Source organism: Hyla sarda, chromosome 1 (assembly GCF_029499605.1).
Source record: "Hyla sarda isolate aHylSar1 chromosome 1, aHylSar1.hap1, whole genome shotgun sequence".
NCBI lineage: Eukaryota > Metazoa > Chordata > Amphibia > Anura > Hylidae > Hyla > Hyla sarda.
This window is the reverse complement of record NC_079189.1, coordinates 309964521-310036609: the sequence shown is the minus strand read 5'-3', so window position 1 is coordinate 310036609 and position 72089 is coordinate 309964521. Positions and strand designations below refer to the sequence as shown.

Sequence of the window (72089 nt, the reverse complement as noted above, 5' to 3'; positions counted from 1 at the left end):
TGAATGTCCTAAAGTACAATTTTCTGATGGGACTGGACGGGAGACTGCCCCGGCCGGTGGCGTCTTTACCGGGCCTGGTTCCATTGCACATTGGTGAGCTGTTTGCTGTTGGTGACATCACTACGGAAATGCGGATTGTCCAAAAAAAAACTGGTATAGCACAGACGAAGGAGGCCGATACTGCCTTCGAAACGTGTCTGAGTTTTTTTTGACAATAAGCATTTTCGTAGTGATGTCACCAAGGACAAACAGCTCATTAACGTGCAACAGAACCAGGTCCGGTAGAGACGCCACCGGCCAGGGCAGTCTCCCGTCCATTCCCATCAGAAAATTGTACTTCAGGACATTCTCGATTAGACCCGCATGGAATCGAATTCAACTCATCTAAATCGGAACACATCGTACTAACTACAGGTACCTGATTCAACACCTAGGTTAATAGAGGGTATATATCTAACAAACCTCTGAGTCTCATATAATATACATTTTTAGCACACAGAGGTAATAACCCATTAAACTTCATATCCGGACATCTAAGCACACCAGTTGCTCAAATCAACTTGGATTACCACATATTCACAAGAATCTCGTATGTGTCAGGGTAAGATACGGTGAATACCATTACATCCTTTTAGACTTGCATATATATAAATTTTTTTCTGGCTACATAGGAACAGTGCCTAAACACTATACTATCCCGTGACCCACAAAGGGACGATCCTTTATCGGGGCTTCATGCAATATTTCATACCTTTAAGCAAGTAGTTAAATAAATGTGATCATTTTTTTAAACACACTATTGTTGCGCCAGTATTTATTTATTCAAATTATATTTATTTATATATGGAAAACAGGGACCCATAAGTATGCAAGGCGGCAACTAGCATATATAGGTGTGCACTCAGCAAATATATATACACACAGAAGAAATATTTACCTTTCCCACACGATTGGAGCACTAGTGAAGCAAATATAATAGATGTGTAAATGACTTCTATTAAAAAATCTTTACCCTTCCAGTACTTTTTAGCAGCTGTATGCTACAGAGGAAATTCTTTTCTTTTTTAATTTCTTTTTTTGTTGTTGTCCACAGTGCTCTCTGCTGACACCTGATGCCTGTATTAGGAACTGTCCAGAGAGGGGGAAAATCCCCATAGCAAACCTATGCTGCTCTGGACAGTTCCTGACATGGACAGAGTTGTCAGCAGAGAGCACTGTGGACAAGACAAAAAAGAAATTAAAAAAGAAAAGGATTTCCTCTGTAGCATACAGCTTCTAAAAAGTACTGGAAGGGTAAAGATTTTTTAATAGAAGTAATTTACAAATTTGTTTCACTTTCTGGCATCAGATCATTTAAAAAAAAAAAATTCCACTGGAGTACCCCTTTAACCTCTTAAGGACGCAGGGCGTATGGATACGCCCTGCATCCCGAGTCCTTAAGGACGCAGGGCGTATCCATACGCCCGTGGGAATTCCGGTCCCCACCGCTAGCCGGTTGGGGACCGGAGCCGGATGCCTGCTGAAATCGTTCAGCAGGCATCCCGACATATCGCCCAGGGGGGTCATTATGCCCCCCCATGTCGGCGATCGCCGCAGATCGCTGGACAATTCAGTCCAGCGATCTGCGGCGATTCCGGGTCAATCGGGTCTCCAGTGACCCAGTGACCTGGAATTACTGGCTGTTCGGGGCCGTCTCTGACGGCCCCGAACAGCCAGAGCCTGCAGGGGTGAGGTGGCACTGGTGCCACCTCACGATCGCCCTGATTCGTCGGCCGGATTACCGGCCGACCAATCAGGGCGCCTGCTACGGGTGTCACTCCCGCACCCGCTCCGCCCCTCTTCCGGAGGGCGTGAGCGAGTGCGGGAAGACGACCCCCGATGCTTGGGACCCCGATCCCCGGCGTCAATGTTGGGATCGGGGCCCCAGGAGCGACGGCGGCGGCGAGGGACAGTCCTGTGATGGAGCAGCAGCAGGAGGTGAGTTACAGCCTCCTGCTGTTGCTTAGCAACAGCTCCCAGCATGCAAAAAGGGCATGCTGGGAGCTGTAGTTATGCAACAGCAGGAGGCAGACCACCACAACTCCCAGCATTCCCTTATGGGCATGCTGGGACTTATGGTTTTGCAACAGCTGGAGGCACATTTTTTCTATGGAAAAGTGTACCTTCAGCTGTTGTATAACTACAACTCCCAGCTTGCACAAACAGCTAAAGTGCATGCTGGGAGTTGTAGTGGTGCATCTGCTGGTTGCATAACTACAACTCCCAGCATGCCCGTTGGCTGTCGGTGACTGCTGAGAGTTGTAGTTTTGCAACAGCTGAAGGCACACTGGTTGTGAAACAGAGTTTTTTTTTTTTTACCTAACTCAGTGTTTCACGACTGGTGTGCCTCCAGCTGTTGCAAACTACAACTCCCAGCAGTCACCTTACACCATGCACCGTACATGCTGGGAGTTGTAGTTTTGCAACAGCTGGAGGCACACTGGTTTTGAAACACTGAGTAAGGTCACAAACTCCGTGATACATAACCAGTGTGCCTACAGCTGTTGCAAAACTAAAACTCTCAGCATGTAAAGTCTGTCAGCGCATGCTGGGAGTTGTAGTTTTTCAACAGCTGGATGTCCCCCCCAATGTGAATGTACAGGGTACACTCACATGGGCGGAGGATTACAGTAAGTATCTGGCTGCAAGTTTGAGCTGCAGCAAATTTTCTGCAACAGCTCAAACTGCCAGCGAGAAACTACTGTGAACCCCCGCCCGTGCGACTGTACCCTAAAAACACTACAATACACTAACACAAAATAAAATAAAAAGTAAAAAACACTACATATACACATACCCCTACACAGCCCCCCTCCCCTCCCCAATAAAAATGAAAAACGTCTGGTACGCCATGGTTTCCAAAACGGAGCCTCCAGCTGTTGCAAAACAACAACTCCCAGTATTGTCGGACAGCCGTTGACTGTCCAGGCATGCTGGGAGTTTTGCAACAGCTGGAGGCACCCTGTTAGGGGTATTCTACGCCAGTGATTCCCAATGTCCACCCCTATGCAATCCCTAATTTAGTCCTCAAATGCGCATGGCGCTCTTACTTTGGAGCCCTGTCGTATTTCAAGGCAACAGTTTAGGGTCACATATGGGGTATCGCCGTACTCGGGAGAAATTGGGCTTCAAATTTTGGGGGGTATTTTCTGCTTTTACCCTTTTTAAAAATGTAAAGTTTTTGGGAAAAGAAGCATTTTAGGTAAAAATGTTTTTATTTTTTTTACATATGCAATAGTCGTGAAACGCCTGTGGGGTATTAAGGTTCACTTAACCCCTTGTTACATTCCCCGAGGGCTCTAGTTTCCAAAATGGTATGCCATGTGGTTTTTTTTTTGCGGTCCTGGCACCATAGGGGCTTCCTAAATGCGGCATGCCCCCAGAGCAAAATTTGCTTTCAAAAAGCCAAATGTGACTCCTTCTCTTCTGAGACCTGTAGTGCGCCAACAGAGCACTTTTCACCCCCATATGGGGTGTTTTCTGAATCGGGAGAAATTGGGCTTCAAATTTTGGGGGGTATTTTCTGCTTTAACCCTTTGTATAAATGTACATTTTTTGGGAAACCAAGCATTTTAGGTAAATTTTTTTATTTTTTTTTACATATGCAAAAGTCATGAAACACCTGTAGGGTATTAAGGTTCACTTTACCCCTTGTTACGTTTCCCGAGGGGTCTAGTTTCCAAAATGGTATGCCATGTGTTTTTTTTTTTGCTGTCCTGGCACCATAGGGGCTTCCTAAATGCGGCATGCCCCCAGAGCAAAATTTCCTTCAAAAAGCCAAATGTGACTCCTTCTCTTCTGAGACCTGTAGTGCGCCAGCAGAGCACTTTTCACCCCCATATGGGGTGTTTTCTGAATTGGGAGAAATTGGGCTTCAAATTTTGGGGGGTATTTTCTGCTATTACCCTTTTTAAAAATGTAAAACTTTAGGGAAACCAAGCATTTTAGGTAAAAATTTTTATTTTTTTTTACATATGCAAAAGTCGTGAATCACCTGTGGGGTATTAAGGTTCACATTACCCCTTGTTACTTTCCCCGAGGGGTCTAGTTTCCAAAATGGTATGCCATGTGGGGTTTTTTGCTGTTCTGGCACCATAGGGGCTTCCTAAAGGTGACATGCCCCCAAAAACCATTTGACGCTCCTTCCCTTCTGAGCCCTCTACTGCGCCCGCCGAACGCTTTACATAGACATATGAGTTATGTGCTTACTCGAGAGAAATTGGGTTTCAAATACAAGTAAAAATTTTCTCCTTTTTACCCCTTGCAAAAATTCTAAAATTGGGTCTACAAGAACATGCGAGTGTAAAAAATGAAGATTGTGAATTTTCTCCTTCACTTTGCTGCTATTCCTGTGAAACCCGTAAAGGGTTAAAACACTTACTGAATGTCATTTTGAATACTTTCGGGGGTGCAGTTTATATAATGGGGTCATTTATGGGGTATTTCTAATATGAAGACCCTTCAAATCCACTTCAAACCTGAACTGGTCCCTGAAAAAAAGCGAGTTTCCAAATTTTGTGAAAAATTGGAAAATTGCTGCGGAACTTTGAAGCCCTCTGGTGTCTTCCAAAAGTAAAAACTCATCAATTTTATGATGCAAATATAAAGTAGACATATTGTATATGTGAATTAAAAAAAATCATTTGGAATATCCATTTTCCTTACAAGCAGAGAGCTTCAAAGTTAGAAAAATGCAAAATTTTCTAATTTTTCATCAAATTTTGGGGTTTTTCACCAAGAAAGGATGCAAGTTACCAAAAAATGTTACCACTACGTTAAAGTAGAATATGTCACGAAAAAACAATCTCGGAATCAGAATGATAACTAAAAGCATTCCAGAGTTATTAATGTTTAAAGTGACAGTGGTCAGATTTGCAAAAAATGGCCGAGTCCTTAAGGTGAAAAAGGGCTCAGTCCTTAAGGGGTTAAGATGCAGCACCATGTGCCAAAAATGCATAAAAACTCTGGCAAAAAAATTGTTGAGGCAGTTTAAAGGAGATATCTACTTTATAAAAATGTATCCCCTTACTGCAGGATAGGAAGGGGAGGGTGGGAGTCTGATTGCTGGGGGCCTCTGTGAACTCCTGACGGCCTGCTCAGCCAATCACCAGCTAAGACAGGAAGATCTATTGTGAATGGTGGATCCTGTGTTATCTATACATGGAGGTCAGATATAAGGATAAGGGCCCAGATTTATCAAACTGCGTGAGAGCAAATTTTTTTATATTTTCTCACAGCAACCAATCACAGCTCAGCTAACGAGCTCTAGTAAAGTGAAACCTGAGCTGTCATTGGTTGCTACGGGAAAATCTCAGCTTTTTCTCTCACACAGTTTGATAAATCTGGGCCAAGGAGTAGAATTTTAAAAAGTTTTCTTAAGTAATAGTGTGATAGCTTGGGGGGTGTAGGGTATGGGGAGTGTAGCTGTGCGGTGATTAAAGGGTGCTTGTTAACCCTTCCTATTCATGACGCCAGGGTGGGGGCTCCTCAGTAATGCTTGTCCTACCGCCACCTTCCCAAGAGCGATAGGGAGGTAGATAGTAATAGAATGTCCACAACCGGAGAGTTTTCTGAAACAGGTATAACTTTTACTGAAGATTTTCTGCAAGCTTCATAAACGGAACAGTCTCTATGCATACAACTGCTTTCTTTGGAGATTGACAAAGGTTGGGACTTTAGCAATTTAGAGTCTTTAAGGTATTATGCGCTGTTCCACTGGATTTAGGGGATTTAGTTGCGGTCCAGTAGTCACGCTAGCTTTAGCGGGGGTAGTTTAGAACTCACGGTTTTAGTTCAGCTAAGGCCAGTAGGTTTTCAGGCCTACCATGTCTTTGCAAGTTGCGCAGATCCGTCCTGCTAGTCCGGCATCCACGAGAGCAGCAACCCAAGAGAGCGATAATTGGCTACAGCTCCCTTATATAAGCAGGGGCTGGACTAGTGCTAATTGGTCCATACTTGTGTCAATCACCATTACAAAGGATTGTGGGCAACACGTGACACAAGGAACTTCAAAGGTCCTCCAACATACCATAGAGTATATTAACATGGTCACATGACCGAAGGTCCTGCAACGCTAAACAAGGTAAGTACAATACATTATATTAGATATACATTATTATTAAATATATACATGTATTAACATTAGAGAATTATAATTGAGGAGAGGCGACTAGGGGCTGTCCCACCTGAGGGACCCTAGCTGAGCTTAGTTACTCTGACTTTGAGGACCTCTACACTAGGTACGGTATGCAATACGGAACCGGGACACCACAATAGGAAGCTTCAGGATTCGTTTAAAATATAGAGAAATCATATGTTTAAGTAAAAAACTTGATTAACCCCTTGCGTTTTTTCATTCTTGCACCTTTGTTTTTTCCTCCTCACCTTCTAAAAATCCTAACACTTTCAGTTTTCCCCTAACAGACCTATATGAGGACTTGTTTTATGCACTACCAACTTTACTTTGTAATGAAATCAGTCATTTCACCACAAAATCTATGGCGAAACAAAAAAAAAAAATTATCTGTGGGACAAAATAAAAAAAAAGCATGCCTTTTTGTCATTTTTTGTGGCTTCCGTTTCTACGCAGTGCACTTTTCGTAAAAATAACACCTTATATTTATTCTGTAGGTCCATACAGTTACAAGGATACCCAATTTATGTAGGTTTTATTTTATTATACTACTTTTAAAAAATTATAACTACATGCACCAACATTTGTATGTTTTTTATTTTTCCATATATGGGGATGTGTGAGGACTCATTTTTTGCACCACGGTCTATACTTTTTATTGTTACCATTTTTGTTTTGATGGGACTTTTTGATTGCATTTCTATACTTTTTTTTAAGGTATGCAAAATGATCAAAAATACGCATTTTGGGCTGTGGAATTTTTTTACGTAGAAAGGCCATTGACCATGCGGTTTAACTAACATTATATTTGTTTTATGGGAAAGGGGGGGGGGGGGGTGTGATTCAAACTTTTATTAGGGAAGGGGTTAAATCACATTTATTGACATGTTACACCATTTTTTAGTCCCCAAACAGTGATTGCATCCACTGTTAAATGCTATGCCATAGAATAGCATTGATCAGTTTTATAAGCGTTCTGCTGGTCCAGTGTCTTCAATAAAGTTGCAATTTAGTATATATTTTCACAGGTACTCTGTACTCATTATGCAAACTTCAGACACCTTGCCTTCTATTGCAGTTGTTCTATGTACAGCATTGAAGTAACACGACACGTGGAATGTACACGGATGATAAGATGTTATCAGAAAATTACCTATTGGTCGAGAAGTATCAATTTGTCTAAAACCAAAACTGTCTGGATTTTCCATGGGAACTAATTATAACACACATGAAAACTATTGTGATCCTTGTAACATACAGAATGGATATGGAAACAGTAAAACTGTGAATTTTATACTTATTCTGCCATTGCAAGCCAATGAATTGTTTAGCTTTTTCATTACCAAAGTTTGCCCTCTAGTGTACATCTAGCATACTGCTTGAAGGGAAAAGTAACAATTGCTATTTGGGATATGCAAAATTCTGTATACGCTGGTTCATATTTCTGATTCTTCTGCTTGTGAATGATCCAAAATGACTGTAACATTGTCAACAATTTGAAATCAGTTTACATCATTTTATCAAACTATCACACCAGCTGCATCTAAACAATCAGGTCATCGTGAATATAAAAAAGTATCAGAATGAATCTACTGAAAATCAATGCCCCCTGAGAAAAGAACACACACAATTTTTGTTTGGTAGTTTTATTTATTTTTTTTCTCCCGACGAGATGCTAATGGATCTGACAGAAGCACTAATGCAGAGTGGATCTAACCTAATTGTCTGTAATTTTTTTTCTAGGTCTTTTTTCTTTTTCTATGTACTGGGGTGTATTAGGGCTCACTTTTTGCAAAGTAATCTATAGTTATTATTGGTACTATTTATGTATTAATGGGACTTTTTGATGGTATATGAAGTGACCAAAAGTATTGTTTTACATTTACGCTATTGGCCGTGCGGTTTAATTAATGTTATATTTTAATAGTTCGAACATTTACACATGCAACAATACCATATATGGTTATGATTATTTTTGTTTACATTATTTTATAAAAAAAAAAAAAATTATCTATACAACCTAGCTCATAGTTTTTGGCCCCTCCAAAAACTATACATGAGGTAGACAGTGTAGCTTGCCACTGGTGCTCATGATACTTAGAGGACTTCTCCACACAGCCTGAGTAAAAGTTACAAAACTGCTGTCCAGCACATTTAGAAGGAAAACTAGGCACCTCCAGCCTGTTTAACCCCCTAAGGACCACAGGCTTCACCAGTGACCTGGTGATCTGGAAAAAAAAGGGGGATTGGTGCAGTCTGAGTCGCCACCAATCACCCTTGCCCAGCAGGAGTGAGGTGGACCGGACCGGCGTACCAATTACCCGTCCTGCTGGGCGTTTTTGGCGGTGGAGGGAGGGAGTGATCGACGGTGGGGGGTGTGGGGAGGCATACCCGGGTCTGGTGAGGCGGCAGTCCCGAGCGGCGGTGGTTCCCAGCAGCAGCATGGTACCCAGTGACGGCGGAGGGATCTAACAGCAGGAGGTAAGCGCTGTTTGCCTCCTGCTGTTGCCTAACAACAACTTCCAGCATGCTCTGCCAAAGGGCATGCTGGGAGTTGTAGTTTTGCAACAGCTAGAGGAACAACTGCAACTCCCAGCATGCCCTTTGGCTGTCTGGGCATGCTGGGAGTTGTAGTTATGAAAAAGTGTGCCTCCAGCTGTTGCATAACTACAACTCCCACCATGCACGGACAGCCAAAGGCATGCTGGGAGCTGTAGTAGTGTGCCTCCAGCTGTTTCAAAACTACAACTCCCAGCATGCTCTTCGGCTGTCAGTGCATGCTGAGAGTTGTAGTTTTGCAACAGCTGAAGGCACACTGGTTGTGAAACACAGAGTTTGTTACCTAACTCAGTGTTTCGCAACCAGTGTGCCTCCAGCTGTTGCAAAACTACAACTCCTAGCATGCACGGACAGCCAAAGGGCTTGCTGGAAGTTGTAATAGTATTTCTCCAGCTGTTGCATAACTACAAGTCCCAGCATGGCCTTCAGCTGTCACTGCATCCTAAGTTGTAGTTTTTGCAACAACTGAAGGCACACTGGTTGTGAAACACTGAGTGTTTGTTACCTAACACAGTGTTTCGCAACCAGTGTGCCTCCAGCTGTTGCAAACTACATTGACAGACCGTACATGCTGGGAGTTGTAGTTTTGCAACAGCTGGTGGCACACTGGTTGCGAAACACTGAGTTAAGTAACAAACTAAGTTTTTTTGCAACCAGTGTGCCTCCAGCTGTTGCATAACTAAAACTCCCAGCATGAACGGACAGCCAAAGGGCATGCTGGGAGTTGTAGTTTTTGTAACTGGAGGTTTGACACCCCCCCTTCCCCCAATGTGAATGTACAGGGTACATTCAAATGGGTGGGGGTTTACAGCGAGTTTCTCGCTGAAAGTTTGAGATGCAGCAAATTTTCTGTTGCAGCTCAAACTCCCAGCGCAAAACTCGGTGTGAACCCCCGCCTGTGTGAATGTATTCTAAAAACACTACACTACACTACACGAACACATAAATAAAAGACACTACATATACACATACCCCTACACAGTCCCTACCCCCTCCCAATAAAAATGAAAAGTTCTGGTACGGCAATGTTTCCAAAACGGAGCCTCAAGCTGTTGCAAAACAACAACTCCCAGTATGGCCGGACACTGACTGTCCAGGCATGCTGGGAGTTTTGCAACAGCTGGTGGCACCCTGTTTGGGAATCACTGGCGTAGAATACCCCTATATCCACCTCTATGTAAATCCCTAATTTAGGCCTCAAATGCACATGGCGCTCTCTCACTTCGGAGGCCTGTCGTATTTCAAGGCAAAAATGTAGGGTCACATATGGGATATTTCCATATTTGGGAGAAATTGGCTACCAAATTATGGAGGGATTTTTCTCCTTTCACCTCTTATGAAAAGGTAAAGTTGGGGTCTACTCCAGCATGTTACTGTAATAAAACATTTTTTTTTTTACACTAACATGCTGGTGTTGCCCCATACTTTTCATTTTCGCAAGAGGTAAAAGGAAAAAAAGACCCCCAAAATTTGTAACGCAATTTCTCATGAGTACGGACAGTGGCGTTGCTAGGGTTGGTGTCACCCGGTGCGGTAGAAAATGGTGTCACCCCCACACCTCCCCCCTCCCCCCAGTAAGTTTTTAACCTGTTGTGACAGACATCACTGTTGTAGCGCATTGTGAGAAATTCCAGTATAATAATCAGATATAACAGTTGCCACAGAATGGGAAAGTGTTAAAGAAGTTTTCACCATTTAAATATACACCTCCCATAATTACTTAAAGGGGTACTCCACTGGAAAACATTTACTTTTATATCAAATGGTGCCAGAAAGTTAAACAGATTTTTAAATTACTTCTATTTAAAATCTTAACCCTTACAGTACTTATAAGCTGTTGTATTCTCCACAGGAAGTTGTGTAGTTCTTTCCAGTCTGTCCACAGTGCTCTGTCTGTCCATGTTAGGAACTGTCCAGAGCAGGATTGGTTTGCTATGGGGATTTGCTCCTACTATGGACAGTTCTTGACATGGACAGAGGTGTCTGCACAGAGCACTGTGGTCAGACAGAAAATAAAAGAAAAAAGAAAAGAACTTCCTGTGAATCACTTATACAGCAGCTAATAAGTACTGGAAGGATTATGATTTTTAAGTAGAAGTAATTTAGAAATATGTTTAACTTTGTAGCACCAGTTGATTAAAAAAATTTTTTTCCAGTAGAGTACTCCTTTATGCAGTGGTGAGGTTATGCTGGGAGTTGTAGTTTCACTCATCATAACTGTAGAACTGACAAGTGACTACAGCTCTGATAGGACATAGAGAGGAGAATGTACAATTATATCAGTGACTACAGGTGACGTCTTCTCTATAGTGAGGAGAATACAAAATGATATCAGTGATTACAGGTGACGTCTTCTCTATAGTGAGGAGAATGTACAATGATATCAGTGACTACAGGGGACGTCTTCTCTATAGTGAGGAGAATACACAATGATATCAGTGATTACAGGTGACATCTTCTCTATAGTGAGGAGAATACACAATGATATCAGTGACTACAGGTGACGTCTTCTCTACAGTGAGGAGAATATACAATTATATCAGTGACTACAGGTGACGTCTTCTCTATAGTGAGGAGAATACACAATGATATCAGTGACTACAGGTGACGTCTTCTCTATAGTGAGGAGAATACACAATGATATCATTGACTACAGGTGACGTCTTCTCTATAGTGAGGAGAATGTACAATGATATATGTGACTGCAGGTGACGTCTTCTCTATAGTGAGGAGAATACACAATGATATCAGTGACTACAGGTGACGTCTTCTCTATAGTCTTTCCTTATCTAATTCAGAAGAAACATACCGCCTGGTCCAGCTAAAACTTCTCTCTGCAGAATGTGACGCCCAGACGTCTCCTCACTATATTCTCATCCTCTATATGAAAACAAGTATTATTATAAACCTGCCAGACACTGTATCCTCTAAATATAATAAATACTCCACTGGAAAACATTTACTTTTATATCAAATGGTGCCAGAAAGTTAAACAGATTTTTAAATTACTTCTATTTAAAATCTTAACCCTTACAGTACTTATAAGCTGCTGTATTTTCCACAGGAAGTTGTGTAGTTCTTTCCAGTCTGTCCACAGTGCTCTGTCTGTCCATGTTAGGAACTGTCCAGAGCAGGATTGGTTTGCTATGGGGATTTGCTCCTACTATGGACAGTTCTTGACATGGACAGAGGTGTCTGCACAGAGCACTGTGGTCAGACAGAAAATAAAAGAAAAAAGAAAAGAACTTCCTGTGAATCACTTATACAGCAGCTAATAAGTACTGGAAGGATTATGATTTTTAAGTAGAAGTAATTTAGAAATATGTTTAACTTTGTAGCACCAGTTGATTAAAATTTTTTTTTTCCAGTAGAGTACTCCTTTATGCAGTGGTGAGGTTATGCTGGGAGTTGTAGTTTCACTCATCATAACTGTAGAACTGACAAGTGACTACAGCTCTGATAGGACATAGAGAGGAGAATGTACAATTATATCAGTGACTACAGGTGACGTCTTCTCTATAGTGAGGAGAATACAAAATGATATCAGTGATTACAGGTGACGTCTTCTCTATAGTGAGGAGAATGTACAATGATATCAGTGACTACAGGGGACGTCTTCTCTATAGTGAGGAGAATACACAATGATATCAGTGATTACAGGTGACATCTTCTCTATAGTGAGGAGAATACACAATGATATCAGTGACTACAGGTGACGTCTTCTCTACAGTGAGGAGAATATACAATTATATCAGTGACTACAGGTGACGTCTTCTCTATAGTGAGGAGAATACACAATGATATCAGTGACTACAGGTGACGTCTTCTCTATAGTGAGGAGAATACACAATGATATCATTGACTACAGGTGACGTCTTCTCTATAGTGAGGAGAATGTACAATGATATATGTGACTACAGGTGACGTCTTCTCTATAGTGAGGAGAATACACAATGATATCAGTGACTACAGGTGACGTCTTCTCTATAGTCTTTCCTTATCTAATTCAGAAGAAACATACCGCCTGGTCCAGCTAAAACTTCTCTCTGCAGAATGTGACGCCCAGACGTCTCCTCACTATATTCTCATCCTCTATATGAAAACAAGTATTATTATAAACCTGCCAGACACTGTATCCTCTAAATATCATACTACAATACACTATACTCTTTGATTATAAACCTTCCATACACCATACCCACTGAATATAATACTACCACACACTGTACATTCTGAATATAATACCAACACATACTGTATCCTCTGAATATAAATCTGCCACATACGGTACCCTCTGAATATACCGCCACACACTGTACCCTCTGAATATAAATCTGCCACATACTGTACCCTCTGAATATAAATCTGCCACACACTGTACCCTCTGAATATAAATCTGGTGGTGTTGCTAGTAGATGATGGGGGTGCTAGTACTGGGGAGGTGTTGCTGGAGGATGATGAGGGTGCTACTGGCCATCCCCCCTGGCAGTATCACCCCCATCATCCATCAGCAGGATCATCCTCCTGGCAGGAGCACCCCCATCATCCACCATCAGGATCTGCTGATGGAGGTGCTGCTGCTGGGGGGGTTTGCTGGTGGATGATGAGGGTGCTACTGCCAGGGGGGAGCATTAGGTAGGCAGCAGTTCCCCCACTTAAGGTAGGTAGCAGTTCCCCCACATTAGGTAGGTAGCAGTTCCCCACATTAGGTAGGTAGCAGTTCCCACACATTAGGTAGGTAGCAGTTTCCCCACATTAGGTAGCATAGATTCCCCACATTTGGTAGTAATTTCCCCACATTAGGTAGCACAGATTCCCCACATTAGGTAGCACAGATTCCACACATTAGGTAGCATAGATTCCACACATTAGGTAGCAGTTTCCCCACATTAGGTAGCACAGATTCCGCACATTAGGTAGCAGTTTTCCCACATTATGTAGCAGCCTTCGCACATTAGGTAGCAGTTTCCCCCCATTAGGCCGCAGGTTCCCCACAATAGGTCAAAGTCTCCCCACATTAGATCGCTGGTTCAAACAAACCCCCCCCCCCTTCCCACACACAAAAAAAAAACACACACACACACACACACACAACACAGAGACACACACAGAAAGAGAGAGACACACACAGTCAGAGAGACAAACACTCACAGAGAGACACATACACACAGTCACACACACACACAGTCACACAAAGACAGAGAGCCACACACAGACAGAGATAGCGACAGACACACACACAAACACACACATAGAGACACACACTCACAGACACACACACACACAGTCACACACAGACCGAGACACACAGAGAGAGTGAGACAGACACACACTCACTTACTCACCCATCCAGCGCAGCGCTCCTTGTCTCTGGGCGCTCTGCGAGTGACGTCACGTCCTCCTGCGCCGGCCCTGCGGAGGGACGTCGGACCGGCGCAACAGAAGACGTGGGGGCGCAGGCCGGTTCACTGTGCAGGTGACGGGGGGGGGGTGCTAGTACGGAGGCGCAACAAGTGAGGACGGGGGGGGGGGATTTGATGCTATTACAGAGACAGCGGCGCAAGTGGGGGCCGGGGGGGTGCTGCTAGTACGGAGACAGGAAGCGCAACTGAGGACCGGCGGCGTACCTGGTGTCACCCCATCAGGATGGTGTCACCCGGTGCGGCCCGCACCCCCCGCACCCCGGTCGCAACGCCACTGAGTACGGAAATGCCCCATATGTAGATGTAAAATGCTCTGCGGGCACAGAAGAAAGCTCAGGAGTGAGAGAGCGCTATGTACATTTGAGGTGACGCAAAAAAAAAAGACAACCACATGTGACCCCATTTTGGAAACTACACCCCTCACGAAATGTAACAAGAGGTACAGTGAGCCTTAAGACCCCACAGGTGTTTAAAGAATTTTCGGTAAAGTTGGACGCAAAAATGAAAAAAAAAAAAAATTCTAAAATGATGCTGTTATACCAAATTTTTCATTTTTACAAGGGGTAATAAAGAAAAAAGACCCCCAATAATTTGTAACACCATTTCTTCTGAGTATATAAATACCCCATATGTGGATGTAAAGTGCTCTGCTGGTGCACTACAGGGCTCAGAAGAGAAGGAGCGCCACTGGGCTTTTGGAGAGAGAATTTTGCTGGAATTGAAGGCCATGTCCGTTTACAAAGCCCCCATGGTGCCAGAACACTGGAACCCCCCCACATGTGACCACATTTTGGAAACTAAACCCCTCACAGAATGTAATAAGGGGTGCAGTGAGCATTTACGCCCCACTAGTGTCTGACAGATTTTTGGAACAGTGGTCCATGAAAATGAATAATGTTATTTTTCATTTGCACATTGCACAACCACCTGTTCCAAAGATCTGTCAAACCTAAGTGGGGTGTAAATGCTCACTGCACCCAATGTTTCATTCTGTGAGGGGTGTAGTTTCCGAAATTGGGTCACATATGGGGGTCCACTGTTCTGGCACCATTGGGGCTTTGTAAACGCACATGGCCTCCGACTTGAATTCCAGCCAAATTCTCTCTTCAAAAGCCCAATGTGACTCCTTCTCTTCTGAGCATTGTAGTTCGCCCGCAGAGCACTTTACATCCACATGTGGGGTATTTCCATACTCAGAAGAAACAGGGTTACAACATTTGGGGTGCATTTTCTCCTATTACCTCTTGTAAAAATTGTAAATTTGGGGGGAAAAAACGCATTTTAGTGAAAACAAAAATTTCATTTACACATCCGAATTTAACGAAAAGTCGTCAAACACCTGTGGGGTGCTAAGGCTCATTGTACCCCTTGATACGTTCCTTGAGGGCTGTAGTTTCCAAAATAGTATACCACTTGTTTTTTATTTTTTGCTGTCCTGGCACCATAGGGGCCTCCTAAATGCGACATGCCCCCCAAAAACCATTTCAGCTAAATTTGCTTTCCAAAAGCCAAATGTGACTCCTTCTCTTCTGAGCATTGTAGTGCAACTGCAGTGCACTTGATGTCCACACATGGGGCATTTTCTCATATTACCCCTTATAAAAATGTAACATTTTTGGGAAAACCAGCATTTTAGTGAACAAAAAAAATTCATTTACACATCCAACTTTAGCAAATATTTACCACTATGTTTAAGTAGAATAAGTCACGAAAAAACATTATTGGAATCAAATTCATATGTAAAAGCATCCCAGAGTTATTAATGCTTAAAGTGACAGTAGTCAGATGGGCAAAAAACACTCTGGTCCTTAAAGGGGTACTCCGGTGGAAAACTTTTTATTTTTAATCAACTGGTGCCAGAAAGTTAAACAAATTTGTAAATTGCTTCTATTAAAGAAATCTTAATTCTTCCAATACTTATTAGCTGCTCAATACTACAGAGGAAATTATTTTCTTTTTGGAACACAGAGCTCTCTGCTGAAATCATGACCACAGTGCTCTCTGCTGACACCTCTGTCCATTTTAACCTCTTAAGGACCCATGATGTACCAGTAAGTCATAAGTCCGCTCCCGATCTATAACGCGGGGCCACGGCATAGCTGGTCGGGCCCGGCCCGGGACCCGTGGCTAATAGCGCGTGGCATTGATCGCGGTGCCGCGCACTATTATCCCTTTAGACGCGGCGTTCAAAGTTGAATGCCTCGTCGAAAGTGAAAGTAAAACCATGCCGGTTAGCTCAGGGAGCTGTTCGGGATCACCGTGGCGAAATCGCGGCATCCCGAACAGTTACATCACAGCCGGAGGATCCCTACCTGCCTCCATGCTGTCCGATCGCCGAATGACTGCTCAGTGCCAGAGATCCAGGCATGAGCAGTCAAGCGGCAGAATCATCGATCAGTGGTTTCTTATGAGAAACCACTGATCAATGTAAAAGTTCAGTGTGTGCAGTGTTATAGGTCCCTATGGGAGCTATAACATTGCAAAAAAAAAAAAGTGAAAAAAAAGTGAATAAAGATCATTTAACACCCCCCCTAATAAAAGTTTGTATCACACCCCTTTTCACATAAAAAAAAAACCTGTGTAAATAAAAAAAAATAAACATATGTGGTATCACCGCGTGCAGAAATGTGCGAATTATAAAAATAGATCGTTAATTAATGGTGTACGTGCAAAAAAATTAATGGGGCACGGTCAATGGTGTACGTGCAAAAAAATTCAAAAATCCAAAATAGTGCATTTTTGGTCACTTTTTATGTCAGAAAAAAATGAATAAAATAAGTCCTATCAATGCAAAAATGGTACTGCTAAAAACTTCAGATCACTGTGCAAAAAATTTGCCCTCATACAACCCCATACGCGGAAAAATAAAAAAGTTATAGGGGTCAGAAGATGACAATTTTAAACGTATACATTTTCCTGCATGTAGTTATGATTTTTTCCAGAAGTACGATAAAATCAAACCTATATAAGTAGGGTATCATTTTTTAATCGTATGGACCTACAGAATAATGAGAATGTGTCATTTTTACCGAAAAATGTACTGCGTAGAAACGGAAGCCCCCAAAAGTAAAAAAATTTTGTTTTTTTCAATTTTGTCTCACAATGATTTTTTTTCCCGTTTCGCCGTAGATTTTTGGGTAAAATGACTGACATCATTACAAAGTGGAATTGGTGGCGCAAAAGATAAGCCATCATATGGATATGTAGGTGAAAAATTGAAAGAGTTATGATTTTTTAAAGGTAAGGAGGAAAAAACGAAAATGCAAAAACGGAAAAACCCCGGGTCCTTAAGGGCTTAAGAACTGTCCAGAGTAGGAGAAAATCCCCATAGAAAACATATGCTGCTGGACAGTTCCTAAAATGGACAGAGATTTCAGCAGAGAGCACTGTGGTCGTGATGTCAGCAGAGAGCACTGTGTTCCAAAAAGAAAATAATTTCCTCTGTAGTATTCAGTAGCTAATAAGTACTGGAAGAATTAAGTTTTTTTTAATAGAAGTAATTAAAAATTCTGTTTAACTTTCTGCCACCAGTTGATTTAAAAAAAAAAAAAAAGTTTTCCACTGAAGTACCCCTTTAACCCCTTAAGGACCCAGCCATTTTACACCTTAGGACCCGGCCATTTTTTGCACATCTGACCACTGTCAATTTGAACATTAATAACTCTGGAATGCTTTTAGTTATCATTCTGATTCCGAGATTTTTTTTTTCGTGACATATTCTACTTTAACATAGTGGTAAAATTTTGTGGTAACTTGCATCCTTTCTTGGTGAAAAATCTCCAAATTTGATGAAAAATTTGAAAATGTTGCATTTTTCTAACTTTGAAGCTCTCTGCTTGTAAGGAAAATGGACATTCCAAATAAATAATATATTGATTCACATATACAATATGTCTACTTTATGTTTGCATCATAAAATTGACATGTTTTTACTTTTGGAAGACACCAGAGGGCTTCAAAGTTCAGCAGCAATTTTCCGATTTTTCGCCAAATTTCCAAACTCACAATTTTTCAGGGACCAGTTCAGGTTTGAAGTGGATTTGAAGGGTCTTCCTCTTAGAAATACCCCACAAATGACCCCATTATAAAAACTGCACCCCCAAAGTATTCAAAATGACATTCAGTCAGCATTTTAACCCTTTAGGTGTTTCACAGGAATAGCAGCAAAGTGAAGGAGAAAATTCACAATCTTCATTTTTTACACTCGCATGTTCTTGTAGACCCAATTTTTGAATTTTTACAAGGGGTAAAAGGAGAAAATGTATACTTACATTTGTAGCCCAATTTCTCTCGAGTAAGCACATACCTCATATGTCTATGTAAATTGTTCGACGGGCGCATTAGAGGGCTCAGAAGCGAAGGAGCGCCGAGGGGATTTTGGAGAGTAAATTTTTCTGAAATTGTTTTTGGGGGGGGCATGTTGCATTTAGGAAGCCCCTATGGTGCCAGAACAGCAAAAAAAAAAAAAAAAAAACCACATGGCATACCATTTTGGAAACTAGACCCCTTGAGGAACGTAACAAGGAATAAAGTGAGCCTTAATACCCCACAGGTGTTTCACGACTTTTGCATATGTAAAAAAAAAAAAAATTAATTTCACTAAAATGTGTTTTTCCCCCCAAATTTCACATTTTTGCAACGGTTAATAGCAGAAAATACCCCCCAAAATTTGTAACCCCATCTCTTCTGAGTATTGAGGTACCCCATAAGTTGACCTGAAATGCACTACGGGAGAACTACAAAGCTCAGAAGAGAAGGATTCATATTTGGCTTTTTGAGAGCAAATTTTGCATGTCACATTTAGGAAGCCCCTATGGTGCCAGGACAGCAAAATAACCTCCACATGGCATACCATTTTGGAAACTAGACCCCTTGAGGAACATAACAAGGGGTACAGTGAGCATTTACCCCCCCCCCCCCCCACTGGTGTCTGTCAGATCTTTGGAACAGTGGACTATACAAAATTTTTAATTTGCACAGCCCACTGTTCCAAAGATTTGTCAGACACCAGTGGGGGGTAAACTCTCACTGCACCCCTCATTACATTCCGTGAGGGGTGTAGTTTCTAAAATGGGGTCACATATGGGGTTTTGTTTTTTTTGCGTTTGTCAAAACTGCTGTAACAATCAGCCACCCCTGTGCAAATCACCTCAAATGTACATGGTGCACTTTCCCTTCTGGGCCTTGTTGTGCGCCCCCAGAGCACTTTGCGCCCACATATGGGGTATCTGCGTAGTCAGGAGAAATTGCATTACAAATTTTGGGGGGCTTTTCTCCCTTTACCTCTTGTCAAAATGAAAAGTATAGGGCAACACGAGCATGTCAGTGTAAAAAATTTATTTTTTTACACCAACATGCTGGTGTAGACCCCCAACTTCACCTTTTCATAAGTGGTAAAAGGAGAAAAAGCCCCCCAAAATTTGCTAGGCAATTTCTCCCGAGTACGGCGATACCCCATATGTGACCCTAAACTGTTGCCTTGAAATACGACAGGGCTCCGAAGTGAGAGAGCGCCATGCGCATTTGAGGCCTGAATTAGGGATTTGCATAGGGGGTGGACATAGGGGTATTCTACGCCAGTGATTCCCAAACAGGGTGCCTCCAGCTGTTGCAAAACTCCCAGCATGCTTGGACAGTCAACGGCTGTCCGGCAATACTGGGAGTTGTTGTTTTGCAACAGCTGGAGTCTCCATTTTGGAAACAGTGGCGTACCAGACGTTTTTCATTTTTATTGGGGAGGGGGGCTGTGTAGGGGTATGTGTATATGTAGTGTTTTTTTATTTTTATTTTATTTTGTGTTAGTGTAGTGTAATGTTTTTAGGGTACAGTCACACGGGCGGGGGATTACAGCGAGTTTCCCGCTGCGAGTTTGAGCTGCCGCGCAAAATTTGCTGCATCGCAAGCTTGCAGCCTGATACTCACTGTAAGCCTCCTGCCCATGTGAATGTACCCTGTACATTCACAGGGGGGGGGGGGGGAATCTCCAGCTGTTGCAAAACTACAACTCCCAGCATGCACAGTCTATCAGTGCATGCTGGTAGTTATAGTTTTGCAACAGCTGGAGGCACACGGGTTGGGAAACACTGAGTTAGGAAATAGACAATGTTTCCCAACCAGTGTGCCTCCAGTTGTTGCAAAACCACTACTCCCAAGCATTCTCAGGCATGCCGGAAGTAGTAGTTCGGCAACATCTTTAGAGCCAGATGTTGCCGAACTACAACTCCCAGCATGCTTGGAGTTGTAGTTTTGCAACATCTGGAGGACTACAGTTTGCAGACCACTAATACAGTGGTTCCCAATCTGTGCCCTTCCAGATGTTGCAAAACTACAACTCCCAGTATGCCAAAACTGTCCAGGCATGCTGGGAGTTGTAGTTCTGCAACATCTGAAGTGCCAGATGTTACAGAACTACAACTCCCAGCATGCCTGGACAGTAAGGGTATGCTGAGGATGTGTAGTTTTGCAACATCTGGAAGGGCACAGTCGTCTCCAGACGCCAAGGGCTGTCTGGGCATGCTGGGAGTTGTAGTGTAAGGGGACCAGATGGAGCAGAAGATCAACTCACCTGTTGCCACCGCCGCCGTCTCCGCCGCCGGGATCCGGGTCTTCAGGGACGAGGTAAGTACCAGGGCCAAGCCCCAGTACTCCCCCGTCCCCCGCCGCAGCCTCTGGTCTTCCTTCCGTTCTCTCCGGACTTCCAGGGGCCGGGCAGGGCGGGAGGAAGTAACCGCCCCCCCCTCTGCGATTGGTCGGTTAGCTAACCGAGGAATCGCAGGGGATAGGAGGAGGTGGCAGGCATGCCACCTCGCTCCTATACTTCAGCATGGTCCTGGCTGTCTGTGACAACCGGGATCATGCAAAATAACCGGGCGGTCGGGTCCCAGAGACCCGATCAGCCCAGTATCGCCGCAGATCGCAGGGGCGATTTCCCTCACGATTTGCGACGATCGCCGACATGCGGGACCTACATGGCCCCCCTCGGCGTTTGCCCTGGATGCCTGCTGAAGCATTTCAGCTGGCATCCGCTTCCGATCTCTGCCCGGCGCGCAGCAGGGACCGGAAACTGCCAGGACATCCGGGGACGTCCTGGGTCCTTAAAGCCCAGGGTGCCAGGACGTCCCCTGACGTCCTGGGTCCTTAAGGGGTTAAGGGGAAAATGGGCTTGGTCCTTAAGGGGTTAAATCTCCTTTCAAACCATGAACTACATGGTCTCAACGTCACTTCCTGTGCAGACAGGAAATGAGATGCTGGCAGCTCCACAAAGTTATTTACATGCTACAAGTCAGGGATAATGCTCCACAGAGTATGAGTGATACTACAGAATTATAAAGTGATCTTGTAACCCCACTAATCCCTTGGCCACAACTGACATGGAGGGCACTAATACCCAGAGACTGATTACAACACTAACTGCTGGCAGGAGGCCAGGAGAGGGAAGGATACAAGCAGTGTGCTGGACTGCTACCTGCAGTACATAGATTTCTTCGGCAGGCTAGACAGCCTGGTGTTCCCCCTCATGGACACTAGTGTGACTTGGAGCTGCAGCATGGAGTGAAGACACCATTGGGATTAATCCTCTTTGTTAGAACTCTGGATGAAGTCAAGATGCTGTGGTGGTCTTAGTTGTGTAAAAGCCCTTTAGGAGTTTTTGTAATGAATATATTTAAGCAGTAATCATGATAACGTTGATAATGTGAAACAGTAAATTATTTCTTTTTCTACTAGATGGCTAAGCTACCCAAGCCCCTGCCTAAAAATATAATAAAAACACTAAAACCACTCAAATAAATAGATTTTCATGTGTTTAGAACAGGACCCACTGGGTTCTGCTTCAGGCTTCCTGCAGAGACAAAAAATCATAGAGGCAGGAAGGAGGAGTCCTTCTGTTTATATACAGGTAACTACTATGAAAATTTTACAAACCAAAGACTGGGTGTGTGGGTATATTTCACTGTTGCCTTTAGTGGAAAATCACACAACATGACATTCAAACTTTGTAGCCAGTAATTGAGGCAAGTAGAGACCTGGACACCTGCAGTAAGGCTACAGCATAAAACAGATATTAAAGTACAGCATTATACAGCAACACATAGCATAGTGCCTACATTGTGCGCTAGGTGCAAATAATGTAGCATGTAGTGAAAAATTGTTACTACCCTGATAATCAAATATACCAAGTCAGGGTAAAACACGCTACTCAAGTCTAATATGTGTGAAACTACAGATTGACTTAAAAGAGAACTCCGGCAAATCATAGCTGCTTTCTTTCAGAAACAACACCACTTTTGTCAGTTTATGTGTGGTTTTGCATCTTGGTGTCATTAAAGTAAATGAAGCCGAGCTGTAATACCTCATCAACCTAAGGACAACAATGGAGCTGTTTTTGGACTATGTTTTTCCTAATCCTGGATAACCCCTTTACAGCCGGTCATTGTCCTCTTTGCCCTTGACATGTCCATATACCCTGCAGCCAATCACTGGCCTTAGCAGTAGATAGTTGGACCTTAGTAGCACAAGACCCAAAAGCCAGTGAGCGACTGCTGGGTTTACAGACATATCATCACACCTGGGGATAAAACAGATACAGTAGGTATAGCATATTTATGTATTTAAGAAATGCCCCGTTAACTAATTTTTTGTGCCGCTGTGCCCCCTACTAAACTGTGCTACCATACGCCAATTTACTGTGCCATTGCTCCCAAATGACCTGTGCTACTGTCCCCAAATGATCTGTGCCACCATGCCCTAATGAGCTGTGTCACTGTCCTCAAATAAACGTTACCATTCCTCTAATCATTTGTGCTACTGTCCCCTAATAAAATGTGCCCCTTATGATTAGTGCCATCATCCCCTTATGAACCAATTGACATGAAGGGGGACGGCAAGGAATTAGTGCGCCCTAACTGTTCCTACAAACACTTTCCCTTCCTATTGGCCATCCGCCCTAAACAACGGATCTACAACCATGAGGACAGTCCCTATACTGCACTAAAATGAATGGGCGTCAAGTCAAACAAAACAAAACAAACTACATGTCAGGAACATAACAAGAATGCTACTAAGCAACAAACCAATACATAAAAGGCAAGATATAGCACACTGAACAGGTCAGGATAACAAGAGCACAATTCACACTAGACAAAAAGACATCCTACTGCATAAAAGGAGTGGACAGCAATAATAACTCCAAAAGGACTCCTTGCTAGCGGCACACTCAACAGTGTGGAACAAATACCAGCCAAGGAGGAAACATAAATTAAAATACATTAAACACGGGCACAGACTCCAACATACTCCTAGATAGACGGATTAGCACAAAGCTCGGGACAGGATTCTATCCTAGGAGATCCAGGATATAACAAGGTCAAAAAAGGACTGATTCCAAGGCATAATGTAAACACGGACTAAGATTCACAAAACTCAGGCAAAATAGAATACAATCTGAACACGGGCCTAAACAAGGAACACTAAAAATATGCAATGCAAGAATTCTAAAATGCAACACGGTACTAACAAAGCAGGCTAAAATCCAGATATCAAAACCATAGACAGGACAGATAACCATGGTCAAACTCAGGTGCTCAGACAGACAAAGGTGAATAAAGAAATATGGTAGAGTAACAGGTGAAATAACCAGCCCAGAGCAGCACCTGAAGAGGCCTTATATACACTCCTAGTGTTGAAGGTCTGGAAGGTTAACTCTTCCCAAACCAGGGAGGATAAACAGAAACTGTTCAGACATAAACATAATGTCTGAACAGGACCCAAAGGAGAAAAATGCAAAATACAGATAAACGGATGTGGTGAGGGTGTGATGAAGTGCGGATGTTATTACCCTAGGGGCAGATGGCATTAACCCCTTGTGTTCATGATGCCAGGGCGTGGTTATCTTCTACACCACCCGAGGTATGGCCTTTGGTTCCTGGGCCAGGTGTGGGGCAAATAATCACTCCGATGCAAGGTTATGGAACAACGGCAGTTTTACTGAGGCAGACAGATGGTATAGTCTTTACAGCTTAGTTTAGGCCCAAGGAGATGACCAGTAACTTGAGGAGACCTGCGGGTTTGCTGGGACTTGTAGTGGACTTGGACTGAATTATACAATCCCACACTGACTTTAGCAGACTGAATAGACTTGACTATGACTTACTAGACTTCTCCCCTGTAGTTGCTTACCAGGTTTTTACTTTCACCTGAAGGGATACACGGTTGATGGAAGCGTGGCTGCGTGGTTAGACCTTGGTCTCCCTTAGGACACCAGACACTCTCAGGTCTTGACTGTACTTCTCCTCAGCTTAGACTCTAGACTGAACTGAATAGCTCCTCCCTTGTATATAAGGGAGCAATTTGGAGGACTCTGATAGGTCACCCACAAGTCACCTGGTCACTGACACCTTCCCTGACTTAACAAAAGGACGTAAAGTCATATGCACTTAAATACAACACATTAAGCCTTTAGATAACCATAGTGTGATGAGTCCACCTGAAAGGACCAAACAGTGTACAGAAGGGCCACTTCTGTACTGGGCCACCACAAACTCCCCCTCTTAAATGAAGCCGTCCTTGGCATAAAGTCCTCGAAGATGGGTGAGGGACTAGGCCATTGGCAAAAACAAGAGTAAACAGTTCCTGGGGCATTTTTAGTTAATGTCCTGCACAGGGCTGGTGAACTGAGGAAAGAGTCCATGTGGAATTTCATGCAATGCCCTTATACGCTCAGGTGCTCAAAGGGGTACTCAAGCTGGATGAAACCAAACAATACACTAGGTGTTTTTTTTTTTTTTTTTTTGACCCTACAACTGCTTTACTACAGATCAGGCTCCTTGAGGCTTTACACTCTGATGCCCGTGCTAACGGGGCCCATCGGCATGTCCGTTACTTCTCCCCGTAACATTAGATAGTGATATTGACATTGTACAATACATGACAAAATACAACAATGTACACGATAGCTCTGCCACTTTTATCTGCTACTTACGACCTTCAGGTGATCTCTCTGGCCACAAAAGAACCCTGTGCACAATGGACAGGAAATCATAGACATTAGACATGACACATTTTGTGGACCAATGTGGACTGAATGTACATTGACTTTATGGCTACAGTCCTAACTGAATATGACATGTGACTATTTTCTGTACATGAAATATAGTATGTACACTACTGGCTATTTTCTACATGAAATTATATACTTTATAATGACTAGACAATAATAGCATGTTTTTGACTACTGACTATTATATACATAAGCACTATATACACTAACATACATTATATGGCAATGAGATAAGTAGATACGCTTTACCTGATAGGCTCAGGATACCTCCTGTATAACCGCCATGGCTAGCAAGAACATTAGACACTATAGACATTTTGTGCAAACATCCTATATACACTTAAGGTGTCCCAGTGAATCAACTTCACAATAAAACTTATTGTTGCATATACTTGTGCAAAAACAGGAAACAATATATTACTCTTTGCATGGAATAATAGTACCACTCTACAGTTCTGGTACTCAAGAGTCTGTAGTAAAGAATCACGGCTTTAGCCGGGCACATAAACTTACGCAGAATGGTTACAGGTAGTTCTTGGTTAGTCCACCAGGTGCATTTCTTGAACATTACGTTGAACCTGTAAAACAGTAGTGGTACTCCCACAAAACAATTGTTAGTCTCACAATTTATTATAAAAAGAAAGAAGATTAACATATGTGAGTTCATCCCGGAAACTTTCCATCCCAACCTCGCCTGTCAAGATGCTTTCTAGGTTGGGACATGCAGCGGGGACCACGGGACTGTGCCCCCTCCAAGGGACTAATTTGTGTGTTCCAAGACACTTGGGAAAGCTTGGAATCAGTGATGGTGGGGCTCACTGTTACCACTATCTGTACCGCAAATTACTTGGAATCTCTGCCCCTTGGAGCACGGGCAGCTTGAGCACACCAGAAACAACAATTGAGAAAGTGATGCCAGCTCACATGGATACAGTCCAAAATTATCTTTTTTTTTGGCATACAAAAATAATAAAAATACAGCAGCCTCAGTGGGCGAGAGGTTTCTGTCCTCTGTGCCATCATGCCCTAATGTACTGGCCCACTATGCCTTTAATGACCTGAGCCACCATGCCTTAAATGATCCATGCCACCATGTACCTAATAAACTGTGTCCTCTAAATAATTCTACAATCTGTGACTTTCCATACCACAACTGCTGTCAGGGCGTGATGGGATAGTTTTGCACGATCTAGAGAGCCACAGAAATGAGAACACTGACCCTAAGTGAACTGTCCCTCTGGTAATACTGGCTCCCACACTGCTTTGCCTCCTCTATTTAGATCTGACTGATGTGGATGCAGGATGGACTAATGAGGCCCCTATCACACAGCAAGCACTAAGCGCCCGAACAGGGGAACTGAGTGTTCTCTTGCTTCTGCCAGCACTCAGCTTTTCCGTTGTATCTGCATCTAAAAAGGGTATTCTCATCTCCTAATTTCAGCTTCCAGGCCCATTCCAGCCCTTTTGAGGCCATCAGAGGTGGTCAGGAAGTTATGTAATTTGTGTAACTCTTATTGAACTTATTGGGAGTTGCGCATTAGACTGTTATGATTCGGCTAGCTGGATGTGGATCCTCTGTGTCAGCGAGGGATTGGCGTGGACCGTGTCGGTGGACCGGTTCTAGGGTTGCTACTGGTTTTCACCAGAGCCCGCCGCAAAGCGGGATGGTCTTGCTGCGGCGGTAGCAACCAGGTCGTATCCACCGGCAACGGCACAACCTCGCTGACTGCTGAGAAGGCGTGGGACAGAAGGACTAGGCAGAGGCAAGGTCAGACGTAGCAGAAGGTCGGGGCAGGCGGCAAGGTTCGTAGTCAATGGTAATAGCAATAGGTCAAGAACACAGTAAAGGTAAACACAGTAAGCTTTCTCTAGGCACAAAGGCAACAAGATCCGGCCAGGAAATGCAGGGGAAGTGAGGTTATATGGACAGGGAGCAGGTGGAAGCTAATCAGACTGATTGGGCCAGGCACCAATCACTGGTGCACTGGCCCTTTAAAACCTAGAGAGCTGGCGCGCGCGCGCCCTAGAGAGCGGAGCCGCGCGCACCAGAACATGATAGCCGGGGATCGGGACAGGTAAGTGGCTTGGGATGCGATTCGCGAGCGGGCGCGTCCCGCTATGCGAATCGCATCCCCATCGTGAATGTCAGTTCAGCGCTCCCGGTCAGCGGGTCTGACCGGGGCGCTGCATAGAGGAGAACGCCGCGAGCGCTCCTGGGGGGAGCAGGGACCCGGAGCGCTCGGCGTAACAGTACCCCCCCCCTTAGGTCTCCCCCTCTTTTTGTCTCCTTGTCCCTTCAAAAGAGACGAGAACATAGGGGACGCCTCTTGAGTCTCCTTCTGGAAAAAGAAGTCCTGGGTAGCTACACCAGCGGCAGGGAGTTCAGAAGAAATGGGAATGGGGAGGGGGGGCAGAGGTCGAAGCATGTCACAGGGCAAAGTGTCACCAGGACGGGGGCTATGAGGAGGCACGGCACAGTCCTGATAGGCCTTGGGGAGACCAGGCACAAGAGGAGACACTGAGGCCCGACAGACGCGACTGGGAGCAGACGTGAGGCATTTCTTGCGGCAAGCAGGACCCCAATTCTTGATCTCCCCGGTGGTCCAGTCAAGGGTGGGAGAATGATGCTGGAGCCATGGCAGACCGAGGAGGACATCAGAGGTGCAGTTGGGCAGGACCAAAAATTCAATTTTCTCGTGATGCAGTCCAATGCTCATAAGCAGGGGCTCTGTGCGGTAATGCACAGTGCAGTGCAACTTCACTCCGTTGACCGAAGAAATGTAGAGCGGCTTGACGAGACGGGTCACCGGGATGCATTACCTATCAAGCAAAGAGGCCAGAATAAAATTTCCAGAAGAACCAGAGTCCAAGACGGCCACGGCTGAGAAGGAGGAGTTGGCAGAAGGAGAAATCCGCACGGGCACAGTGAGACATGGAGAAGCAGAATTTGTACCAAGAGACGCCACACCCACGTGAGCTGGGTGCGTGCGTGCGTGCGTTTCCCAGACGTGGAGGACGAATAGGGCAATCCACCAAGAAATGTTCGGTACTAGCGCAGTACAGACATAAATTTTTATCCCTACGGCGAGACCTCTCTTCAAGGGTCAGGCGAGACCGATCCACTTGCATAGCCTCCTCGGCGGGAGGCACAGGGGTAGATTGCAAAGGATACTGTGAGAGAGGTGCCCAGAGAGCAAGGTCTTTTTCCTGGCGGAGCTCCTGGTGTCTTTCAGAAAAACGCATGTCAATGCGGGTGGCCAAATGGATAAGTTCATGCAGGTTGGCAGGAATTTCTTGTGCGGGCCAGCACATCTTTGATGTTACTGGATAGGCCTTTTTTAAAGGTTGCGCAGAGAGCCTCGTTGTTCCAAGATAATTCGCCTACAGAAGAATTACCCTGGACCAGGTTTAGCAAGGCAGTTTTGGCAGAAGAAGCTCGGGCTGGTTCCTCGAAGACACTGCGAACCTCAGTGAAGAAGGACTGTACAGTGGCGGTGACAGGATCATCGCAGTCCCAGAGCGGTGTGGCCCATGACAGGGCCTTCCCAGACAGGAGACTAACCATGAAAGCCACCTTCGACCGTTCTGTAGGAAATTGGTGTGACAACATCTCCAAATGTAGGGAACATTGTGACAGGAAACCACGGCAGAGTCTAGAGTCCCCATCAAACTTGTCCGGCAATGATAAACGGAGGCTGGATGCGGCCACTCGCTGCGGAGGAGGTGCAGGAGCTGGCGGAGGAGATGGTTGCTGCTGTAGCAGCTGCTGTAGCTGTGACTGAAGTTGCTGTAGCATGGTGGTCAAGTGCGACAGCTGGTGACCTTGTGATTGCTGAGCGAACACCGTGGATATGTCAGCGATACTTGGCAGCGGCACGTCAGCGGGATCCATGGCCGGATCTACTGTTATGATTCGGCTAGCTGTATGTGGATCCTCTGTGTCAGAGAGGGATTGGCGGGGACCGTGTCAGTGGACCGGTTCTAGGGTTGCTACTGGTTTTCACCAGAGCCCGCCGCAAAGCTGGATGGTCTTGCTGCGGCGGTAGCAACCAGGTTTTATCCACCGGTAACGGCACAACCTCGCTGACTGCTGAGAAGGCGTGGGACAGAAGAACTAGGCAGAGGCAAGGTCAGACATAGCAGAAGGTCGGGGCAGGCAGCAAGGTTCGTAGTCAATGGTAATAGCAGTAGGTCAAGAACACAGTAAAGGTAAACACAGTAAGCTTTCTCTAGGCACAAAGGCAACAAAATCCGGCCAGGAAGTGCAGGGGAAGTGAAGTTATATGGACAGGGAGCAGGTGGAAGCTAATCAGACTGATTGGGCCAGGCACCAATCACTGGTGCACTGGCCCTTTAAATCTTAGAGAGCTGGCGTGCGCGCGCCCTAGAGAGCGGAGCCGCCCGCGCCAGAACATGACAGCCGGGGACCGGGACGGGTAAGTGGCTTGGGATGCGATTCGCGAGCGGGCGCGTCCCGCTATGCGAATCGCATCCCCATCGTGAATGTCAGTGCAGCGCTCCCGGTCAGCGGGTCCGACCGGGGTGCTGCATAGAGGAGAACGCCGTGAGCGCTCCGGGGAGGAGCAGGGACCCGGAGCGCTCGGCGTAACATAGACATAGACCCGCAAGCAACCCCCTTTTTTTTGTAACTCCTGGAGTTATGGGAACAATGTAGCTTGCAGGGCTATGCCATTTGTGCAACTCCCAGTTCCTGTATGTGGTGAAGGGGGACCTGCAGGCCAAGTCATAACTGAGACTTTTGTGACCACTATTGCTACACCACTGCTTCCACACTTTCTTTCTTCTAAAACTCCTTTAAGAGCCCTCTGGATCCCAGATTTGTATATAGTCTAAAAAAGCCTGTCTCAAACATGTATGGCATTGCCAAAAAAGCCAGGTTCCATCTATTTCGTGAACAAGGGGATCCAGGTATACAGCCTGTTTGTGGTGTTCCCTAACTACTCCTTACAACCCTCCAGCCCTTAAAAATTTCAGAGCTTTAAAAAGCAGTGTATCTTACCTTCTTCTTGCTCACAAAGTGCAATTTCCCAGCAGGAGAAAGTGGGCGTTTCTCTGCAGGCATGACATCACTGAAGCCTGCTGGGGACCACTTCCGCCATCACATGGCTGCAGTGCTGTAATGAATAGAAGACCTTAAAGGAGTACTCTGGTGCAGAGTATTCCTGCTCTGTCCTGCCCGAGCTGCAAAAAAAATGAAAATGAACCATCTCTCATCTTCCTGGGTTCCTGCGGAGCGCCACTACAGTCCTCCGGTCCATCCTCTTCATACTTCCGTGTGTAACGAAGCGTCACATTGCGCTCAGCCTATTGCCGGCCGAAGCAGAACATCGTGGCAACCGGAGATAGGCTGAGCGCCATGTGAGGCTTTGCATGGCTGAGCAGAGATGGTTCATTTTCATTTTTTTTGCAGCCTGGGCAGGACGGAGCAGGAATACTCTGCACCAGAGTACTCCTTTAAAGGGGTTCTCCGGTGCTTAAACATCTTATCCCCTATCCAAAGGATAGAGAATAAAATGCCTGATCGCGGGAGTCCCGCCACTGGGGACCCCCGTGATCATGCACGCGGCACCCCCTTTGTAATCAGTCCCCGGAGCGTGTTCGCTCCGGGACTGATTACCGGCGACTACAGGGCGGGCGGAGTGTGACGTCACGCCTGTGCCGGCGTGTGACGTCACGCTCCGCCCCGCAATGCAAGCCTACGTGAGGGGGCGTGATATCTATAATTACAAACGGGGTGCCGCGTGCATGATCCCGGGGGTCCCCAGCGTCGGGACTCCTTCGATCAGGCATCTTATCCCCTATTCTTTGGATAGGGGATAAGATGTTTAAGCACCGGAGAACCCCTTTAACCCCTTAAGGACTCAGGGTTTTTCCGTTTTTGCACTTTCGTTTTTTCCTCCTTACCTTTTAAAAATCATAACCCTTTCAATTTTCCACCTAAAAATCCATATTATGGCTTATTTTTTGCGTCGCCAATTCTACTTTGCAGTGACATTAGTCATTTTACCCAAAAATGCACGGCGAAACGGAAAAAAAAATCATTGTGCGACAAAATCGAAAAAAAAACGCCATTTTGTAACTTTTGGGGGCTTTTGTTTCTACGCAGTGCATATTTCGGTAAAAATTACACCTTATCATTATTCTGTAGGTCCATACGGTTAAAATGATACCCTACTTATATAGGTTTGATTTTGTCGCACTTCTGGAAAAAATCATAACTACATGCAGGAAAATTTATACGTTTAAAAATGTCATCTTCTGACCCCTATAACTTTTTTATTTTTCCATGTATGGGGTGGTATGAGGACTCATTTTTTGCGCCGTGATCTGAAGTTTTTATCGGTATGATTTTTGTTTTGATCGGACTTTTTGATCACTTTTTATTCATTTTTTAATGATATAAAAAGTGACCAAAATACGCTTTTTTGGACTTTGGAATTTTTTTGCGCGTACGCCATTGACCGTGCGGTTTAATTAATGATATATTATTATAGTTCGGACATTTACGCACGCGGCGATACCACATATGTTTATTTTTTATTTTTTTTACACTGTTTTATTTTTTTTATGGGAAAAGGGGGGTGATTCAAACTTTTATTAGGGAAGGGGTTAAATGACCTTTATTAACACTTTTTTTTTACTTTTTTTTTGCAGTGTTATAGGTCCCATAGGGACCTATAACACTGCACACACTGATCTCTAATGCTGATCACTGGCGTGCATTAACACGCCTGTGATCAGCATTATCGGTGCTTGACTGCTCCTGCCTGGATCTCAGGCACGGAGCAGTCATTCGTCGATCGGACACCGAGGAGGCAGGTAAGGGCCCTCCCGGTGTCCGATCAGCTGTTCGGGACGCCGCGATTTCACCGCGGCGGTCCCGAACAGCCCGACTGAGCAGCCGGGTCACTTTCACTTTCACTTTAGAAGCGGCGGTCAGCTTTGACCGCCGCTTCTAAAGGGTTAATACCGCACATCGCCGCGATCGGCGATGTGTGGTATTAGCCGCGGGTCCCGGCCGTTGATTAGCGCCGGGACCCACGCGATATGATGCGGGATCGCGGCGCGATCCCGCTTCATATCGCGGGAGCCGGCGCAGGACGTAAATATACGTCCTGCGTCGTTAAGGGGTTAAGCTCTGTGCATGTTTCAGTCTGTGTGTAGCTATCACTGAAGCTCTCCTGCAGCTTTCAGTCTATGCAGCTTTCTGTGGGAATCTGTAGAGCTTTCACTTTCTGTGCAGCTGTCAATCAAGCTCAGTGCAGAGAAACACTTCCTGAGTTTGGACTCCGGCCAGGCCAGGAGTAGACCAAACTCCCTGTATTAATTGTGGCAGGGTACAGAACAGAGCCACCTAGTGGCCATTTTTATATTACATTTTAAACATATTTATGTTGATAATTTTAAAGAATGGGAAAGTGTCTGCTAATTTCACTAGGAACACTATTTTAAAAAAAATGTTTGGTGACAGGTACTCTTAAAATGGAGTACTCCGGTGGAAAACTATTTTTTTTTTCTCCAAATGAACTGATGCCAGAAAGTTAAACAAGATTTGTAAATTACTCTTATTTAAAAAAAATGTTAATCCTTCCAGTACTTATCAGCTGCTGTATACTACAGAGGAAGTTGTGCAGATTTTTACAGTCTGACCACAGTGCTATCTGCTGCCCCCTCTGTCTATGTCAGGAACTGTCAAGAGCAGGAGAGGTTTGCCATGGGGATTTGCTCGTACTCTGAACAGTATCTGACACGGACAGAAGTGTCGGCAGATAGCACTGGGGTCAGACAGAAAAGAACAACTCAACTTCCTCTAGAGCATACAGCAGCTGAAGTGTACTGGAAGGATTTACATTTTTATATAGAAGTAATTTACAAATCTGTTTAACTTTCTGCCACCAGTTGAGTTGAAAAAAAAATAGTTTTCCACCGGAGTACCCCTTTAACCCCTTAACGACCAAGGACCTTTATTTACGTCCTTGGCTGGCTCCCGGGATATAACACGGGGTCATGCGGTGACCCCGTGTCACATGGGGTTGGTCCTAGCATGTATCTGAAGCCGGGACCCGGGACTAATTGTGTGCTGCAGCGATTGCGGTGCCGCGCGCTATTAACCCTTTAGACGCGGCATTCAAAGTTGAACGCCGCGTCAAAAACGAAAGTGAAAGCTTCCCGGCTGCTCAGTGGGGCTGATCGGGACCACCGCAGTGAAAATGCGGTGTCCCGATCAGCCAGGATGCTAGCGGAGGTCCTCTTACCTTCCTCCGGTGCGTCCTTTCGGCGAATGATTGCTCCAAGCCTGAGATGCAGGCTTGAGCAATCGATCGCCGATAACACTGATCAATGCAAAGCTATGGCTTTGCGGTTAACAGTGCTGGCAATCAGTGTGTGCAGTGTTATAGCCCCCTATGGGAGCTATAACACACGCAAAAAAAAGTGTAAAAAAAAGTTAATAAATGCCGTATTCCGTATTATTCTGTATGCGGAAAAATAAAAAAAGTTATAGGGGTCAGAAGAGGACATTTTTAAACATATAAATTTTCCTGCATGTAGTTACGATTTTTTCCAGAAGTACGACAAAATCAAACCTATATAAGTAGGGTATCATTTTAACCGTATGGACCTGCAGAATAAAGATAAGGTGTCATTTTTACCGAAAAATGCACTACGTAGAAACGAAAGCCCCCAAAATTTACAAATTGGCGTTTTTTTCTTAAATTTTGTCGCACAATGATTTTTTTTTTTGGGTAAAATGACTAATGTCACTGGAAAGTAGAATTGGTGGCACAAAAAATAAGCCAAAATATGGATTTTTAGGTGTCAAATTTAAAGGGTTATGATTTTTAAAAGGTAAGGAGGAAAAACCGAAAATGCAAAAACTGAAAAGTCCCTAAGGGGTTAAGTGCTCTGCGGGCGCATGGTAGGGCTCAGAAGTTAAGGCATGCCATTGAGCTTTTGGAAAGTACATTTGGCTGTAATGGATGTTGGGGCCATGTCACGTTTATAAAGCCCCCATGGTGCCAGAACAGTGGAAACCCCCCACAAGTGACCCCATTTTGGAAACTACACTCCTCAAGGACAAGGATTCAGTGTGCATGAACATCCTACTGACGTTTGACAGATTTTTGGTACAGTGGGCTGTAAATACTCACTGCACAATTTCTCGCGACCACGGAAATAAAACTGTTACCTTGGACTATAACAGGGCTCAGGAGGGGGGAGAGAGCCATGTGCATTTAAGGCCAAAATTTGGGATATGCATAGAGGCAGACTCGGAAGCAAGCATGGTGCTTGCCTCCTCCACCAAAACAAATTTGAGTCACGGCGGATTTTCAAACTTGGAGCGGAAAACTTGCACTCCGGCAGAGCGCAGAGGTAGAAGAAAGAAGAGGACATGCTGAGGGAGCCGCCGGGAAGAAGACAGAATAGCCGCAGGAGGTAAGTATCCGGGAGGCGGAGGAGAGGGGGAACTGTTATTGCCTACCATGGGGGACTCTGCTGCTGCCTAAAAGGGGGGACTCTACTGCTGCCTAATAGGGGGGACTCTGCTGCTGCCTAATAGGGGGGACTCTGCTGCTGCCTAATAGGGGGGACTCTGCTGCTGCCTAATAGGGGGGACTGCTGACTACTGTGGGGGGACACTGCCGCCTACTGTTGGGGACACTGCCACCTATGATGGGGGCACTGCCTCCTGTTATGGGGGAAATTGCCACCTACTATGGGGGAACTGCCGCCTACTTTAGGGGTACTGCTTCCTTCTATGGGGTACTGCTGCCTACTATGGGGGTACTGCTGCCTACTATAGGGGGAATCTGCCCCCCACTAAGAAGGGGACATCTGCTGCCAACCTAATGTCGGGGACATCTGCTGCCAACCTAATGTGGGGGACATCTGCTGCCAACCTAATGTGGGGGACATCTGCTGCCAACCTAATGTGGGGGACATCTGCTGCCTATTTTGGGGGACACTGCCGCCTATGATGGGGGCAGTGCCACCTACTATGGGGGAAACTGGCACCTACTATGGGGGACACAACAGCCTATTATGGGGTTACTGCCTCCTGTTATGGGGATATTGCCACCTACTATGGGGGAACTGCTGCCTACTTTGGGGATACTGCTGCCTACTATGGGGGTACTGCTGCCTACTATAGGGGGGGGGGGATCTGCCACCCACTATGAAGGGGACATCTGCTGCCAACCTAATGTGGGGGACATCTTCTTCCAACCTAATGTGGGGGACATCTGCTTCCAACCTAATGTGGGGGACATCTGCCTACCTAATATGGGGAACATCTGCTGCCTAACTAATGTGGGGGACATCTGCTGCTACCCATTCTACTAAGGGAGTGGGGGGCCATTATTACAGTTTGGGGCATTATAGTCAGTGCCAGCCAAAGACATTGTGCTGCCTGGGTCCAATAATGAAATGCTAATGATTTCATTAACCCCCCTCCCCCTCATTCCCTGTGCCATCTCATTAACCCCCCTCTCCTGTGCCATTTCATTACCCCCCTCCCCTCAGCCATTTCATTAACCCCCCCCTTCCCCTCACCCCCTGTGCAATTTCATTAACCCCCCTCCCCTCAACCCCTGTGCCATTTCACTAACCCCCCTCCCCTCACTCCTTGTGCCATTTCATTAACCCCCCTTCCTTCATCCCCTGTGCCATTAAATGAACCCCCCTCATCCCCTGTGCCATTTCATTAACCCCCTCCCCTCATCCCCTGTGCCATTTCATTACCCCCTTCCCTGATCCCCTGTGCCATTTCATTAACTCCCCTCATCCCCAGTACCATTTCATTAGCCCCCTCCCCTCATCCCCTGTGCCATTTCATTACCCCCCCTCCCTTCATCCCCTGTGCCCTGTCATTACCCCCTACCCTCATCCCCTGTGCCATTTCATTTATTCCCCCTCCCCTCATCCCCTGTGCCATTTTATTACCCCCCCTCATCCCCTGTGCCATTTCATTAACGCCCCCCCTCCCCTCATCACCTGTGCCATTTCATTACACCCTCCTCATCCCCTGTGCCATTTCATCAACCCCCCCCATCCCCTGTGCCATTTCATTAACCCCCCTTCCCTCATCCCCTGTGCCATCTCATTAACCCCCCCTCCCCTCATCCCCTGTGCCATCTCATTCACCCCCCTCATCCCCTGTGCCATCTCAATTTTATTTGTTGCAGGCAGCATCAAACCTGCCCCCCCCCCCAATCCCCCTGTGCCCTTTTCACAAATACACTCACTTGGCCTGTGTGTCCAGCAGGCTAAGGTGGTGCACAGTGCCGTCCAGTGCCAGGCAGTGAGGCAGGGTCAGATGCGCGCTTCTTCCTTATTCCTGTGGCGACCTTGATTGATAAGTGACGTTGCGTCACTGACGTCCTCCTGCGCGGTTCTGCGGAGGAATGTCACTTGCGCGATGTGACGTCCCTCGACAGTACCGGACAGCAGGCCGCAAGCTCACTGTATTAAAGTGACCGCAATGCCAGCTGACTATTTAATAGTTAGGGCTGTGCTCCGGCCGCTTTTTAACAGTGAGCCGCGGTGCAGTGGCAGGGACGGCCCTGTCTGGACGGACCACGGGTGATGAAAAAAAAAGGGGGCAGCAAAGTGCCGCCCCTGAAAAGTGCCGCCTGGAACCAATGGTCCCACCAGGTTCCATGGTAGGGTCGGCCCTGTTTATAGTTGTTATTGGAAAAGCGCAGAGCCTAAAATGTTCTTTTTCCCATAGCTGGAAGAAATCATCATGGCGGTCTGAACTGGAGAAGAAAAAGAAAAGTGAACGAGATCAAAGAAGATGTCACCTGATATAACTGTATAACTGGTCTGTAGTGGTAATGATGGGGGTTGTTGTCAGTCACCTGATATAACTGTATGTAATCACTTGTATGGTCTGTAGTGGTAATCATGGGGTTGTTGTCAGTCACCTGATATACAGTGGAGCAAAAAAAAATTTAATCAGCCACCAATTGCGCAAGTTCTCCCACTTAGAAAGATGATAGAGGCCTGTAATTTTCATCATAGGTATACCTCAACTATTAGAGACATAATAAGAAAAAAAAATCCATAAAAGCACAATGTCTGGTTTTTAAAGAATTTATTTGCAAATTATGGTGGAAAATAAATATTTCGTCAATAACAAAAGTTAATTTCAATACTTTGTTATATACCCTTTGTTGGCAACGACAGAGGTCAAACATTTTCTGTAAGTCTTCACAAGGTTTTCACACATTCTTGCTGGTATTTTGGCCCATTCCTCCATGCAGATCTCTTCAAGAGCAGTGATGTTTTGGGGCTGTCGCTGGGCAACATGAACTTTTAACTCCCTCCAAAGGTTTTCTATGGGGTTGAGATCTGGAGACTGGCTAGGCCACTCCAGGACCTTGAAGTGCTTCTTACGAAGCCACTCCTTCGTTGCCCGGGGGTGTGTTTGGGATAATTGTCATGCTGAAAGACCCAGCTACATTTCATCTTCAATGCCCTTGCTGATGGAAGGAGGTTTTCATTCAAAATCTCACGATACATGGCCCCATTTATTCTTTTCTTTACACCAGTGATTTCCAACTGGGGTTCCGTTGAGAACTGCTGGGGGATCCGTGGGCTCCAGCAGGCAAATAATTATTATTTTTTTTAAATCTCCCACCCCAGCCTGCGCATCAGGGCGGCGCAGGGGGGAAGGGAACCCTGCGTGTGCATTGCGTGTACGGGCGCACTTCGCACACAGCGCCCTCCTCCCCCCTGCGGTGCCGTGAGTGAATCACAGGCGCGCAGGCCGGGAGGGGTTGAATGCAATGGTGATAGTGCGCCGGATTTTTCCCGGCCCCCTGCAGAAGGACGGCTCAGCTCAGCCCGTGAGTGTAGTCAGGGGCTTGGCTTGTCTCTCTGGTCTCAGCAAAAGTTGGGAGGTATGCAAAGGGCATGCTGGGAATTGTAGTTATACAACAGCTGGAGGCACATAACTGCAACTCCCAGCATGCCCTTTGGATGTGTGTGCATGGTGTGAGTTGTAGCTATGCAACAGCTAGTGGCACACTTTTTGACAGAAAAAAGCGCCACTAGCTGTTGCACAACTACAACTCCAAGCATGCACGAACAGCCAAAGGTCATGCAGGGAGTTGTAGTTATGTGCCTCCGTCTGTTACATAACTACAACACCAAACATGGCTTTTGACTGTCCATGCATGCTGGGAGTTGTAGTTATGCAACAGCTGGAGGCACTTTTTTCTATCAAAAGTGTGCCTCAAGCTGTTAACTACAACTTCCAAGATGCATGGACAGTCAAAGGACATGCTGGGAATTGTAGTTATGCAACAGCTAGTGGCACATGCCTTTTGACTGCTCGTGCATGCTGGGAGTTGTAGGTATGCAACAGCTGGAGACACACAACTATAACTCCCAGCATGCCCTTTGGCTGTTGGTGCATGCTGGGAGTTGTAGCTATGGACAAGCTAATGGAAAAAAGTGCCACTAGCTGATGCATAACTCCAACTCCCAGCATGCACGGTGAATGCTGGAAGTTGTAGTTATGCAACAGCTATAGGAAAATAGTGCCACTAGCTGTTGTGTAACTACAACTTCCAGTATGCCCTTTGACTGTGCATGCTGGGAGTTGTACTTAGGTCCCCAGCAGCTGGACACCCACAATCAGACATCTTATCCCCTATCCTTGGATACGGGATAAGATTAGAGATGAGCGAACTTCCAGTAATTCGATTCGTCACAAACTTCTTGGCTTGGCAGTTGATGATTTAGCCTGCATAAATTAGTTCAGCTTTCAGGTGCTCTGGTGGGATGGAAAAGGTGGATACAGTCCTAGGAGAAAGTCTCCTAGGACTGTGTCCACCTTTTCCAGCCCATTGGAGCACCTGAAAGCTGAACTAATTCATGCAGGAAAAGTAAGCAAACCGAGAGCCGAGAAGTTTGTGACGAATTGAATTACTGTACGTTCGCTCATCTCTAGATAAGATGTCTAGGGGCGGAGTACCCCTTTAAGGCCAAAATGGGCTGTGTCCTTAAGGGGTTAAAGGCCAATATCATAATCTTTACATGTAACCAAGTTATAAAACCGCCCAAAAAAAAAAAAAAAAAAGACTGGTAATGCCATGTGTGAGTGAAACTTAATAAATCCTAGTTCAGTACCGCTGTACATCTAGGACAGTGGTATCCAAACTGTGGACCTTTAGATGTTGCAAAACTACTTCTCCCAGCATGCCCAGATAACCAACGGCTGAATAATTAAAATAGACAGACAGATCTAGTTGAATAACAAAAGTATTCTGTTTAGTAAACACTAGGGGGCAGTAATGTTGCACCCTTCTTGCAGAGACCTGTCATACTGTTACTATAGCAACCAAACACACAGATAAACTACAAGGTTCATATACAAACATATGCCTTATTTAAGTCGACACAATTTTATCACTGGAAGAATAACATTGACATGTCACTGATATGCTAATTGAAATATTTTTTTTTCCAGACATTAAATTCAGGGATTATTTACATTCTCAGATTGTGTAGACAAACAGGCGGATATAGTACGGTAGTTGGTTGTGACAGCAAGTTCCTTTGTGTCTCCAGTTACTGTTACCAGGCAAACTACAGCAGGATCTCCATAATCTGTATTGTTAGTTCTGTCTACAAAAATGCCTATTATTTTACCACAGCTACCACAGTCTCTATTTTCCAGCTATGACCCAAAATATGTACCGGGGTAAGTGAAACTTATTTTAGTATTTCTATTTTCTTTTAATATGTTGCAATAGTGAGAAGGACTTTTCATTTGCCCACTGATTTGTAAAGTAGCCTAGATTTGTGCTTCCTGTAATTAAAGTTGTCAGAAGTATCTATAAAAATAAAACTCAATGGCGGCATTTATCATTGTAGGTGTAAGGGAAGCATTTTTCTACACCTTTTTTGGTGCTGGGAATGTGTAGGAGCGCCAAATTTATTAAAAAGGTCACAGAGCATTTGATACATTTTGTGCAGGTCACATTTTCTGAAATTTCTCTTCACATAAACCAAAAATCTAAGCAAATCAACGGGAAATGTATGTTCCCACATAACTTCCGTAAGGTAGGAGATATTTCAATAATACCTGGTACATATATTACTTATATGTCAAATAAAAAGATATGATAGTTAAATTAACCCTTATCTACACCCTTATAGAAAAGATGTTTTTTTGTTTCAAGCCCCATGCAAGTATATGGGACTTCCAGTACCTTACACCACAAGCTCCGCTCTGCATCTCCTGGTGAATGTGTCAATCCGGCTTGACATTTTTATTTATTCAAGAGGAGCATATTATGGCTTGCAAATCACGCCCAGTCCCACAAAGCCACGTCCCCTTCTATTTTCAGCTTAAAACATCTTCATCACAAATCAGTCCCACATGAGGACAGGAGATGAGGATGGGATATGAGGATGAGATATGAGGACAGGATATGAAGACCGGATGTGAGGACGGGATATGAGGTCAGGATATGAGGACGGTATATGAAGACGGGATATGAGGACGGGATATGAGGTCGAGATAGGAGGACGGGAAATGAGGTTGAGATAGGAGGTTAGGATATGAGGACAGGAAATGAGGATGGGATATGAGGTTGAGATATGAGGACGGAATATGAGGACAGGATAGGAGGTCAGGATAAGAGGTTGAGATATGAGAATGGGATATGAGGTCGGGATATGAGGATGGGAAATGAGGTCGGGATAGGAGGTTGAGATATGAGGACGGGATAGGATGACGGAATATGAGGACAGGATATGAGGTTGAGATAGGAGGACTGGATAGGAGGTCAGGATATGAGGTCAAGATATGATGACGGGATATGAGGTCGGGATATGAGGACAGGATATGAGGTTGAAATATGAGGACAGGATATGAGGTCGAGATAGGAGGACGGGAAATGAGGTTGAGATAGGAGGTCAGGATATGAGGACAGGATATGAGGATGGGATATGAGGTTGAGATATGAGGAAAGAATATGAGGATGGGATAGGAGGTCGGGATAAGAGGTCGAGATATGAGAATGGGATATGAGGTTGGGATATGAGGATGGGATATGAGGTCGGGATAGGAGGATGGGATAGGAGGACAGAATATGAGGACAGGATATGATGACGGGATATGAGAACGGGATATGAGGTCGGGATATGAGGACAGGATATAAGATTGAGATATATGACGGTATATGGGGTTGGAATATGATAACAATATATGAGGATGGGATATGAAGTCAAAAGCTTCCTCCTTTGTTGATTTTCCTCCCCAACAAGGACTAGGAAGGAAAAACCGGACAACGCCGGGTACTCAGATAGTACCTATATAAAAATAAGAGATCCCTCAGAAGACCAAAAATAGTGATGTTTAATTATGGACACATATATGGTATTTATATGACTGTGAAATAAAAAAGTAAATGTAATAATATTTGCTAAAATATTAAACTTTTTTGTCATGCTATAAGCATTAAAGGGGAAATTTACTAAAACCTGTGCAGAGGAAAAGTGGACCAGTTGCCAATAGCAACCAATTAGACTGCTTCTTACATTTTTCAGAGGCCTTTTCAAAAATGAAAGATGCGATCTGATTGGTTTGTATGGGCAACTGGTTGACATTTCCTCTACACAGGTTTTGATGAATCTCCTCTTAAATAAATAAAAATTTGATATTTACTAAGAAAATTGTGAGCTTTTTTATGAAGAAAATTTTCCATACTGAATTCCTCTTGAGAGTATGTTTACACGGCAGAATTTCCACAATTCCACACACATTGCATATTTCTGCTGGAATTAAGGTGAAATTCTGTGTTCTCCAAACACTGAATTCTGCCGAACTGCAAGTCCCATTGAGTTCAATAGGATTCCGCCCACAATTCCGCAAAATTATTAGACTTGACTTATATTTTTGTTACATGCGGATGGGACAGTGAAATCCCACTGAACATAGGGGGAGATTCATCAAAACATGCGTAGAGAAAAAGTGGTGCAGTTGCCCATAGCAACCAATCAGATTGCTTTTTTCATTTTTAAAGAGACCTGTGAAAAATGAAAGAAGCAATCTGATTGGTTGCTATGGGCAACTGCACCACTCTTCCTCTACACAGGTTTTCATAAATCTCCCCCATAATGTGCAGTAAATTCCGACAGAATTTTTTGGTGGAATTCCACATGGAAATTCCGCCTTGTGAACAAAGCCTGAAACTGTGCCCTTTCGGTTCCATGGTACTAAGACAGAATAGAAGTGGCATTGGTGATTATTTCCACGGTGATATGTAGTGTTGCTTGCGAATATTCGCAATTCGAATATTATTCGCGAATATCGCATATTCGCGAATTCGCGAATTTCGCGAATATAGCGCTATATATTCGTAATTACGAATATTCGTTTTTTTTTTTTTTTTTTCACAGTACACATCACAGTGATCACCCCTCTCTGCTTCCAGCTTGTGTGGTGTAAAGAAGGCTCTAATACTACTGTGTGAGACTGGCGTGCGAAAATTCGCATATGCGAAAATTCGCATATGCTAACTTCCGCATATGCTAATTTTCACATATGTTAATTTTCGCATACGTGAAGTTTCGCATATGCGAAAATAAAACGAGAATATTCGAATATTCGCGAATATATGACGAATATTCGTCCATATATTCGCGAATATTCGCGAATTCGAATATGGCCTATGCCGCTCAACACTAGTGATATGCAGCAAAATTAAAACTTAGATATATTCCTCAAATACCGCAGGGCTGTTCTATGTACTGGACTAGTACTTTCAGCACTATATGGGCTTTAAGAGGTTATCCAGAATTATAAAAACAGATAATAACAGATAACACCAAACCTTTCCTCAGTTTTTGTGTGGTATTGCAGCTCAGTTCTATTGAAGTGAGTGGAGCCAAGTAGGAATACTACATACAAGCTGAGGACAGGCATGGTACATGATAACCCCTTTAAGATGGTGCTGAGGCTGTTTACTAATGCAGTAAATAGAACAGCTTGGAAGTACTGACCTTTCCAAGATTACCGCTCTCAGTGTCCCGCTGTCATCTGTGTGTATTGAATATCTACACAGCCAGGGGGAATGACAGGAGCAACTACATCAGGAAAGCCCCAGTACTACTTCCAATGTATGGTATGTAGAGCCAGGGGCGTAGGAACCCCCACAAACTTTGGAGGGGACAGCATTTTAAGTGGGTGTGGCTATGTAAGGGCAGAGCCACAGAAAGATGGAGGGGCTCAAAAGGGTCAGAACCACTCAATGATGCATAATGCTACAAAATTGTGCTTCAGACTCTTCATTACAGGTATTGCCAGAAGCAGTGAAATCAGGAGACAGTGATCCAGGCAGGCTATGTATGGTCGGGATGGTGGGCTCTCTACAGCCTATGTAGGCGCCATTTAGTTATACATATACAGTAGTTATCCTGTACTCATCCTGGGACAGGAGTTTGGAGGAGAGGGGTCTGTGGACAGGGATCTGGAGGAGAAGGGTCTGTGGACAGGAGTCTGGAGGAGAGGGGTCTGTGGACAGGAGTATGGAGGATAGGGGTCTAGAGGAGAGGGGTCTGTGGACAGGAGTCTGGAGGAGAGGGGTCTGTGGACAGGAGTCTGGAGGATAGGGGTCTGTGGATAGGAGTCTGGAGGAGAGGGGTCTGTGGACAGAGGTCTTTGGACAGGAGTCTGGAAGAGAGGGGTCTGTGGACAGGAGTATGGAGGAAAGGGGTCTGTGGACAGGGATATGGAGGAGAGGGGTCTGTGGACAGGGGTCTGGAGGAGAGGGTTCTGTGAACAGGAGTCTGGAGGAGAGGGGTCTGTGGACAAGGGTCAAGAGGAGAGGGGTCTGTGGACAGGGGTCTGGAGGAGAGGGGTCTGTGGACAGAAGTCTGGAGGAGAGGGGTCTGTGGACAGGCGTCTGGAGGAAAGAGGTCTGTGGACAGGGGTCTGGAGGAGAGGGGTCTGTGGACAGGGGTCTGGAGAAGAGGGGTCTGTGGATACGAGTCTGGAGGAGAGGGGTCTTTGGACAGGGGTCTAGAGGAGAGAGGTCCGGAGGATAGGGGCCTGTGGACAGGGGTCTGGAGGAGAGGGGACTGTGGATAGGGGTCTGGAGAAGAGGGGTCGGTGGTAATGGGTCTGGAGGAGAGGGGTCTGTGGATAGGGGTCTGGAGGAGAGGGGACTGTGGATAGGGGTCTGGAGGAGAGGGGACTGTGGATAGGGGTCTAGAGGAGAGGGGTCTGTGGTAAGAGGTCCGGAGGATAGGGGCCTGTGGACAGGGGTCTGGAGGAGAGGGGTCTGTGGATAGGGGTCTGGAGGAGAGGGGTCTGTGGATAGGGGTCTGGAGAAGAGGGGTCGGTGGTAATGGGTCTGGAGGAGAGGGGTCTGTGGACAGGAGTCAGGTGAAGAGGTGAAAATTATAGGCTACAAGCTGCAGATGCTATATAAGCTAGCGGCCACCCCTGGGCTGGCCATTTTAATGGGGAGGGGTTGGCAACACTGATGAGCACAACTGGGGGATTCCGCTCCCCCCCCCTTGCATGATTTCCTGTCGGGGATGCATCCCCTTATTCCCCATACCCAACAGCCCCTACCCCCACTTTTTACGCCCATGCATAGAGCAGTGTATTGGGTTTGAGCACAGCTGCTGTCGGATTTCTGTGAAAGATTCAAAGGTTCAATTTGCAACTAGAAGCCAATTCCTCATTGCACTTTCAATGTGTCAACTGAGCACTGCAAAACCCCTGGAGGTGTGGTGCAAGTTGGAATGCACTTTTTTTCCACTGGAAATTCTGCGCAGATTCTCCGTAATGTAAACGGGCCTTACTGTTATTGCAAAGGGAAAGTACAGCCAAATATAAAAAACTTCTGCCATGTCATATCTACAAATTTATGGAAACTATGACAGAACAATTTAACCCTTTGGGCTGGAGAAATAGTTGTGCTCCAGAGCAACTGAATTGAAACTTCATTAAAGGACATCTGCAGTGCTGGGCAAAAAACTTTTTTTTACCTCATTTAATAGGTCTTTGAAAGACCTTTCCAACGATGTCCCCCCCATCAAAATTGGCCCAGTCGTTCTCCCGTTATCAGCACATGAATTACTAAGGACAAGTGAAAGAAAAACTACATCTCCCATCATGCCTTGTGCTTACTTCCTGTAAGCTGCTGCCCTCCCCCTGTTCTATCCCCCCCCCCCCCCCCCTTGCATACACCCTCCCCTTCTGCTCATCTCCCCCTCCCCATGCTGCTCCTGTCCAGTGATGAAGCAGCTGCCTCCGTGCTCACTGTAGTGTGGGCACTGGAGAGTGGAGAGTGAAAGTAAAAATGGTAAAAAAAAAACACATAATTGTTTGTCTATAAAACTGTCCTGATATTGGTCCCTCCATCTTTTTCACAACTACAACTCCAAGCATGCCCAGTTATTTTATATGCTGTTCGGGCATGCTGGGAATTCCAGTGGTGCCTCCAGCTGTTGCAAGACTACAAATCCCAGCATGCCCTGTCAGCTTTCTGCTGTATATGCATGCTTGGAGTTGCAGAGGTGACTCCAGCTGTTGTAAGACTATACATCCAAGCATGCCGTGACAGCTTTCTGCTGTTTGAGTGTATAAAGGAGTTGTAGTTCACCAACACCTCTACTGTATCAGGAGACTCCTGGGAGTTGTAGTTCACAAACACCTCTATTGTATCTCTGTAGTCTCCTGGGTGTTGTAGTTCACCAACACCTCTATTGTATCAGGAGACTCCTGGGAGTTGTAGTTCACAAACACCTCTATTGTATCTCTGTAGTCTCCTGGCTGGGAGTTGTAGTTCACCAACACCTCTATTGTATCAGGAGTCTCCTGGGAGTTGTAGTTCACCAACACCTCTATTGTATCTCTGTAGTCTCCTGGGTGTTGTAGTTCACCAACACCTCTATTGTATCTCTGTAGTCTCCTGGGTGTTGTAGTTCACCAACACCTCTATTGTATCTCTGTAGTCTCCTGGGAGTTGTAGTTCACCAACACCTATATTGTATCTCTGTAGTCTCCTGGGTGTTGTAGTTCACCAACACCTCTACTGTATCAGGAGACTCCTGGGAGTTGTAGTTCACCAACACCTCTACTGTATCAGGAGACTCCTGGGAGTTGTAGTTCACAAACACCTCTATTGTATCTCTGTAATCTCCTGGGAGTTGTAGTTCATACACCAGTGTTTCCCAACCAGGGTGCCTCCAGATGTTGCAAAACTACTACTCCCAGCATTCCCTGGTTGGGAAACACTGGCATACACACACACATAACAGGGACTACAACTCCCAGCATGTGTCATTCAGTAGTCCCCCCCCCCAGTATGATATTTATTCCCTGTATACACCACCAGCCCGTGCAGTGTAATATGTCTCCCTCACACACACGTCCTCCCCTCCCTGCTCTGTGGTTTGCTCTGTGTTTCCCCCATGATAACTTGAATCCTCCCCGTGATAAGTGACAGAGCAGGGGAGGGGGAGGAGCTGTGGACGTCCTCATTCTCCCCCTGCTTGAATCTTACAGATAGGGGCGTTTCTGAGGATGAGCCTATGGCTGCCTCAGAAAGCACCCGCTCATGCATATGCATAAGAGGGAGGAGCTGACAGAGGCTAGGGGGAGCACAAACACTGCTGGGAGGAAGAGATCTCCGTCCCCAAGATGGCGGCTGCAATGTAATGAATAGGGGACGGACGCAGGACTACTGGGCTATGCTGGCAACTCTAATATCTCAGAAACGGCTGCATATAGGTAAATAGGACTAATTGACTGAATTGTATAACTTTTGTTTGGGGAACATTTGGGCAGGGATTTTTGACCACTACAGTTGTCCTTTAAGAGTTAATTTACTGAAAATACTGGGTGAAACATTGATACACCATATAGAGATACTGAACATAAAAAAAAAAAAAAAAAAAAAAAAAGAGAGAAAAAAACACCTAAATCTGTGGGTGTGAGGAGCTGGTTTAATATGGCCAGAGCATGGTGTCTCAAGATAGAGATGGCTATTATGTTTGGGCCGGGTGAGGTTTCTCTTTTAAATCTCTGTTTTTTCAATTTTCTTTTATTTTTAGTGGACAAATGATATATATTAAGGTTTATATACTACTGAAAGGTGTAAATGAGAAAGCTAATGTAGTGAAGTTTGAAGGGTTCCTCTTAAGAATATTGGCCTTTTGTAATAACCCACGAGGTAGCTTTATGCAGAGCTGTGATCTTTAACAATACAGCAATGTGAGAGAGCTATAGCTATTCAACTAATTCTAATTCACTAGCTGAATAAAAGGGAAGAAATTATTACATTTATTTTAGTGCTGTGAGTGGAAAATGTTTCAAATATTTATATTATCAACTGGAAATTATTATCAATAGAGTCTTATTTCCAAAATATATATGAGATTATATTAAAGTAGGCTTCACAAGGGCACATTACTTACACATACTGCATACATGTCCATAATACGCCTGTTTGAAGCCAGCCATAGAGCTGTATTTAAAATGTGGAGAATATGGATGTTTGAAAGCTGCTGTATGCTCCACAGGGAGTTGAGTAATTCGTTCCATTCTGACCACAGTGCTCTCTGCTGACATCTCTGTCCGTGTAAGAAATTTTCCGAGCAGGAGAGGTTTGCTATGGGGATTTGCTCCCACTCTGGACAGTTCCTGACATGGGCAGAGGTGGCAGCAGAGAGCACTGTGGTCCTTTAATTAGAAGTACACTGCTCAAAAAAATAAAGCGAACACTAAGATAACACATCCTAGATCTGAATGAATGAACTAATCATATGAAATACTTTCGTCTTTACATAGTTGAATGTGCGGACAACAAAATCACACAAAAATTATCAATGTACATCAAATTTATCAACCCATGGGGGTCTGGATATGGAGTCACACTCAAAATCAAAGTGGAAAACCACACTACAGGCTGATCCAACTTTAATGTAATGTCCTTAAGTCAAAATGAGGCTTAGTAGTGTGTGTGGCCTCCACGTGCCCGTATGACCTCCCTACAATGCCTGGGTATGCTCCTGATGAGGTGGCATATGGTCTCCTGAGGGATGTCCTCCCAGACCTGGACTAAAGCATCCTAGATCTGAATGAATGAACTAATCGTATGAAATACACTTGTCTTTACATTGCTGACAATGTGCTGACAACCAAATCACACAAATTACGCAATGTGGCGTTGGTGAATGGAGCGAGACATGATGTCCCAGATGTGCTCAATCAGATTCAGGTCTGGGGAATGGGCGGACCAGTCCTTAGCATCTATGCCTTCCTCTTGCAGGAACTGCTGACACACTCCAGCCACATGAGGTCTAGCATTGTCTTGCATTAGGAGGAACCCAGGGCCAACCGCACCAGCATATGGTCTCACAAGGGGTCTGAGGATCTCATCTCGGTACCTAATGGCAGTCAGGCTACCTCTAGCAAACACATGGAGGGCTGTGCGGCCCCTAAAAGAAATGCCACCCCACACCATTACTGACCGCCAAACCGGTCATGCTGGAGGATGTTGCAGCCAGCAGAACGTTCTCCACGGCATCTCCAGGCTCTGTCACGTCTGTCACATGTGTTCAGTGTGAACCTGCTTTCTTTTGTGAAGAGCACAAGGCACCAGTGGCGAATTTGCCAGTCTTGGTGTTCTCTGGCAAATGCCAAACATCCTGCATGGTGTTGGGCTGTAAGCACAACCCCCACCTGTGGACGTCGGGCCTTCATACTACCCTCATGGAGTCTGTTTCTGACCATTTGAGTGGACACATGCACATTTGTGGCCTGCTGGAGGTCATTTTGCAGGGCTCTGGCAGTGCTCCTCTTTGCACAAAGGCGGAGGTAGCGGTCCTGATGCTGGGTTGTTGCCCTCCTATGGCCTCCTCCACATCTCCTGATGTACTGGCCTTTCTCCTGGTAGCGCCTCCATGCTCTGGACACTACGCTGACAGCCACAGCAAACCTTCTTGCCACAGCTCACATTGATGTGCCATCCTGGATGAGCTGCACTACCTGAGCCACTTGTGTCGGTTGTAGACTCCGTCTCATGCTACCAATAGAGTGAAAGCATTGAAAAGTGACCAAAACATTAGCCAGGAAGTATAGGAAGTGAGAAGTGGTCTGTGGTCACCACCTGCAGAACCACTCCTTTATTGGGGGTGTCTTGCTAATTTCCTATAATTTCCACCTGTTGTCTGTTCCATTTGCACAACAGCATGTGAAATTGATTGTCAATCAGCGTTGCTTCCTGAGTGGACAGTGTGATTTCACAGAAGTGTGATTGACTTGGAGTTACATTGTGTTGTTTAAGTGTTCCCTTTATTTTTTTTGAGCAGTGTAATTTACGAATCTATTTAACTATCTGGCACCAGTTGATTTGAAAATATTTGTTTTCCACCGGACTACCCCTTTAAAGAAAACAGTTAGAAATGCACTCCGCTGCCATGGCCTGTATACACGCTCATCAGGCAAGACTCCATTGCTGATTAAAAAGCATTTTGAAGCTTGTTTAAAGTTTGCTGCATTTGGAAAAGCCAGTAAAATAATGGAAGAATATAGTGTGGTCAGATGAGAGCAAAATTGAACAGTTTGGATGACATTATACACACTATTGGAGGAGAAATGGCACTGCACATCACCCTAAAAACACCAGACCAACAGTGAAGTTTGAAGGTGGGAATATCATGGAATGGGGCTTCTCTTAAGCAATTGGTACCGGCAAACTTCACATATTTGAAGGAAGGATGAATGGGCAAATTTACCGAGACATTCTTGACAAAAATCTGTGGCATCTACCAGGATGATGAAGATGAAACAAGGGTGGACATTTCAGCAGGACAATGGTCCCAAACACATGGCCAAGAAAACTCTCAAATGGTTTCAAAGTAAGAAAATAAAGCTTCTAGATCGGCCCAGAAAATAAAGCTTCTAGATTGGCCCAGCCAGTCACCTGACATAAATCCCATTAAAAATCTATAGGAAGAGCTGAAGATCGCGATTCATATTAAAGGGGTTATCCAGGAATAAAAAAATACAGATTACTTTCTTTAAAAAACAGCTCCCCGTCTGTCTCCAGCTTGGGTGTGGTTCTGCAGCTCACTTCCATTGAAGTGAATGGAGCCATGTTGTAAAACCCCACCCAACCTGGAGACAGACTTGGAACTGTTTTTGAAATAGCTGTGTTTTTTTTTTTATTCCTGGATAACCCTTTTAAAGGCCCACAGAACTTTCAAGATTTGAAGACTGCTTGTCCCCCCCCCACACACGCACTATTAAATAAATATCAGGAAGCGAGTTTCAATACTTTTTCCATTGTGTGAGATCACATTATTACACATAACTTAATTTCTGAGCTTATTTTAGACTAAAATATAAATATATGTCCACCAAAAAGATTCTTTCTAACAATGTCATAAATGGTCTAAAGATTGTGGGGGAGATTTCTCAAAACTTGTGTAGATGAATAGTGGTACAGTTGCCCATAGCAAGCAATCAGATATATTCTCAAATTTTTCATAGGTCTCTTTAACCCCTTAAGGACTCAGGGTTTTTCCGTTTTTGCGCTTTCGTTTTTTCCTCCTTACCTTTTAAAAATCATAACCCTTTCAATTTTCCACCTAAAAATCCATATTATGGCTTATTTTTTGCGTCACCAATTCTACTTTGCAGTGACATTAGTCATTTTACCCAAAAATTCACGGCGAAACGGAAAAAAAATCATTGTGCGACAAAATCGAAGAAAAAATGCCATTTCGCAACTTTTGGGGGCTTCCGTTTCTACGCAGTGCAGATTTCGGTAAAAATTACACCTTATCATTATTCTATACGTCCATACGGTTAAAATGATACCCTACTTATATAGGTTTGATTTTGTCGTACTTCTGGAAAAAATCATAACTACATGCAAGAAAATTTATACTTTTAAAAATATCATTTTCTGACCACTATAACTTTTTTATTTTTCCACGTACAGGGCGGTATGAGGACTCATTTTTTGCGCCGTGATCTGAAGTTTTTATCGGTCCAATTCTTGTTTTGATCGGACTTTTTGATCACTTTTTAATGGTATAAAAAGTGACCAAAAATACGCTTTTTTGGACTTTGGAATTTTTTTGCGTGTACGCCATTGACCGTGCGGTTTAATTAATGATATATTTTTATAGTTCGGACATTTACGCACGCGGCGATACCACATATGTTTTTTTTAATTTTATTTACACTGTTATTTTTTTTATGGGAAAAGGGGGGTGATTCAAACTTTTATTAGGGAAGGGGTTAAATGACCTTTATTAACACTTTTTTTTTTTACTTTTTTTTTTTAAAGTGTTATAGCTCCCATAGGGACCTATAACACTGCACACACTGATCTCTCATGCTGATCACTGGTGTGTATTAACTCTGCTCCTGCCTAGATCTCAGGCACGGAGCAGTCATTCGTTGATCGGACACCGAGGAGGCAGGTAAGGGCCCTAACCGGTGTCCTGTAAGCTGTTCGGGATGCCGCGATTTCACCGCGGCGGTCCCGAACAGCCCGACTGAGCAGCCGGGATACTTTCAGTTTCACTTCAGACGCGGCGGTCAGCTTTGATCGCCACGTCTGAAGGGTTAATACAGGGCATCACCACGATCGGTGATGTCCTGTATTAGCCACGGGTCCCGGCCGTTGATAGCCGCCGGGAGCGGCCCGATATGACGCGGGGACACCGCGTGACCCCGCGGCATATTGCGGGAGCTGGCGGAGGACGTAAATATACGTCCTGCATCGTTAAGGAGTTAAAAGTGAAAGAAGCGATCTGATTGGTTGCTATGGGCAACTGTATCACTCTTCCTCTACGCAGGTTTTGAGAAATCTCCCTATATGTGTGGTAGAACCCCAACACTGCCCATCACCCGGAGCACACCAATTAGCAGGTACAGTGAAACTGGTCAGAACTACTTTTTCTGAAAATATGCTGCGGAAAGCCACAGAGAGTCTGCCCCCCTTTTAAACACACAGTGGAACACCCGCAAATAAATCCGCTCGTGTGAACAAGCCCTTAAAATGGAATGGTTAAAATCCATGCATGTTAATGTCCTATGGCAGGAAAACTGCTGTTTACTTGTCTCCATCCAATCTGATGAGCTTAAACAATTTTGTCAAGAATGGACATACCCCAAAGACTTGCAGCTGTGATTGCAGCCAATGGTGGTTCTATCAAGTATTGACAAACAGTAAATACTTATGCATCAGATATCAACTTTTTTGTTCTCATTATAAATGTTGCTCGCGAATATTCGCAATGCGAATTTTATTCGCAAATATAGCACTATGTATTCGCAATTACGAATATTTGTTTTTTCTTTAGTTTTTTTTTACAGCACACATCACAGTGATCATCCCTCTCTGCTTCCAGCTTGTGTGGTGTAAAGAAGGCTCTAATACTACTGTGTGAGACTGTCGTGCGAATTTTCGCATATGCGAAAATTTACATATACGAATTTTTCGCTTATGCAAATTTTTGTATATGCTAATTTCCGCATATGAGAATTTTCACGTATGTTAATTTTCACATATGATAATTTTCACATATGCTAATTTTCGCATATGCGAATAGTACGAATATGCGAATTTAGCGAATATATGACGAATATGCGTCCATATATTCGCAAAATATCGCGAACTCGAATATGGCCTATGCCACTCAACACTACTCATTATTGTTTGGATCACAACAAAATGTATTTTGTACTTTCACAGCACTATGCATGTTGTGTTGATCAAGGTTGTTATGTGGTTTGCTTTCTTGGAGTAAAATGATTGAGTCATCATGAACGACCTGCATTGAATGACCATATAAAAGAAATCAATCAGAATCAGTGTGTTGTTTATGGAACCAGTCCTTGACATGCATGTGCCAGTTGAAGCCTCAAATGTTGCTGAGAAAAACCTCATTGTATGTTTTACATTTTTATAAATACCTGTCAGAATCTTGCCATGGTTTTGTTTTTGTTTGCTTTTACTGTGGATTTCATTGAACACATAAGCTATTCAAGCAGGTGAAAAGGCTGAAGAAGTCAAGGCTCACAGTGGGAGATTTATCAAAACCTGTGCAGAGGAACAGTTGTCCAGTTGCCCATAGCAACCAATCAGATCTCTTCTCTCATTTTTAACAAGGCCTCTGCAAAATGAAAGAAGCGATTTGATTGGTTGCTATGGCAACTTTTCCTTTGCACGGGTTTTAATAAATCTCCCCCATAATGTTTGACTAAAAGCAGCCCACATGCAGTAAATTCCTTCAAGAGGGATACTGGGGGAGATTTATTGAAACCTGTGTAAAGGAAGAGTGGTGCAGTTGCCCATAGAGGCCTCTGAAAAATGGAGGAAGCGATCAGATTGGTTGCTATAGGTAACTGCACCACTCTTCCTCTGCACAGGTTATAATAAATCTCCCCCATTATATTTCAGTTTACACTCAGTTTATTTGGTCAATATTTTCAACCTAAAAAAAAATTGCAGTTTTTCCTTGCAAAAAATTACAGATTTTTTTTCTGCAAATAGAAATTGACTGGTGTAGTGAAGTCATTTTCCTGGGTGTTTTATGAGCTTCTCAAAATTTATCATACCTAGTGTGCTGTTTTGATAAATTTGGTGCAAGTACATTAAAGGGGAACTCCGGTACATTATCTGGCAAGTACTTATCCCCTCTCCACAGGATCCCATGAATAGGGGATAAGTGTTTGATGACGGGCCTCCAACCGCTGGGACCCCCTTGCAATCTCCTGACAAGCCTCCGGCTCTCCCAATGGCCTGAGCGACCTCCGCACAAAGATTACTGCCAACCATGGCACAAGGTGGTGGCCGACATACCCCTCCATGTATCTCTATGGGAAGACCTAAGATACACGAGGGCTGCATCTCTGGCTCTCTCATAGAGATACATGGAGAAGCGTGTCGGCCACCGCTTTGTGTCATGGTCAACAGTAATCCATGCATAGAGTGGAGGTTGCTCCATGCATGGGGAGAGCTGGGGGGGGGGGTGGAATGGGGGTTTCCCCTATCCACGAAACCTCTTATGTACCAGTGTATCCCTTTAAATTCACTTCAACTAAAGACAATACCAAAAAGCATGCAGACAGCACACACATTGAAAAATCCCCATCATAATCAGTGGTGAGCATGACACTAAAGTGTATGGGAGCTTCATAGCTGTTCCCTTTAGCTATTGGGGAAGATTTATTAAAACCTGTGCAGAGAAAAAGTTGACCAGTTGCGTATAGCAACCAATCAGATTGCTTCTTTTATTGTTAGAGGCTTTTCCAAAATCAGTTGGTTGCTATGGACAACTGGGCAACTTTTCCTCTGCACTGTTTTTCATAAAGCTTCCCCAATAGCTATGGGGAAAAGTTTTCAAATCTTCCACATTAAGCACTGAGCTTATAGGGGCAGAGGAAGAGTGGTGCAGTTGCCCATAGCAACCAATTAGATCTATTCTTTCATTTTCAAAGAGGCCTGTAAAAAATGAAAGAAGCAATCGGATTGGTTGCTATGGGCAAGCATACACAGGTTTTGATAAATCTCCCCAATAGTGTTCTTCAGCTCGGCCCTGGTTCCTGCAGATTACAGAGTAATAGGTAATAAAGATGAGAAAATAGCATCCATATTCCACATGAAACTGGTATTAAGCAAAGAAAACATGCCAAATTTTCCTGCGTTTTTGCTGGCGTTTTTTCTGGCATTTTTGGCCCTGCGTATTTACAGTGGTCTGTATTAGGCCTCATGGCTGGTTTTACAGGGCAGTATTTGGCTCAGTATTTTGCATCAATATTTTCAAGTCAAAACTAGTAATGGGTCCAAAACACGGAAAAGGTACAAATCGTTTTATTGCGTTTTTTCTCTCTCAAGGTTTCACATCAGATTTTGACTTACAAATTGTGATGCAAAATACTGGCCAAATGCTGCCATATGAAACCAGCCTATGGCTCAGTTGACATAGACTATTATAAAACAGCCTGTCTTTTGTTGACATTCTTTCAGAAAAGCATAAGAACCATAAACCTCTTCCATTCTCCCTGCTGTAATATCAGATCGCTTTCTTACTTATCTCATACCTCATATTAATGCATGTTTCCCTTCAGTTGTACAGGCTTCACCCCAAAAGTCTGCAGTGAGCAAGGTAAAATATATGGCAATGTGACTCTACGATCAGCCAACTATGAACCTGGTCTCCAGAAATATGAAGGCAATCGTGTTCCTTCCTTTAATATAGAGTTGGGTGGAAAAGTTTCCAATTTTGCAAGTGGTGATGCTGAAAACTGGAACAATAAGCTTGGTAGGTTTTATTTTGTAATTAGATATGTTTTATCTCTATACATTATATAAATTGTGTGTTGGTAGTTGTTTAAAGAGAACTTCTGGAATAAGGAATCAAGTTATATACTCCCAGGTGCCCTGATTCCAACACTTTTTGTTACTATGCTCCTCGATTCCCAAGTTGGGTTAGGGTCACACATGCCGTATTTTGATGCGTATTTTCAGCAGCTGATTTTGCTAACATTGACTTCAATGGGTAGGAAAATATGTAGTAAAATTCGAAGCAAAATATGCATCCTACCTTTATAAGGCTAAGTTTCTACTTGTTTTTTTGTCCTGCGTTTTTTGTTTTCAAAAAACGCAAGAAAAACATCTGAAAAAATGACAGTGCAATTTCTTGCATCTGGCATTTTTCCCGGCGTTTTTTCTGTCGTTTTTTCATTTGTGTGGAAATTGCATTTATGGCCCCTTTGGCGTTTTTTTTTTTTTTTTTGTACCCAAAATTTGTTGGGTACCAAAAAAAAAAAAAAAAAAAGGATGCAGTAGTGATGAGAAAAAAATGTATTTAACGAAATGTATATTTTTTATAACAAAATTTTAATACATTTTTAATAAAGTGTGTGTTTCACTTTTTTTCTCTCAATTTTTTGATTTTTTCTTTTTAGGTAGTACTACTACTCCCAGCATGGAACAGACTGTTCCATGATGGGAGTAGTAGTACCTGTACTAATAGACATATCACCCCAGGTGTCAGTCCTGACACCCGATGCGATCGTCCATGATATAGCAGAGATGCGGAGCGGCTCTATACAGCGCTCACATCTCTGCTCTATACTCTGGCCAGTGATGTGAATAGAACATCACTCATCCATATTTTCCACCCAGAGTTGTGATTGGCTGGAACCATCTGGCCAATCACTGATCTCAGAGGGAAATATGAATAGGTGTATATATATGTCAGTGCAGGGGACCATAGAAGAGCGTCCGGCCGCATCTATACATTATACAGTAGAATCACAACAGAACCCGGGCGATCTGTCAATTAGTACAGGTACTACTACTCCCATCATGGAACAGTGTGTGTTCCATGCTGGGAGTAGTAGTACCACCTAAAAAATAAAGAATAAAAAGTGAAAAACACACACATACTACATTTTTATTACTGTCGGCTACATTTTTAGTGTCCTGCCCGCCCACATAAATTGATCCCTGTTTAAAAATGAATAAAAATGTTGTTATAAAAAGGAAAAATTTCGTTAAATACAATTTTTTCCATCACTACTTTATTATTACTATAATTTTTTTTTTAATGGTACTCTACAAAATGTTATTATAAAAAAGGTATCTCCATCACTTTTTTGGATCGCTTAAGTCCAAAAGAGAATAAAAACCGCCTGAAAAAACGCCAAAGTTAAAACGCACATGGCTTTTTTCTTGGCGTTTTTTTACTCCCATAGACTTCTATGGGAGAAAAACGGCACAATTTCAGGGGAAAAAACACCAGTGGCTCAACATGCTGCGATTTTGCAAAACCGCCAAGGAGCTGAAAAACACCAAAAAAGAGTGAAAAAACGTCAAAAGGATCAAAAAACGCCAAACTTAAAAAACACAAAGTGGAAAAAGAATTTTACGATTTCTCATTGATTTACAGCTAACATCTGGCCGCAGCGTTTTCTGGCCAAAAAAATGCCATGCAGCAGAATTGGCGTTTTTCTTGGCGTTTCCCCCCCCCCCCCCCCCAAAAAAAAGTAGAAGCTTAGAATAAGGATTCTTCTTTTGGTTGACTATGTGCACTTTTCCTTGAATAATCAGATGGGCAGGTACTTCATTTAAAAAAGGGATGAATCAGGCATGAATTTTCCACTGCTTTTGAAAAAAATGGGTAGTGTAGCTCGCTAGTTGTGTCTTAGTTATGTACTAAGGTTAACTGAAAAGCACCAATACCCAGATGTACAAAGAGTCTAAAATAGTAAAAAGCAGGTGCATTCCTCAAGTATACCTAACTAAATGGGGAAGAATACCAAGTAGATAGGTTAGGGGGTAGTGTTAGAAGATAGTGGAAATCATAAGAGATAAACTTCTATCTAAAACATATCCAGACTTGAAAAATGAAAAATCTGCAGCATTTCTCTCCCATAAGACATTCCTGAAGGGCTCATTCACACAGGCACGAGAAAGCAGCATGTTTTCTACTGCAAGTTTAAATCAGGGGAAAGGGGGGGGGGGATACGTCAGCGACAGAATTTCAAATATGGGTGGTGACCATGGCAGCCATTTTGAAGTCGGACATTTTGAATCCAACTTTTGTTTTTTCAATAGGAAGAGGGTCATGTGACACATCAAACTTATTGGGAATTTCACAAGAAAAACAATGATGTGCTTGGTTTTAACATAACTTTATTCTTTCATGAGTTATTTACAAGTTTCTGACCACTTATAAAATGTGTTCAATGTGCTGCCCACTGTGTTGGATTGTCAATGCAACCCTCTTCTCCCACTCTTCACACACTGATAGCAACACCGCAGGAGAAATGCTAGCACAGGCTTCCAGTATCCGTAGTTTCAGGTGCTGCACATCTCGTATCTTCACAGCATAGACAATTGCCTTCAGATGACCCCAAAGATAAAAGTCTAAGGGGGTCAGATCGGGAGACCTTGGGGGCCATTCAACTGGCCCACGATGACCAATCCCCTTTCCAGGAAACTGTTCATCTAGGAAGGCTCGGAACTGACACCCATAATGTGGTGGTGCACCATCTTGCTGGAAAAACTCAGGGAACGTGTCAGCTTCAGTGCATAAAGAGGGAAACACATCATCATGTAGCAATTTTGCATAACCAGTGGCCTTGTGGTTTTGTTTGTTAACTTCACCATTCACATAAAATATCACTGAACAAAATCTTCTGCGTTAACTGAGGGTCCTGTTCCAATTTTTGTTTTGCCCATTCTGCAGCACCTGAAACTACAGATACTGGAAGCCTGTGCTAGCATTTCTCCTGCGGTGTTGCTATCAGTGTGTGAAGAGTGGGAGAAGAGGGTTGCATTGACAATCCAACACAATGGGCAGCACATTGAACACATTTTGTAAGTGGTCAGAAACTTGTAAATAACTCATGAAAGAATAAAGTTACGTTAAAACCAAGCACATCATTGTTTTTCTTGTGAAATTCCCAATAAGTTTGATGCGTCACATGACCCTCTTCCTATTGAAAAAACAAAAGTTGGATTCAAAATGGCCAACTTCAAAATGGCCACCATGGTCACCACTTATCTTGAAGTTTCCCCCCTCACATATACTAATGTGCCACAAACAGGAAGTTAATATCACCAACCATTCCCATTTTATTAAGGTGTATCCATATAAATGGCCCACCCTGTACAATTACAGTAGAATAGATGCAGGGGGGGGGGGGGGGCAGGGGACACTGCAGGGAGGCTGCCTGACAGGGCAGCAATGGTACGGTGTAACAACTTCCGTACTGGGCCACCACAAAACGCTGCTATCTCGGAATCTTCCTTTAAAACAAATCTTAGCTATAAGTCAATAAAGAAATAGAAAACACACTACAGACAATGCTTTATGCTAGCATTTGTGTTCACTTTGGAACAGTCCCAACTGACCCAAAAAAGGAACCAAACAACATACTCTAGGTGTTTTTCTTCCAAAGATTTCAATGTTTTTTTTTTCTACTTAAAATATGCATGTGTATACACTTGGTGTGTTTTTTAGTGTGTTTTTCAAACCATGTGATTCAAATAGATATGATCTGACTGACATGATTTATAATGGGAAAAACTCCATTTTGCATTGGATTTTAAGAATGAATTTCAAGAATTTCTGGCCTTTCTTAAAATCAAATGTTTTCTGTACATGCTTAAATGTTAAGAGAAAATGATAACTAATATTACTATTTCCCTCTCTCAATTCCAGGTTATTTTCATCCATCAAATGGGAAGTATTTTTATACTCAAACAAACCACACTTATGACGGAAATCCTCAGATCTCATCTGCAATAAAAGCAATAGAGGAAATAAAGTATGAGCTGAGCACACCTGCAAAATGTACTTCATCTGAAATGAACAGATGGGATTCTCTGAGAGACAGTGCCCTAAGGGAAAGGTCAGAGTGTCACGGGAGAGATGGGAAGGTTTGTTTTTGTATTATTTTACTCAATTCTTTATATTTGTGTAATATATATATATATATATATATATATATATATATATATATATATATATATATATATATATATATTTTATACATGCTATATACACACACAGGTGAGAGGTAGACAAGCCACTGCCACATACAACTGGCAGCAACTCATCTCCTTGCAGAAAAATCATCCTGTATGTTGAACTTCAACATTTCTATTCCTGATTTTGGGAGGCCTCCATGCACATAAGGGTATGTTCACACAGCAGAATGTCTGTGCGGAATTACGCTGGAATATTCAGCGCGGACATTTGAGTGCAGCAGAGTCCCATTGAATTCAATGGGATTCTGCTACACTGTGCACTGTTCATGCCAATTCCGGCATCCACAGAAAGAATGGACTTATCTATTCTTTCTACGAATTTTGTTTAGAAATGCATTGCCATCTATGAGACAGCGCATTTCTGAGTGGTCACAGCACCTGATCTATTTTTTAAATGCGTGGAATGTCCGCCCATGTTTTTAGATATCCCTAAAAGCTCTGTCCTGGAACCCCTACTTTTCTCTATCTATTGTCAACGGCTGGAGAAAGTGGATCCACTGGACCTGTGTGGACAATGACTGAACCGTATCAGGGAGCGGAGTCTAAGGTGCTGCTGGTTATCACCAGAGCCCACCGCAAAGCGGGATGGTCTTGCTGCACCAGGTGGCACACAGGTCGCTACCCCTGACATAATTCGTCCACACAGGCTGCCTAGGTGAAACTTGGCACTGGAGTACACAAGAATAGTCAGTTGTAGCAGAATGTCAAGGGCAGGCAGCAAAGAAGCGTAATCAGGTCACAGGCACGAGGTCAGGAGGCAGGCGGCAAAGGTGCAAGGTCAGGTCACAAGCAGGAGGTCTGGAACACTAATAGGCAATACACAAAAGAACGCTTTCACTAGGCACAAGGCACAAAGATCCGGCAGGGAACAGTAGGAAGTGACGGAACTAAATAAGATTGGTTTCAGACAAGCACCAATTATTGATGCACTGGCCCTTTTAATTTAGAAGAACCAGCACACTCGCCCTAGGAGGCGTGGACGCGCACGCCGGCAGGGATGAGCAGGAGGAGGAGAACACATCGGGGCTCACAGGTGAGCGTGACCCGCAATGCGAGGAGCAGGACCACCGGGGGAAAGAAGAGGATGGGGCAGAAGGTAAGCGGCAGTCCGGGGTTCACATGTGGGCGCGTCCCGCAAAGCGAACCGCAGCACTGCCAGCAGCAGAGAACAACACAAGAGAATGCTCCCAGCCGGAGTGAATGTCAGGAGCAAGAGCCCTAACATCTATACATTTGGCCTAGAACAGTTTATATAATCCCATGGCTTTCACTACCACTTTTAGGCTAAGTTTCAGACATATATGTTCAAACAACTGCACACATTTTGTTTTTTTTTATCAAAAAACTCAGCAGCCAGATGTTATCTGCAAGTCAATAGGGATTTTTGAAAAGTCATACCCACTTGCCATTTTTGTCTTCGCCTTTTTTTCTGCATTTTTGGGCTCAGTGGCAGTTTTTCAAAATCACAGCATGTTAAGACTATGGTGTTTTTTTTCACTGAAATGCAATGTGGGTTTTGTTAAATAAAAAGAGTAGAGGCACGAAAAAGAAAAAACAGCAAATGAGGAAAAAAATCTATTTTTACACAAAGGTAAAAACGCCAACAGTAATTCCAGCATTCACTTTGTGGTATCAATAGGGGATAAGATGTCTTTGGCCGAATAACCCCTTTAACCCCATCTGTGGTTGCGGCATTTAAGAATTTCAGTGACAGGAACAGTGACTGCCATGTCTCCAGCACCCTGCTGTGACTTTGAAACACCTTTATACCATTCTTTATATCATTAAAAAGTTTTAATGTACTGGTCGAGTTGATGGTTTTTACTGGCAGTGCCCTGAGATCCTCCAGAAGGAGCAGTAGTTAGATCATTGGATCATCTACATGGATCATCTACACCAAAATAGTACCAATAAAAATTTACAGATCATGGTGCAAGAAATGGGCCATTTTGCAGCCCCATAGATGGAAACATTTAATTTATAGGGCTCAGAATAAGGCAACTTTAAGCATATATATTTTTTTTTTTAAAAAGCTATGTGAATACGGGTATCCTTGTAATCATACTGTCCTATAGAATAAAGAGAACATGTCAGTTTTACCAAAAAGTTCCCTGCATAAAAACAAACCCTCCAACAGTCGCGTTGCAAAATGTTTTTTTTTTTTTTCATTTTAACCCCACAAATATTTAGATTTTCCTTTTTTCTGAACATTTCATGGTTAAATAAAAAGTGTAATTTCAAAGTACAAAAAAAATCCCTTATAAATGGAAAAATAAAATACTTATGGATATTAGAAGGCAAGGAGGAAAAATCAAAAACGCAAAAAAGAAAATCAGTAAAAATAATGGCAGGATCTACTAAGGTTAATTTAATGCAACAAGAAGTGCTCACAGTGATAAAGGTTGTCCAAATCACAGGTTTTTGTGGGAATTGGCTTACAGTCTCGTCTCTTGTGTGTGAGGGTCTCATGACTACTAACCCTCAATGTCTACTGTCAGGAAAAAGAGAGAGGCATGCTGTTTTTCAACTTGCCCAACCAATCGAGGGGGAAAAAAAAGCTGCTGCCAGTACTAAAGTACTAAAAAAAACAGGAACATTAAAGGACGTCTGCAGCGTAAATAACACTTATCCCCTATCCACAGGATAGGGGATAAGTGTTTGATCGCGGGGGGGTCCGACCGCTGGGACCCCCTGTGATCTCCTGTACAGGGCCGCGGCTGTGCCGTGGCTCCCCCGTGCAGGGGGCGTGCCAGCCGCAGCATGACGTTGCGGCCGGCACGCCTCCTCCATACATCTCTATGGGAGAGGCGGGGAGGCAGTGTTCCTGCCTCCCCGTCTCCCCCATAGAACTGTATTGGGACGGGGAGGTCGACGCTACGCGCCTTAGCGCTCACTATGAGCGCTAATGGCGGCGCCCCGTTAGGGAGATCGAGGGGGGTCCCAGCGGTCGGACCCCCCGCGATCAAACACTTATCCCCTATCTTGTAGATAGGGGATAAGTGTATATTGTGCTGCAGTTGTCCTTTAAGCATGCATACACAACTTTGGAAAAGGCAACATACCATTATTTTTATAGTATTCATGCTTTTATTATTAATATTATTATTATTATTATTATTATTAGTAGTAGTAGTAGTAGTAGTAGTAATATGTTGGCAAATAGGGGATATTTACACATTGGCCTTGATTTACTAAGAGTGGAGTGGAGTTTCCTTTGTGGTTTTTTTTTTCCCAGCAGATATTTTTCCATGGTATTTGCTACGGTTTCCCTACATTTTGCACTTTTCCCCAATTTTTTTAATTTTTTTTTTACAACTGCTCTGAGCTGTGGGATTTTCCTCAGCTCAAATCCACCACATTTTCTGTGGAAACCTTAGTACATATGTTGTGATTTTTCAAAAATGTTGTGGACATGCCCCTTTTTGTGACCACGCCCCATTTCCGGTGACCACGCCCCCTTTTCGGGTTTACACAGTAAAACGGGGAGTTTGTTGGGTTTTTGATTTTTTTAATGCGCAAATTCTGGAGCACAACCAGGCAAATCAGGTTGGGTTTACAATAGTAAATCAGGGCCATTGGGGGAGATTTATTAAATCCTGTGCAGAGGAAATGTTGCTAAGCTGCTCATAGCAACCAATCAGATCGCTTCTTTCATTTCTGAAAAGGACTGTGAAAAATGAAAGAAGCGATCTGATTGGTTGCTATGGGCCATTTTTCCTCTGGACAGGTTTTGATAAATCTCCCCCGTTAATGTGTATCTTTCCTGCCACAGACTTGGCTGCAGCAAATCTACAGTGGATTTGCATGAACATTTGCCATGAAGTTGTTGCAGATGTTTGTATTATCGACTGGATATCCACTGCAGCAAATCCAAATGCACAAACACATGCAGATTTTGTAGTGGTGGTGGTTTGCTGTTCCAGAAAAATATGCCATGTGTGAACCTATCCACACTGATTCTGAACTACTGAATATAGATTTATGTTTGTTGAATTAATTCTTATATACATGTACAGAAAATACCAATAACATCTTATACATATGGACAGGAAAAAACACTAGAATACAAGTAGCACCCAGAATTTTTGGAAGGGCAGGGGTGGTAAGACTATGTTCATATGACAGAATTTCTGCATGAATTTATAGCCAATACACTTCAATGGGATTCCGCTGTCCCATTCACTTCTCCTGCAGAATTTCCGCTGCAGGAATTCCATTGAAGTGAATTGGCTATAAATTTGTGCAGAATTTTCATGCTGAATTCCGTGCAGAAATGTTTCTGTGTGAACATAGCCTAAGGCCACGTTCACACCACGGAAATTCCACCTACCTGCATGAATTCTCCAGTTTTTCAACATTTGTGGAATAAGAGCGTAATTTGTGTGGAAATGTATGCGGCATTCCCGATTCCGCAGCTCACTAAAAAGATAGACTTTATTTAATTGAACAATCAAAGTTCATGCGGAATCTGCATGCATACAGAAGAATTCGGCAGAAATCAAGCCCGCACAGACCAGACTTATATTTTTCCAGTCCGCGTAAATCGGGATTTCCACGTCAATCATTCAGCAGCAGAATTCTGTTGTGTGAATGACATTGCGGAATCCCATTAAATTTAATGGGCAATAAATTTAGGCGGAATTCCGCACAGAAAATTCACATGGAATTCTGCTCAGATTTTGTGGCCTAACAGTGGGGATAAATTTGCAAACAGATATGTTAAATATAAAAACATCTCTGTACTATATAATACAATAGCCAAAAGTATGTTATCTGTTCTAACAGTGTCATTCATGTTTGTGTTTTTCTTTGTAAAGACAGGTAAAATGTCAAATTTTACTTCTAACAAAAATGAAAAGATGAAAAAAATATCCCGGGAAGATTTGATAGAAAAAAAACCTTCTACAGGGTTATCTCATGCAAGTGATTATCTACTAAGAAGACAAGGCAAAGTAATTTACAGAACCAACAGTGGCCTACTGCCTAACTATTCAGGATATACACCAGGTAAAGTTAGATCCATTGAAATGGTTTATAGGTAGGACAACTCCAGATAAGCATAAATATTTAAAGGAAAACTGTCACCCTGATCACCCACACTAAATAATGTCTGGCGAAGTTCTCCTTCTGAACTCAGGGAGTCGTGCGCAGGAGGCGGGGCCATGCCTGCTGGCCGCCCCTGCTTCTTTCCGACTTCTCAATCAGCCGTCCCCTTAGTTAGCATATTCATATTCTGCAACTCCACGGCCTAGTGACGTGAGTCACATGTCACATGAGCGCTGTGCTCTGTCGGTAGAACGCATGTGCCGGCAGCTCTACAGCTCTCGCATTACTACAGCTCTCACATGACTGCTTTCAGCAGTCAGAGCTCAGGACAAGAGAGCATGCCCTTTGGCTGTCTGGGCATGCTGGGAGTTGTAGTTTTGCAACAACTAGAGGCACACTGGTTGGGAAACATTGTCTGTTTCCTAACTCAGTGTTTCCCAACCCGTGTGCCTCCATCTGCTGCAAAACTATAACTCCCAGCATGCACTGACAGACCATGCATGCTGGTAGTTGTAGTTTTGCAACAGCTGTAGGCACACGGGTTGGGAAACACTGAATTAAGTAACAAACTCTCAGTGTTTTGCAACCAGTGTACCTCCAGCTATTCCATAAATACAACCTCCAGCATGCACGGTCAGCCAAAGGGCATGCTGGAAGTTGTAGTAGTATGCCTCCAGCTGTTGCATAACTACAAGTCCCAGCTTGTCCTTCTGCTGTCACTGCATGTTGAGAGTTGTATTTTTGCAACAGCTGGAGGTTTGCCCCAGCATGCCCCACACGGGCGGGGGTTTACAGCGAGTTTCTCACTGCAAGTTTGAGAAACAGCTAATTTTCCGCTGCAGCTCAAACTCCCAGCGGGAAACTGTGAACCCCCACCCGTGTGAATATACCCTAAAAACACTGCACTACACTACACAAAATAAAGGGTAAAACACTACATATACACCCCTTACACAGTTATTCCCCTGCCCCCCCAATAAAAATGAAAAACATCTGGTACGGCACTGTTTCCAAAACGGAGCCTCCAGCTGTCGCAAAACAACAACCCCCAGTATTGCCGGACAGCCATTGACTGTCCAGTCATCCAGTTTTGCAACAGCTGGAGGCACCCTATTTGGGAATCACTGGCGTAGAATACCCCTATGTCCATTCCTATGCATATCCCTAATTTAAGCCCCAAATACGCATGCCGCTCTCTCACTTCGGAGCCCTGTCGTATTTCAAGTTTAGGGCCACATATGGGGTATTTCTGTACTCGGGAGAAATTGCCTAACAAATTTTGGGGGGCTTCTTCTCCTTTTACCCCTTATGAAAAGGTAAGGTTGGGGTCTACACCAGCATGTTATTGTAAAAACTATATTTTTTTACACTAACTTGCTGATGTTGCTCCATACTTTTCATTTTCACAAGAGGTAAAAGGAAAAAAAAGACCCCCAAAATTAGTAACGCAATTTCTCCTGAGTACGGAAATACCCCATATGTGGGCGTAAAATGCTCTGCGGGCGCAAAACAAGCATGTTACTGTAATAAAACATTTTTTTTACACTAACATGCTGGTGTTGCCCCATACTTTTGATTTTCGCAAGAGGTCAAAGGAAAAAAAGACCCCCAAAATTTGTAACGCAATTTCTCATGAGTACGGAAATACCCCATATGTAGATGTAAAATGCTCTGCGGGCGCAGAAGAAAGCTCAGGAGTAAGAGAGCGCTATGTACATTTGAGGTGATTTGCACAGGGGGGGGCTGATCGTTACAGCGATTCTGACGTAAACGCAAAAAAAAAAGACACCCACATGTCACCCCATTTTGGAAACTACACCCCTTAAGGAATGTAACAAGGGGTATAGTGAGCCGTAACTACCCACAGGTGTTTGAAGAATTTTCGTTAAAATTTGGGGAAAAAACTGCATTTTAGTGAAAGAAAAAAAAATAATTAATTTACACATCTGACTTTAACGAAAAATCATCAAACACCTGTGGGGTGTTAAGGCTTACTGGACCCCTTGTTACATGCCTTGAAGGGTGTAGTTTCCAAAATAGTATGCTATGTGTTTTTTGTTTAGTTTTTTTGTTTTGCTGTTATGGAACCATAGGGACTTCCTAAATGTGACATGCCCCCTAAAAATCATTTCAGCAAAATTCATTCTCCAAATCCCATTGTCGCTCCTTCTCTTCTGATCTCTAGTGCACCCACAGAGCACTTTACATTCACATATGAGGTATTTCCTTACGAAAGAAATTGAATTACACATTTTGGGGGGCATTTTCTCCTTTTACCCCTCAAATCCACTACAAAACTGAACTGGTCCCTGAACAATTCCAATTTTGAAAATTTTGTGAAAAATTGGAAAATTGCTGCTGAACTTTGAAGCCCTCTAATGTCTTCCAAAAGTAAAAACATGTCAACTTTATGATGCAAACATAAAGTAGACATATTGTATATATGAATCAAAGTTAGGAAAATGGTAAATTTTCTAATTTTTCATGAAATTTTGGAATTTTTCACCAAGAAATAATGCAAGTATCGACGAAAATTTACCACTATGATAAAGTAGAATATGTTACGAAAAAACAACCTCTGAATCAAATTCACAAGTCAAAGCATCGCAGAGTTATTAATGCTTAAAGTGACAGTGCTCAGATGTGCAAAAAATGCTCTGGTCCTTAAGGTCAAAATGGGCTTGGTCCTTAAAGGAGTACTCCAGAATAGGAAAATTGTCCTCCATACTGCTGTATGTATGTACTTAGGTACATGCCTTCCTTCGCTCCCCCGATGCCTCCGGTAACTCACTCCGGTCTCCGCCGCGATCCTCTTCCAGGTTGCTGGTGGTCGGTGAGTCATACCGCACTCAGCCAAACACCGGCCGCAGCGAGGTCCCGACTTGGCCGGCGATAGGCTGGGCGGCAGTGTGATGTTTTCGGCCCCGGCAGCAGGTGACGGGGAGGAAAACGTCACACTGCCGCTCAGCCTATCGCCGGCCGAGTCGGGACTTCGCTGCGGCCGGTGATTGGCTGAGTGCAGTATGACTCGCCCACATTCAGCAACTAGGAAGAGGATCACGGCGGAGACCGGAGTGGGTTACCGGAGTGACGTCTTCTCTGATAAGATTCCGTTACTTTCCTTTTTCTTCTCCATCTAATGTCTGACGATTAATTCCAGCCACAACTTGTCTCCACAAAACCCGCAAGACAAACATTTTAGGCTCTGCACTTTTACAGCACCTATAGTGCCCCAAACAGTAATAATGCCCCCCTGTAGAGATTGCCAGCCCTCCTGTATAGCCCCTATATGGCAGTAGGCCCCGATCGAAGTAAGTTACCATCACAGTCTGACTCCACAGTAGTGGCTGTTCTGCTCCTTATTGGTGGGCAGCAGAGAGCCCAGTGTATTCTAGCAGACATGACTGTCTTATCACGTCTACTCCCAGCAGCCCTATTAAAGTGGTAGAGGGCGGCTGCATTCCTAATGTGGTGGTGGTGGTCCTGGGTGACTGTCACTCAAGAGTACACACTGTAACAAATTACCTTTCTGATAACAAGCTGTAACAATCCCTTCATAGAATTAAGGACACAGCCCATTTTGGCCTTGAAAACACAGAAAATTTACTTTTTTTAGCATTTTGATTTTTTCCTCTTCGCTTTCTAAGAGCTATAACTGATTTCGCCATCCACAGACCCATAAGAGGCTTATTTTTGCACGACCAATTGTGCTTTGTAATGACATAACTCATTTTACTATAAAATCTATGGCGCAACCAAAAAAATATATAATTTGTGAGGGAAATAGAAAAAACAAACAAAAACAATGCAATTTAGCAAATTTGGGGGGGTTGTTTATTTGGAGTGCATTTCATGGTAAAAATGATATGCCATCTCTATTCTGTGGGTCAATATGATACCCATGCTTACATGCTTTTCTATTATTGTACCCCTTTGAAAAAAAAAAAAAAAAAGGAAAAAATAAAATTGTATTCTGACCCCTATAACTTTTCAAATTTCCCCTACACGGGGCTGTAAGAGGGCAAATTTTTTGAGCCAGGATCTGTAGTGTTCATCAGTACCACTTATGCACATAAAAGACTTTTTGATCACTTTTATATTTAATTTATTCTGGGTTGTGATGTAGACATTGGCATTATTTTACATTTACGCCATTCACCGTGTGGGATCATAAACATTACATTTTAATATAAATATTTTTATAATAATATTTTCATGTGCAGTAATACCAAATATGCTGTTTTTTTTTTATAAAAAAAAATAAGAAAAAGGCAATTATTTAAATCTTTATTAGGTGAGGGGCTTATGTGTGTTTAAAAACAAATAAACAAAAAAACATTTTTTATTAGTTTTACTTTCACTTTTTTAGGCCCCCCATAGGGAAATTTTACATGTAATCTTCAGATTGCTTACACTGAGTGTTATTGGTGATCTGCTAGTAGAGCCTGGCTCAGCAGGCTCTATCAGCAGGTTGGTGCCGGGACACACACAGAGCAGGTGAGAAGAACTCTGACAGGTGAGCAAATTGAGTGCGCGGCTGCTGACAGCTCCTTCACTCGCTTAATAGTTGGTCTGCTTCTCAGGATGTAAATGTACTTCCTGGTGCATTAAAGGGGTACTCCGGTGCTTAGACATCTTATCCCCTATCCAAAGGATAGGGGATAAGATGCCTGATCACGGGAGTCCCTCCGCCCCTCAATGCAAGCCTACGGGAGGGGGAGTGACAGCTATCACGCCCCCTCCCATAGGCTTGCATTGAGGGGCGGAGCGTGACGTCACACGCCGCCAGCCCTGTAGTCGCCGGTAATCAGTCCCGGAGCGAACGCGCTCCGGGGACTGATTACAAACGGGGTGCCGCGTGCAAGATCACGGGGGTCCCCAGCGGCGGGACTCCCGCGATCAGGCATCTTATCCCCTATCCTTTGAATAGGGGATAAGATGTCTAAGCATCGGAGTACCCCTTTAAGTACCAGGGCACCAAGACGTATATTTACGTCCAATGGGGTAGATTTATTAAAACTTGTGCACAGGATAAGTTGACCAGTTGACCATAGCAACAGATTGCTTATTTATTTTTTTAAAAGGCCTCTGAAAAATGAAAAAAGAGATCTGATTGGTTGCTCTGGGCAACTGCTCCATTTTTCCTCTGCACATATCTTTATATATCTCCACCAATTTTCTTGCAAATGATATTCTTGCAAATGATAACACATCCCCATTGTCTCTCTACCCTCTCCCTATTGGATATAGACTCACTGAAGTTAAGCTTAAATTAAATTTAATTGGTTTGCTAGCATATCCAAATAATGAAACAGTAAATGTTGGCACATGTGCCATATTTTGCTGCTGTGTATTTTCCTACCCATTTAAGTCAATGGGTAGGAAAATCAGCTGCAGAAAATACGCAGCAAAATATGGCATGTGAGCCTACCCTAAAAATTGTTTTAAAAGTTTCATCAGAGAGGTGAATGTTCCTATGCATTTGCTCTCATTTTAAATCAATAATAAATGGAAGTTCAGAAGTTTGTAGTAACAAGTAATAAGTGGGAGTATTTGTATGTTTCTGCCTGAACCCCCAGTCATCTAGCCCTTAAAGCAGAGAAGTATGAATAGGAGTGATTTGTTCTTTGTGTTGGACCAAGGCTAAGTGCTAGTTAGTAGCAAGTACACTATGTGGCTGGCCTGCAATTTATTAAGCCATGTGAAGGATCTATAAATTGAGATCTCGTTGATTGGCACTTGTTATTGTCGAGCCGTCAGCTTGTGCTAAAGGGCCTAAAATCTCTTGGGATCAGTCGGTTAGGTGTTCTGTGACGTTGTTAATTTGAAAGCTTAATGTAGACACAAATGTAGTCATGTAAATTAATCGTAACACTTTTCTTTTTATTGCAATAGGGCAAATGTTTTCTGTAGGATCTACGTGGGGAAAGAGCAGTGTAAATGCCATAGAAAAGCTGCATGAGCAAACATTCCAATGGACATCTCTTTTCTGAAATGACCACAAATGGTTCAGCAAAATATACGTAGCTCATATGATTTTCGAAAATTAATCAAATAAAACATGTTACACATTCTAATTTTTGTTATGTGGTTACCCACCGGGTGAATGGCGGGACCATGGGAGTTGTGGTGTGGTGGGATCTGATGTTGTTAACCCTGGGGGTCGGATGGTATAAACCCCTATGTGTTCGTGACGCCAGTGTGGTTTTCGGGTCCGGAACACCACACGCCCACATTTTCCGCTATCCCACGGGCTAGTAGTGAATAAAGAGTCCACAACCAGTTATGGGTAAACGGAGGCTTTATTGAGTAGAAGACAGGTGCAATTATCTTCACAGCTAAGGCCAGATTTCCCAGAGAGGGGGCCAGTACCCAGAGGACCACACAGCTTGCTGGACCATTACTTGTAATTAGACTTGACTTGACTATGTGCAGGACTTGACTAATTTCAGTGAAAGCAGACATAGGCTTGAGACTTACTGGAGAGACTTTAGCTTTGTGGCCTTCCAGACGCTGAACACTTGTCCTGAGATCTCTGGTAGCTGCTTCAGCAAAGACTTGTTCTCAGATCAGATGGTAGGTTCTAAGAGTGAATTGCAAATGGCCGCCCCTTTATATAGTGGGGGGCTGGACTAAAGCCCATTGGTCAAGCTTTGGATCATAGCTTAAAGCTGGTGCTTTCTGGGAGTACATGTGACAACAGATCACGTGACCTAATAGAACATGTGACAGACTTACTCACAGGTCCTTGAGACCTTCCACAGGTCCTTTATACTATCTAGACATAGGGATCCTGTCTAAGCATTAAAGGAACATACACCACATTTATTAAACCAACAGGAGAACAAAGGGAGACCCTGCAGGGGAGCCCCCAGGTCACTGAGGGATTCAACCTGACAGGGCCTACAGGTAACACAGGACCGTGTACCTGTGTCGGGACATCAGTTTCATCATGTGTGAGTATATACAAGTATTCTAAGAAGATCTGTGTATGGGTACGTTCACACGTACAGGATCCTGCGCAGATTTGATGCACAGGATTTGTTACTGCAGATTAGAAGTTGTGCTCAGTCATTTAGTTTACATTGAAATATTCAGCAGAAAATCCTGTGCATCAAATCCTGCGCATCAAACCTGTGAACGTACCCTATAACAACAATTCGCGTGCATTGCATGGTCTTTTTTTATTTCTTTTTAAGGAAGTTAGTAACAAGAATAATATTACTATATATTGAGTCACACAGTTAAGCTAGTAG

General features: G+C 43.8%; 1 protein-coding gene across 3 annotated transcripts; it reads left to right on the top strand.

Moving 5' to 3' along the window:
* The first annotated feature begins 39573 nt into the window (after positions 1-39573).
* On the top strand, positions 39574-70904 carry LOC130306328 (uncharacterized). Of its 3 annotated transcripts, none has more exons than XM_056552089.1 (5): positions 39574-39941; positions 55353-55546; positions 59459-59676; positions 64605-64794; positions 70729-70904. In XM_056552089.1, exons 1-5 carry the CDS (start codon positions 39874-39876, stop codon positions 70824-70826), a joined length of 768 nt encoding a protein of 255 aa, XP_056408064.1. In that variant the 5' UTR covers positions 39574-39873; the 3' UTR covers positions 70827-70904. The 3 variants fall into 3 exon arrangements, with proteins under 3 accessions (XP_056408064.1, XP_056408065.1, XP_056408063.1); XM_056552090.1 differs by lacking the exon at positions 39574-39941 and adding an exon at positions 53056-53170; XM_056552088.1 differs by lacking the exon at positions 39574-39941 and adding an exon at positions 54685-54848.
* Positions 70905-72089: the final 1185 nt, after the last annotated feature.

Bases quoted from the DNA above. Each gene is read 5' to 3' on its own strand.
- LOC130306328 (XM_056552088.1), top strand. From the start codon at position 54,736: ATGAAAGAAGCAATCGGATTGGTTGCTATGGGCAAGCATACACAGGTT. The intron at 55,547-59,458 runs GTAGGTTTTATT...TCTCAATTCCAG, and splicing joins AAACTGGAACAATAAGCTTG to GTTATTTTCATCCATCAAAT. The intron at 59,677-64,604 runs GTTTGTTTTTGT...TTCTTTGTAAAG, and splicing joins GTCACGGGAGAGATGGGAAG to ACAGGTAAAATGTCAAATTT.